Source organism: Copidosoma floridanum, unplaced genomic scaffold (assembly GCF_036245765.1).
Source record: "Copidosoma floridanum isolate Cflo_tuat_1 unplaced genomic scaffold, Cflo_Japanese_pri ptg000021l, whole genome shotgun sequence".
NCBI lineage: Eukaryota > Metazoa > Arthropoda > Insecta > Hymenoptera > Encyrtidae > Copidosoma > Copidosoma floridanum.
This window is the reverse complement of record NW_028321898.1, coordinates 378,708-450,796: the sequence shown is the minus strand read 5'-3', so window position 1 is coordinate 450,796 and position 72,089 is coordinate 378,708. Positions and strand designations below refer to the sequence as shown.

The 72,089-nt window shown below is 34.8% G+C and overlaps 1 protein-coding gene and 1 pseudogene across 1 annotated transcript; one reads left to right on the top strand and one right to left on the bottom strand.

The window, feature by feature from the left end:
- Window positions 1–37,595: 37,595 nt before the first annotated feature.
- Window positions 37,596–41,100, bottom strand: LOC149374092 (DIS3-like exonuclease 2; annotated as a pseudogene).
- Window positions 41,101–59,186: 18,086 nt separating this feature from the next.
- LOC149374091 (uncharacterized) lies at window positions 59,187–60,117 on the top strand. The gene is made up of 2 exons (XM_089594361.1): window positions 59,187–59,870; window positions 59,914–60,117. The coding sequence occupies exons 1-2, from the start codon at window positions 59,187–59,189 to the stop codon at window positions 60,115–60,117; spliced, it is 888 nt and encodes a 295-aa protein (XP_089450487.1).
- Window positions 60,118–72,089: the final 11,972 nt, after the last annotated feature.

Below are 72,089 nucleotides of genomic sequence, written 5' to 3'. Positions count from 1 at the left end.
TGCCAATAACGTGGCAATACCAATTTATTTCCATAGACTGCGCTTCTAAATCACATTTATTAAATTCGAAAAAAGAATGAAGCCTAAACGCACAAATATTAATAGTAGAAAAAAAAAAAAAAAAAAACGAAAAAAGAATAACAAAAAAGTCAGCTGTGTACTGTAGAATAAATAAACCAATGTCTGTTTTTCATTTACTTTAATAAAAAATAAATGTAAATAATACAATAGTATTCCAATTGCTTTAACCAAATACAAAAGTAATTACTTTATTATTATTGCTGGATCGGAGTACAAAATTAAGTGATACTTTATTATTTTTACATGGTAAGTAAGAGTGCACATGGTGTTATTGAATAACTTTTTTGGTTAGACATTGAAGATGTGTAATATTTTTTTGACGCTTCTTAACTGATCGTTAGGTTAACACCTAAGTTATAACAACAAGTTGAAATCCTTTACGACTATTTGTTGATGGTACATGTAAAAAAGAGTATAACGACATAATAAGTGGATGAAGGGTATTTAAAAATCTTAATTATTTTTATTTCGTTTAACATGAACAAACACTGCAACTACCGCTATTGCTTTTGCAGTGCCTTTGGGTCCACGGGCAGAAAATTTTTTTTGCGTCTTGTGGACCCAAAGTGATTTACAGACACGTAATGTATCTTTTAATTATAGTAATCTGAATAAAATGTCAATTACTACCTATATATTTAAAGTAATTGAAATAATGTAAAAATATCAAGAGCTGCTTATTCGTGACGAAAAGTACAAATTGTGAACAGTACATTGACTCGTCGTGTTTTTCAGCTTAAACTACAGATACATGTATCTTTCATGACTGAGTTAAATTACATGAGCTCACAGTAATTGATGATCGTAAACAAATACGTTTCTGTCGTATGAGATTTAATGGTTTCTTCAGTTTTGGCACTAGGTTAACTTTTATTACCAGACATTGTATCGTCTAACGAACGATGTAGCGCCTTAATAGAAGCATTCAGCCATACTAATTTTCGGTAGGCATCCGATGCGCGACGGCAAAAATACTTTATTGTAACAAAATCATAGCCAATAACCAATAAAAAAAATCGAGAGCTGCTTATTTGTGACGAAAAGTACAAATCGTGAACAGTACATTGACTCGTCGTGTTTTTCAGCTTAAACTACAGATACATGTATCTTTTATGACTGCGTTAAAGTACATGAGCTCGCAGTAATTAATGATTGTGAACAAATACGTTTCTGTCATATCATGAGATTTAATGCTTCCTTCAGTTTTATGGAAATTCAATTTTGCATATGTTGCAAAAAAGTTATACAAACGCTGCACACTTTTCGCGTAAAATGCAGTGTCGTGATGAATAACTAACTACTACTCTGTCAATCTCATGTGATGAACCCACCTTTTTTTTTTATCCATTGTGTGCTGCACTAAATATTTACCAAACGTTTGGCTTACATAACAGCGAGAGCATTTGCCCAGACAATATTCGAAAGAGTTTAAAAATTATCTATACTTTCAGTTCTGGTGTTGAAAGTAATACGCTGAACGCAATATAAATAAAATAACTTGTTTATCGTAGGTCAGGATGATCGATGTGTATCGCATTCTAAAAAAAAGAGCTCTCGCGCTCCTAATATTTCGGAATGCTCTGCAACGAAGCGTTAGGTTGAAGAAGAGGGGCTTGTATCAATTTAAATCAAAAATTCAATTATATACATATACATTCATAATATACACATAAATGTGTGTGTATACACTGCAAAGAAACAGTCTATTAAGTTTGCCAATACTTTTTTTTATGAAATTAAAGATACCGGAAAAAGTATATTTTTGTGTACATTGGCACCAGCAGTCATTGTTTTTCGAATTTTCCCTCTTTTCGTCGTGCAAACTGTTATCATCGTTTGAAAACATAAATTTATTAAGTATTATAAAAAAAGTTAGAAAAAATAAAGGCACTGTCGCGTTATGTCAGACAGACGAGTAATAAAAGGATTTTTTGTTTTTTCTTATTAAAGACAAGGATTACGATGCCAATTTTCGGATTTACTATTTAAAACCAGGGATAGTGCAACGTTTCTGGCGTTATATATACACAATACTGGGAAAGAATTAACATCATGGTGCACAATACAGTATAGAAGTATATATATATATATAAACATCAATATGAAATTATATTAACCAGAACAACCTCATTATCTTTAAGCGCACTCGTAGTAGATACGCGTGATACTCTTAGAACCAAGCTGGCGACATTGATGAAATAATTCGTCCTTAAAACATTTTTTTATCTCATACTCCTCATTGTCGTTTGCTTCGGGGGTGCATTGCATTTGGTCTGTGGAATGTGTCTTATAAACAACAAAGTCCTGGTTTCCGACAAACTTACTCTTTGCTGGGCATCCTTTCGTTGCATTTTTACATCTATAGTATCTACAAGAAATATACACTAGTCGTAAATCTCAAAAAAAGGCCATGTGGGCTGATTTAAAATCCGTGAGCAAATATTCTGTGTTTCATGAATCGCAATACTTACTTTGTTGCCTCGTACTCATTTACATACTAAAATACATATCCGTCATGATACACAGATCCGTTTGATCCGCTCATTTTCGCCGAAAAATCACAAACGATTAAATAAAATATCGTTCAAGTCGCAACAATTCCGGGAAAAAGAACACATAGAATGTCTAAAAAATAACCCTGCAGCCAAACCAAAGTGTGCCTGCTTACCCCCCGGTCCGGTGAGAAAGAATTTCGTGTGCGCTAGCACGTGATAGTGTTGTTGTGGAATTCGGAACGCTCAAAAATGTGTTCTGTAAATCGATTGTGTTTGCGATAAATTACCGAGTGTATCAACTGAAACACAAAAAAACGTACCGTATTTGATAAAAGGGTAATGACATATTAATTAATACTGAAATAATTATAAAATATAGAGAAAAATATATTTTTTGTCACTTATAACGGCGCATAACCATAAGCTGCTCATTTGAACCCCGTGTTCAAGTTGTTATGTTACTTACCTACAAGTAAGAATACATCGACCGATCGATATAATTAGGTAATATCTTTTTATCTTATGTCCATATATATCGATCGATCGATATGTATCGCATTAAAAAAAAGAGTTAACGCAATCCTGGTATTTTGGAATGCTCCGCAACTCATACGTGACGTGTACTAATTACGCAATGCCATTTTTTTAACGTGCTGTACTTAAATAGCAGGTAATTTATAAACATACTTATTATAAAATAACTCTTGCACGTGAATGGAACATGAGGTATAATAACTCAAATTTTAGTTCACAGTGTCATGGTTAAAAAGTTAAAGAATATCAAAGTAGTTTTGGTAATAGGCGCAATCACTGCCGAGAATATTTTGCGTTCCAAAGGAACTACTACATAGCCCTAGATAATAAATTAAGATATTTATTGTTTTTCTTACCAGGGACGCGAAAAGTAATTTGAGGGTAAATAATATGCACACGAAAAATTTTTTCCAGAATAGGGTGAATGAATTTGGAACATAATAAAAATTCGTATGTACTTCACGATATCTTAATATACGACATCTCGTATACTACGAAGCTATTTCCATTACAGAGCTAAAATATGCTTGCAATCCTCTAATTCTCGTAGGCATTAAGAAAAATCCTCATCTTCTCAAAAAGTAACGACCTATTAGCATGAAAAAAAACTCTTATTCACATTGTATTTTATAAAAGTAATAAATTATAAACAAAACAGCTTACAAAAGAAGAATATCGTACTTACCGTGAATAATAAAACTTATAATTTGCTATATTCTACTACAACGTAAATAATAAATAAGTAAAATTCAAAAATAAATTTAGATGGTCAAATTTAATCAAGTAATATTGAAAGAAAAAAAAAAAATTATCAGAAAGAGGGAAAGCTTAATAAGTTTTTATTTAATAAAGTGGTTGGGAAGCACCTCGGGTTGCCTAGTAATTGGCGCTTCTGTTACTCAATAGTGCGTTATCAATAAATAAAGCGACCAGTAAGCGCTGCAAAACATTGGGTGATTAGCGCTCGTGTTATTTATAATTTTTTTAATACGTACTCTGACAAACTGTTGGGTTTCTTATCGCTGATCTGTGCTCGCCTGAACAAATATTTTTTATTAAAAATTACACCAACAAACTGTTGGGTTTCTTATCGCCGATCTTTGCTTGCCTGAGCTAAGTTTTTATTAAAAAATACACCAACAAACTCTTGGGTTTCTTATTGACGATTCTTGCTCGCCTGAGAGCATATTTTAACATAAAAACACCAACAAACTGTTGGGTTTCTTATCGCTGATCTGTGCTCGCCTAAGAGCATATTTTATTAAAAAATACACCAACAACTTGTTGGGTTTCTTATCGTCGATTTTTTCTCGCCGATCTTTGCTTATCATCGATGCATGCTTGTTGAATGGAACATTTTATTTATACTCATTTTGCATTATTTATTGGCTCGTTAGTTTCAATTTCTTATCGATTTATTTGTTAAGATTCATAAGTTAGAATCCAGTACTTTCTCGTCTCGACTCCTACTTTACGGTACTCTTAGTTTTCCGGACTCCTTACTCTGGTACTGTTAGTTTTGTGGCGTTTTTACCATAGCACTCTTAGTGCTCTTTTACTATTGAAGATTTTTGCAATTTATGTACTTTTATGTATCCAAAAAATTCAGAACGTCAAATAAAGCTGTTTTCATATTCCAAGAAGTTAATTTACTGTTATGAAACCTGATTGTTTATGTACCGAAATAAAAAGGGCAACTGCTATTAAGATAGAAAGCCTTTACGGTGCAGTGTTATAAGTACGTAAATAAAAGCGTTTCTATGTATTTTAGTTAACAGTAAGTTTAAACGAAGCTAAATAAGTGCCGTGATTTTGTGACTTTTATCTAAAAAGATCTATTTTATTTTTTTACTGTACTGCCAGAGCACAAGAATCAACAAGCGCCATATAAGCTGACATTATGCTTCACTACATGAAGCTTATGTCTTTCTATAATTATTTTCTACTTATACCCTGTATTCTAGGCTAACATGTTCAGTTGTTATTATTAAGAAAAAAAAAAAAAAAAAAAAAAAAAGAAGAATCACTACAAACTAAGCATCATTCTGAGTGATTATTGAGTGCTGGATTTATGTGTGAAGCAGGATTTATGAGTGACTTCATCGTCTCCAGTATCCATAAAAGACAGTATCCCAAGACATCTGCAACACCCTCAGTAAACTAAAAAAAGGGTTACCCACTGCTGTACAGACCTGGGGTAAGCTTTTACCAGATCATGTACCTATGTTGTAGCATATGCAAATGCACTGAAGAAACGTTACACACTATGGCCTCTAGTTATCTTGAGTTATTACATCTACACTGTGAAAACATCAAATTGCAGGATGGTCTGCAGGTTAAGTTTGCCCTAGAGACTCTACAAATAAATGAGTATTTGAAAAAAGTTATCAGAAGTAAAGTGATGGAAATTAAAATATTGATATTCAGTACAAGGAGTAAGTTATATTTAAACAATTACAATTCCAAACTATTTGTGACATCAACAGTAAAAAGTTCCAACCCACACATTCATTTATTGATTTTACGTATCATATATTAGAGATATTACTTTTGAACGTTGTGATCGTTCATCAATATTAAAAAAAAGGGACTGTTAAGTTCAGTCCACTGAACAGAGCACACTGGCCAAAGTAACTGGACTGGATCATCAACAGGAAAATAATCCTTCCCCCTGGCTCCAACAGATTAAGATTAAGGAGTATGTTGTCTTGTGTTCTGACAAATTACAAGGATCACAACTATCACAATTCTGGCATCACCACGAGGAGTTATATTTTACATATTTTGCCAGCAGGTCAACTATGCTGCACACGGAGCAGGTTAGCCAGAGCGACTGCACCGGCATCAGGAAAACGAGAACTCACTCCCTAGCCCACGCTCGTTGACTCTTTTTAACAAAGCCCCTGCTCAGATATATAGCTACAGTCAACTGTTCCACTTCTCTCCTCGTAGGCACACATTCGGTATACCCCTTCTACGTGCCGCTAAAATGTGCGCCTATATGCTCGATCCACGCGAATCCACTTTTCTTCTTGTAGGCGCACACTCTTCGATACGAGTCTTGCACTCTCGAAAAATGTGCGCCTTGGTTAGATGGCTGGCCGCGGCGGGTCGCCCCAGTCAGTGAAAAAAGTTGTCTCACGCCGTAGCATTGGCGTTAGCAATCTCTCTACTCATTTATGATATATATTACAACCTCGTCGGTCGTCTGCCGCATGCATGCAGTCAGTCATGTTCGCTGAAGGTTATATTTATGTGACCGTCAAATTACGAATATATATATATATATATATATATATATATATATATATATATATATATATATATATATATATATATTGAAACTGAAAAAATTGAAAAATTTGGAGAGGTTACCTAGAATATTAATTCGTTTCTGTAGAAATAAGAAAAGTGAATAAACAGTCAAATTTGCTGGGAAACCTACCCAAACTTTTCAATTTTTTCCCTGATGACTCCCAATGAATCAGTGCAAGGAAGGAAATGAGCACTAAAAATTAATTATTAGATGTTAATGAAGAAAGTTTAAGGAAAATTATTGAACTTGTTTTCAAGCATAGGTATCCAAAAAACTAAACGACAAAGTTTTATGACAAAAGTCGCATTATATTGGGCACTAGATATATTTATTATTGACTGGTTTGTTGACACTTCTCGTAAAATTCAATAAAAATTTTATGATAAAAAGTTTAAAATATGTACTTACTATAATATAGAGACGATGAGCCACCTTAACAGTAATATCATAGTTTTTTTTAATTTTGCTTCTTATGCTCTCTGAAGGTTGGTTAGGTCGGTTTGGTGTTTGTCAAAGTAAACGCATGAGTTCTGAAAGGTTGATGTGCCCCCATCTTTGGCACACTCACACACCCCTCAAGGTGTTTTCTGTACTGTGTTAGCTGTGTACGAGTTCAGTATTTCTATAGATTAAACATTATATTCTGGAAGGGTGGAGTAAACTTTACTTTTACCCTGCACTTTCTTTTATGATAGTAAATACTTATTAGTTGAAACTTTTTGATTCCAGTGGGTGAAAGTTCCAATCTTTCCATGGCTCCATCTAATACAGTAAATAAAGGCACGAAATGGGTTTTAAGTGAGAGAAAGAATGAATAAACACGTGATCAACTTAAAGAAGAACGGAAGGAACCACCAGCAAAGAGGAAAAAAACGTATTTTTTACAAATTCAAATACTATTGTGACCTCAGTAGACTAAGATAAAAGCACCAGTACGTGAACACTTGTTCTAAAAAGTCTTTGTTTTCTCATTTTTATTGAATTTCTGATTTGCATAACAACAAAACAATCATTGCGCTAGTAAGTTAATATTTTTTCCTTAAAAAAAAAAAAAAGTTTTTCTAGGTCATGTGTACAATTAATAAATTAATTTTAAATTTTTTTTACCAATGACCCAGTAGATGAACAGCGTGTTGAGGTATTGGTACCGATACGTATTTTTGACCGAGTACTTGAACATCCCATGTTAATTAAATGGGAGAGAGGTTTTGTTAGCTGCCTTGTATTGATGTCCATTTTTATCATGTATTGCAAATAACCAAATCGAAAAATTTTCATTGGTGACATACTTATTATGAAAACCATAACGACTGGCTTAACATACTATTATTATTGATTAACAGTGATTTCAATTGTTTTTATGTGTTCGAGTACTGGGCATAGGTAAAACCTAATGGTATCAGTACCTGAGCAGTCTCACAAGCCACCTCATACAAGTTGCACGAATAAATAATTTATTTCTCGTTGAGTATAAAGACTTACTAAAATAAAAATTTTGTTTTATCTAAAAAACGATCTAAGAATATCAGAAACATTTTTTTTCATCCACTTAAATTGAAAATAGTTTATTCAAGCTGTTCAATCTACTGGTGTAATTTTAGGAAGTGTTCACGTACTGGTGCTTTTCCCTTACACTTATGTACGAGACTTCAATATCTATTTTTTATTTCAGATCAAATTTTGAATCAAAAAGGTCTGCTCCAAAAAGACCTTATCCTCATGCTTCAGTTCCTTTAAAACCATCCGTCGAGCATGTGCCCTCTAAGAAAGGACGTAAAACCAAACCGGCATGTATATTTTATTTTTACCGTTTGTCCCCTTTTCTCTTAAAATTATCTTAAGATTAAAAAATACTTGTTCTATCACTAAATTAGTAAAGTTTTATGGAATGATCTTTTAATTCTCATGACTTGAACATCTATATAGGGTTTTTGTGAGTTTTGCGTGTACAATTATTGACAAACAAGCTGCTAAATTTATGCAAAAGACTGATAAACAAAAAGTGTAAAGATAAATTCTACAACTTTTGAATGAACTCTTTGTTATGTAATGTCAATTTCTCACTCCAATGGGAAAAAACTATTTTTTACGATTTTTATCTCCCAGACCATTCAGATGAGAATATGTAATACAAAAGTGTGTGGTTCATGAGATCTATGAAAATTTTATTGATAAATATAAATTGAAATTTTTGACCAGTCGTTCCGTTTTTTTATTCAAACAAATACTGACGAAGATAAGAACCTATCAATGTTTTGGAGTGGGGGTATATGATGTCACCGTTGCTGTGACTTTAAAGCAATCGTGACGTAATTAGGCTCAACTCTCAAACTTTGATAGGCTGTATCTTTGTTAGTCTTCGTAATAAAAAATCATGTATTCAATCGACGGATCTATCGACAAAACGTCGCTCCAACTACTATAACATCTTCATGCGTAGTTCATTATAAGTACCTGCTCCCAATAGATCCAGTCTGAATTGACTAAAAAAATTGTTTTTAAAATATTTTGAAGAACAGTTTAAAATTACTACTTTTATATTACGAAAATTTGTATGAAATGAAATAAAAATTATTTATTTCTTTACAGACTGACACAACGGAGGTTCAAGAGGAATTGCATAATGGGGCTCTTTCAGCGCAGTCAGACTTTCTGAATCCTAACAGAAAGAAAAGTTTACAACTTGCCAAAAAAGTGGTAAGTATCTTTCGTTGCGACAATGCTCACTTTTTGGCAGCATATGTGGGCTTCAATTGCCCTCTGCTTTAAGACTATTAATAAAAAAATATTCCTTAAAAACAACCTTAACTCTTAATTTTTCTTTTTTTTTTTGCAGAGGCGTGGTGCAAAGGTGAATAAATCTGCACCTTCAAAACCATTTACCGTATCAGAGGGTCAGAGTTCGCTTGTAAGTTATTTCATTAATCTTAGTATTATACATATTCATTATACTTACCAAAATGCACAAACTTGTAGAAAAATGTTTTCACGAATGCTTTGAAGTACTTTAAAAAATTACAGCATGCCATGATGGGATAGAAAGTTTTTGCCCATTCATATGTTTTTATTGGCGCAGCCGGTAGAGGGTGAAGTTTTTTATTTTAGTTTTAATTCTGCAGATGCACGCACAGTTTTGGAAGTATTGCAAAGAAATCGAGTGCCAGATAAAAAAATTTATTTTATTATTAAATGTAGCAAAAACTGTCGAGAAATGAACCTATATTCAATGCTTTAATAGAAAAAAATTGGGGTTTTTACTATGAAAATAAAGATTCCACTACTTGAATTTATACTTTACTAGCACTAAATTTTAAAAAAGTTGAACAAGAAACAAAAAAAGTCTGGATCAATTTTTAATTTTAATTGTTTACGGAAATTTACTATGAAAAAACGTGAGTCATTAGTCACAACCACCCCTACTTAGTCTACCGACTGCGCTACATCTGGCTGTGTGAGATTTATGACCCTTTGGAATAATATTATGCACTTGCTTAAAAAAGACTTTTCATTTAATTTACTAAGGCTTTTTTTATAATATTATAATATAAAGGTGTGTACACATTTAACATTTGAATTAACATTTCATTACAGGAAACCAATTTGAAGCTTAATGGGTTGAAACCCCAAGAACTTTGCATCATTAATCAAGATAAGGTATGAGGAAAATTTTAACTAGATTCTATTTATTATTGGTTTTAACTCTGCAGAACCACGGTTTTGGTAGTAATGGGTTCGGAACAACATCTTGAACAAGGGTGCGCAGTAATTCGGTAGCTCAAAATTTGAGACATTAAATGTGCTTGATGCAGTATATTTAAATCTGCTGAATCCTGTAGTAATTTTGTTTTTACTCCTTATCGGACTAAATTTCAAGAGATTTTAGCTTGAAAGTGTACTTTTTAACACCAGCTCATATAAAGGAGCATTCGAAAATCAGCTGCACAAGTATATTTCGACTCAAAAGAGAGAGCATGCTGACATTTTATAACGTACTTGTTAAAAACGCTGGTGATGGGTTATTTTTTAGAGATACTTTCCAAGAAAGATAGTGAAAATCATTTTTATTGGTATCAGATAAACTTCTGTCTGTCTGCTATGTTGTTTCATTCAAGGCCGCGAATTAAAAAAATTAGATGTATCACATATAATTATCCCAAAGTTGACCTCTGAAAATTGTCGTCAAATGTCTTGATGCTTTTTAGGCACGACCAATGGATGGGAGTTCCTCATATTTTTGTCAAAGCAAAAAGTGTAACGATATATTAATCGTCTATTTTTGAAGTAAAACAATTTTTGAACCGAATGTAAGGGTGGTCTGTCCAAGTATGTCTCATGGTGTATGTATGGATGCATGTATACATGTACGTAATCAAGTGTCTCGACTAACTCACGTAATTTTCATCCGATTAAGCTGAAATTTTGTAGATAGCTTTGGGTTCAATATCTATATAATGATGGTTTGCATTTGGACAGAATTGATCAAATAGGAAAATTTTGCCATAGTTTTTAATGCAGCACTTCAAGAGGAAAAAATCAGTTTTGGCACCATAACTTTTTTCACATACAGTTTACAAACTCGCGTTCAAAGGAAAAGTTGTAGATCTCGATGAAATACAACTTTTTTGTAACATACATTTTACTCTAGCATGCGATGCAGATGCTGCATAATGCAGAATAGTTACAAAAACAGCGAAAAAATCGTTTTTCGTCTACTACGTAGGAAAATTAAAATCCTACAATAAAATGTTAAATACAAAGGTTATAGAACTCATTGAAATACATTTTTGTAATATGAGTTTTTCTCTACAGTGCCGTCTAAGGGCTCTAAATGACAACTATTGTTTTCAGAAGGCCAAAAAATCGTTATACAGCATCCACCTATTTTATATAACATTTGCGGATAAAATGTTGAATAAAAAAGTTGTAGATCTTATCAAAATAAACAGTTTTTGTATTTACCATTTTCATTTACAGCGTTGTCTGAAGGCGCTGAATGGTGAAAACCATTTAAATAAAAAAACGTTCTAAAGCATTTAATGTTTCTACATGAAACTCGTGGATACAATTTCAAATGCAAAAGTTGTAGATTTCAAAAAAATTATATTTGTAGTGGTGTCAGTTTTCTTCTTACACTCACAAACATAATACTAATATGAATGTTGAACTAATAGGATCACATCAATTTAAATTACACTTTTTGCTTTGGCACCTCACTGATTGGTCGTGACTAACATGCAAGTCCTAATGTTTTGCATAAATTTAGCCACTTGTTTTTTAAAAATGAATATTTTCTTATTTTTCATTATTTTTTGAACAAAACAAACGTAAACACAACTATTTGGAAAGGCAGCAGACACTAGCGAAATACCGTACTTAAGTGTGTGTATGTGAGGTGTGTACATAGAGATATTAGAATCCTTATGGATGTGTATTAGCTTATGGCTTTATGTCTGGACGTAGTAAACCAAATTCGAAATGGATCTACTATATGACTAGGGTAGTAGACAAGGGAGCTACTTTTTTAGGAATTTTAGTGCAAATTCAATACTTGACAGATTAACCAAAATATTGCTTTTTCTTAATATTTTTGTATATAACTCGAGTCATAAACCTCTAAGATGAACATTGAACCCAATTTTTTTTTGCTACTTGTTTGATTTTCTGCGTATCTAAAATGCCCAAAGGATCTGCGAAGCAGGTATGCGCATTCATTGCTAAAACTATTATTTTGGTTACTTTTGCAGTTAATGAATTTTCACCGAAATTCCTCGAGCCAGATTTACTCCTCACTCTTAATTATTTATAGAGTCACAACCAACCAATTTGGTCGACCGACCGCGCTACGTCTAGACATATGAGACTGATGACCCCTTACAATGAAAAATTTACACACTCACATCAAAAAGAATTATTTCTGTTGTTGCTTATTTATGAGATTGAGATTTTAACAGATTTGAAATTCAAATTAACCTTCGATGACAGGCTCTAAAATAGGTGAAGAATGAGGAAAATAAGAATGCGGAAAATCAAGAAATAGAAAACACAGTGATGAAAACATTGAAGGAATTGCATAGCAATTGTGAATTTAACTGGAATGACAATTGTATTGTAATGACAGGAAGCGACACTGAAGTAGAAAGAGAACGTAAAGAATTCAAAGCTTCGAACGTATCATCGCTAAAATTGACAAGTCGTAGAACCTTTAATTTCGATGAAGTCGTTTATGTATGTATTTATATTTTTATCTTGCACTGTTTATTTTTTTTTGTTTTTTTATTCTATAATTAATCTTATTTTTATTTTCAGCCAGTGATGAATTTTTTTTTAAAACAGAATCTTATACGATATTTTCATGTCTGCTACGTAAATCACTTTCCTTTTTAGTCAAAGGTTTGGATAGCTACAACATAGTTATAAATGTAGCTTCACCCGATTTCCTAAGCATACGCACAACACATTTATTAAACAATATAAACTTTTACCATATTGAAAATATTAATGATTTGGAAAAATTTATAACTTCAACCAATGAAAAGGTTTTTTGGATTAATGCAAAATATATAAGTCTTATAACTGAGTTCGAAACTGTCTTATCAACAGGCACCTGGTTAAGAACTGTGGTAGTATTTTCAAAGTCATTTTACTAGTTTAAAAAGGATATTAAACTTGAATTAGATCTCATGTATCTTCAATTATCAAATATTTTTCAACTTAAAAGATATAATATAAGTGAAATGTATTCAGATTATGAAAATTTAGATATTGAGAAGAACTTACTGCATTCTAGTAATGTATATCATTATGATGGTATTTATGATATTGATGTTACTTTCCTTGGTCAGTATAATCAGAATTTCTTGTATAAAATTATTATGAATGAGAAGGTAACAAATGCTTTCACAGCAAACTATTATTAAAAAAATAGTAATGAAAAGGATTAAGGTTTGAAATCCTACAATAAGTATTTGTTACAAATGTATTCTCAAGACTTGATCAATTAAAAAGACAGTAAAATTACTTTCAAGACACAAAGCATAAAGCAGAATGTAATGAATTTTTTTACTAGAAAAAATTTATTAGAAGCCTAAAGAATGGAATTAAGTGTTTCCTTAGAGGAATTACTTAGGAATGAAAATAGTAGAAGAGCGATCACCGCTGTTCTACAAAATTTATTGAACTACAGTTCAAGATACCTATCGGAAGAGCTAAAGATAGCCAACGAAAGAAAAATGAGTATTAAAAAAAAAAATTGCTTGATTATGGAGTTAACAATCGAAATTTTAGTAAAAAATAATTGTAAAGGTTACGTAGATGTGTTAATAAGTGTAGGCAAGAAGTTTAAAATTCTAATGGAAGTTAAAAGCATACCAAATATAGTAAATGGTGCTCTGTCAGCTATAAATCAAGCAAACGTATACGACAAAATGATGCAGTCTAAAGAAAAAGTGATCATTGGTTTGTCATGTTTTTACGGAAGTGAATCCCTTATTTGCCAACAGAAGAACTTCTGCGATGTTTTTTGCAAAGTAAACAATGTTGATTTTATGATGTATGGTAATTTAGACAATTAAACAAATTTTTGATAATTGACTGAGTAGTAATATTTATACATACTTTTTTCTGTAATGTGCAAGATACTCATAAAAAAAAGGTATTTTTAATGCTTGTATTGTGTGAATCTAATTATGAGGCAAAAAATCCGATTTTTTTGAGAAGCTCAATAGTAATGTTATTGAGCCATTGGGCAATCGGCTGGAAAATTTAAAGTAATTTTAATTTTGTTGACCAAAATTTAGTTGATGTACATTTTCGTAGCATTCGTACCTTAAAACTGGAGAAGAAAACTTTATTTAACGAGTTTTTGTAAATAAACATTTTTGTATTTGATTTCAACAGTTTGAAATTATTTCAGTAACTACAGCTATAAAAAACTGTTGTCAAAATAAGCTTAGAAAAATTAATTCAGTAACATTTTTAATTGAGTTTATTTTAAGTTTATACATAGAACAATCTTTTTTTTATTGTATAAAAATAATACGTGACTTTGAGCACTGTCTAACTTTTTTAGTATGTATCAATTCATTGGTGAAGCTGTATTAGTAAATCATCATCAAATTTTACATAACTTTCTGCAGATTGCAGTAAAAAGAAAGCCTTGTTTGTTGGTAGTGTTCTCTTAAGACGCTTATAGTTTTTCATACCGACAATACAATTTGCTTTGTAAGACTAACTAGTATTTATATTTATACAATTATTGTATTTGTATGTATTGTTCAGGTTTTAGTGTAATGAGATTTGATCGAACGTTATACCGTACACCCCAATCAGAAATTGTATATAATGTAAAGGTTACAACGAAATTTAAACCTGAAGCGAAATTGCAAGTGGTCTGATTAGGTATCAATCATCAAATGGCCCGGCAGTCCTAAGCTTTCCAGTCAAAGAACTAGGTACGACTATCAGAAGAAATTAAGAATCATAGGTATCATGAGACTATTACTTAAGAATCTTATATTAAACTCATATCTAAATGAGAACCTACTCACATTCCTGTTTTTCTCAAGTAGCATCAGGCCGCACACATACGACTATAATTTAATCGAATAATTACAGCAAACGTCAAATTGTAATCAAATTATGAATCAATATCTCGAACGATTCGAAATAATTTAATCATGTTAATCTCTTTGGGCTATTCTTAATAATAATAAATTATACACGTAAAAAAGATGATCATTGATTGATAATGTTTAATGTAAAAAAATTTTATACATATATATATATATATATATATATATATATATATATATATATATATATATATATATATATATAAATGCTACACACATATACGCACCCATTATTTAAGTTACATTTTTTGTCATAATTAAATAATGGCTTATTTCTACACCCCTTTATCTATGAAAAATTAAATAAAGAAATTACCTGGAGCTCTGGGCTACGCTGATAAGTTATTTTTTGAAAAATTAAATGAACAATCTGTATAAACGCTATGGCTACTACTACGATGCGTAAAGATAAGGTACAGGACCTTTAATTAATTTTTTTGGTTTTGCTCTAAAAAAAGTGCGTAGAGTCCTGTCAAATATTGTTGGAAATTGTGTTATTTTTTTTTAATACTTATACTATTTTTATATTATTTTAATACTTCTATTATTTTTATATGATTTTAACATTATTTTTCTACTTCGGGCGTTTTTGAGTGGTTGCTATGCCTTCAGTAAGAAAAAAATAGGATTTGCAACGGAAGCACCAGCCACCTGGGGCTACCCTATGGACCTTCGTGCCCTGCTTCGCCGCAGGTCCCTTGGACTGTAAAGTAGCCACAGTGGCGTGGCACTTATCCAACGAAATCTACTATTAAAACTTATACAACAAGAAATTACAGACAGAGTTTCAAAACTAATACAAGGCAAAATTATGTGTATCATACCGTTTTGCCCGTTTTGCCTCGACTAAAGAAGTTGTGGTACTCAATTTCAAGTGGTTTGCATAATGTTCAATCAATTTTTAAGTTTGCAAGGCATATAAATGACTGTTTTTTTATAGTAAGTGCTCTTTTAGTTTATTGTAATTTTTAGTTATCTTTGTTAGTTGTGAAATTGAAGTACTATGATATATTTGTGTATAGGGCAAATCTAACCGTTAATTTCCTAAATGAATAAATAAATACTAATAATCAGTTCAGACAAGACTCTGCCTCAGAATGAAGATTTAAACGAGTACAAAGCATTTGAGTTCAATTTAAATTACAAAGATTATTTTTGAAAGTTAAAATTACAATTACCAACTCAGGATAAAAATGAGCATCAATGTTTTTTTTGGATGTATTTAATAGTAAACTAAACAAAATAACAAAATACTTATCTACGGAGGATGAGCATTGCTCAGCATGGCGCAGAGAGCACCACAGTCAGTCTATCACGGATGAGTACAATGGGCTATCGCTATACTTGTAGAAAGACACCGTGTAAGCTCAAGTTTAAGTCTTTGCCTAGCTTGTACTATCCTCATTATTTTTATGTTAGATTTTGTGACGCTGAATCTGATTAAATCATGTTTTGTCTACAAAAGTCAGACGAGACTCTGGAACAAAATAAAGATTTAAACGAGTACGAAGCATGCAAGTTCGATTAAAATTACAAAGTCTATTTTTTAAAAGTAAAATTTCCATGACTACCTCAGAATAATAGTTAGCACCAATGCTCTTTTCAGACGTATTTTATAATAACTAAACAAAATAACAAAATACTTATTCATGGAGGATGAGCATTGCTCAAAATGGCGCAAAGAGCTTTACAGACAGTGTATCACGGATGGGTACAATGGGCTATCGCTATACTTGCCGAAAGATACCGTGTAAGCTCAAGTTCACGTCTTTGCCAAGCTTGTACTATCCTCATCATGTTAATGTTCGATTTTGTGACGCTGAATCTGATTAATTCCTACTTTGTCTATAGCTTTCGGACGAGACTCTGGGTTATAATGAAGATTTAAACGAGTACGAAGCATGCAAGTTTAATCAAAATTACAAAGATTATTTTTGAAAGTTAAAATTACCATTACCGCCTCAGAATAAAAGTGAGCATTAATGCTCTTTTTGGATGTATTTAATAATAACTAAACAAAATGACAATCTACTTAACTACGAAGTTCGAGCATTGCTTGGCATGACGCAGGGGGCACTACAGACAGTCCATCGCAGATGAGTACAATGGGCTGTCGCTATACTTGTAGAAAGACACCGTGTAAGCTCAAGTTTAAGTCTTTGCCTAGCTTGTAATATCCTTATTATCTTTATGTAAGATTTTGTGACGTTGAATCTGATTAAATCATGTTGTGTCTACAGCAGTCAGACGATACTCTGGATCGGAATGAAGATGTAAATTAGTACGAATCATGCAAGTTTAATTAAAATTACAAAGATTATTTTCGAAAGGTAAAATTACCATGACCACCTGAAAATGATAGTGAGCACCAATGCTCTCTTCGAATGTATTTAATAATAACTAAACAAAATGACAAAATACTTATTTACGAAGAATAAGCATTGCTTGGCATGGCGCAGGGTGCACTACAGACAGTCTATCGCAGATGAGTACAATGGGCTGTCGCTACACTTTAAAAACAAGTATGTAATAAAGTTACTGCATATCCTTTGAATTGTTTTATGTCATTATTGTCTACAGTTTTAGTACAGAGTGCCTCATTTTATTTCAAATCCACTTGGCATTAATATATAACTAATAAAAAAATTTTGTTAATAAACTTAGAAATAATATGCCACAATAACATGTAAAAACTTGACTTTTAAAAATAGATTTCATCACTTTGCAAGGCGATGAATTTATTTGCAAAATTAACTTATCGGAATTATTTATTGAATAAAAACAAATAACAAGTTAGAATTCTAATATTAAACATTCATTTACAGATTAAATAAAAATTGTTACTACATTTCTATTGTGAAAATTATTATGAATATTATGCTACCTTAAAGAAAAAAAACTAGACATTTTTAATCGATTTCATAACTTTGCAGAGCCAAAAAATCATTGCAAAAATATATTTAATAAAGAATTTCGGGACAAAAAATAGTACGTAAAAATTCAAATAGTACTTGTGCAAAAAAAAATAATTATATTGATTAAAATTTCATTAACTGTGTGTGCAAGAATTATTTACAGAACGTCTGTCAAAATTCATTTATAATTAAAATATAAAAAATTAAAAAATTGGAGTGAACACAGTGTTTTAGTTTTAATATATGTAAATCCAAAACATTAAACTTGCCTAACCTTTTACTTTTGTTATAAGGTAGTTTTTTTGGGGGATATATATCACTATAGGGTAGAAACTATATGAAGTCTTAAGACTATTAAAGAATTTTCGCGCTGATAATTATGCGGTCAAAATTTATAAGTAACATGCCCCCCAGAGATTTCCTGGGTTGTATAGAGTCGACTGAGATGCCACACTAGGTTCTTTTTGAGCGTCCCGGATGCCCTGCCTGATCTCTACATAGAGATCGTTAGGGTGCCGACTGTAAAAAAAGACGAGTTTGCTGCGGATATTTAGCTGCAGGATTGATAAGTTAGGCTTAAATGCCTTGACTTTTCAAACAGGAACATGAGTTCTGTTGGCGAACTCGTATGTTTCAGAAAAAAGACCTTGATTTGAACATCTCTACGTATAGATTAAAAAGGGTGTCCTGTAAACCCAGAATGGACCTGGTGCGGCATCGGAGTCGACTCTATACGATGGATAAAGTCCCGAGAAGTCCTAGATCAAAATTTTGTTGCGATGATCTTTGGCATGAAAGTTATATTTTTAGCTACGATTTCTGGTTAATTTACTGAGTAGATTTATAAATGAGCATAATAAAAATCACTGGCATGCTGTAAAAATATTATTTGCTTATTTAGTCGGAAGTATTGATTTTTGTATTAAGTATTGTCGCGGCGGAAGTGCATTAAAATTGACAGGTTTTTCAGATTCTGATTATGCCAGTGATATTGAGACGAGAAGGTCAACTTCAGGCTACGTATTTTGTTTGGCAAACGGGCCTGTAACTTGGTCTTCTCAGCGCTAAAAGCTAGTCACTTTTAGCACGACAAAAGCAGAGTATGTCGCCGCAGCAACAGCTGCTAAAGAGCTGATATGGTTAAGAAAATTTATGAGCAGCTTCGGTAGTCAATGTGAGAAAGGTACAAATTTGTTTGTCAACAATTAAAGCGCGATTAAATTAAGCATAAAACTCGAATACCATAAAAGAACCAAACATATTGACATTCGATACCATTTCTTACGCGAAAAATATGTAAGCTGGCGAAATCTGCATTAAATATGTACCATCAGAAGTACAGAAGGCCAACATGTTTACAAAGGCCCTCCGGCGGGATCGTTTTAAATGTCTGTGTAGCAGCATAGGTTTAGTTCATATGTGATGTATCTTGAAACGAACGGTGAAAGTGTTAATGTAGTTCGCTTATCTATACATACACATACTCAAAGTCTGTATGCACGTGTATGTGTATTCATATGTAAATGAATATTGTATGGCCCTCTGTGCGCTCCCAGTTAGTCTGCTCTTTAGCGCTGCCTTGTTCACACGCTGTATATACTTGCATCGCCCATTTATGACTGTATTCTTAATATTCAATAAATTTTTTATTTGTTAATTATAAATATTATCAATATTTCATTCTCACCTAACACACCTATATTCCTTTAATGCAAGTCAAGTTAAAAAACTTTAAAAAGGTAGAAGAATTTTTCGCTGAGTTTGCGTAAACAGTAAATGAATTCAATGCTGCTGAAGAAGAAATAATCAGAGCTAAAAAAACGAGATATATGTTGAGAGCATTGCCATCAAGCTATAGCTACATCGGAGACTATACAGATCTGATACCCAAAGAACAAAAGACAGTGGAATTCGTGGAATCGAAAGTCAAAGAAAAAAATTTAACGAAGAAAAGTGAAGAAAATAGTAGTAAAAGTTACTCCAGTACATTCCAAACAAGAATTCACAGACAGTGATATAAATGTGGAAATTTCGGACATATGGCAAGATAATGTACATAAGGCCAATCCACCCGTCATCAGCTTACAAAACAACAAGAAGTTCAAGCCGGAGAGACATAGCGAGGCAGAGGTACATACAGAGGAAACGACAGAGGCAGAGGCCAACATCAACAAAGGGGAAACAGCAGAGGAAGAAGCCAAGGAAGAGGTTACAGAAACACAACGAATGAAGAATGCCAACAACCGTCAGGTACGTGGAACGTGCAAACCGAGCACGAAAAGCGAAAAGTAAATAACTGCAAAGTAGATAACGAAATAAATTTGTTATTAGACAGTCGTAGTACTGATCACATTGTAAATACGGATAAATTCTTAAGTGAATGTATATATTTGAAGAAGCCTTTAGAAGTAAGTATGCAAAACGGAGAGAAATTGAAGGCTACGAAAATAAGGAAAATGAAAGTTTATTTTGATAACCATTCGCTTAAGTCATATATTAATTTAAATAATGTTTGTTTTGTACCAAGAATTAAAAAGAATATTTTAAGCATGTCAAAAATTGCGGAAGTTAGCAAAATTGTAGTGACCGATAATGTAGCAAAAATATATATGAAATCAAATAATGAACTTACGGTGATTGCATAACTTAAAAATGGTTTATACTATATTAAAAGCTGCTGTATACCATGTATACCATGGTACATTCCAGTACTGGATCATTCAAAGCCGGTATTTGCAAATCGCAAAACATGTCTTCATTGATTGGAACTAACATGACCAATATCCGTATTCTCTACGAAAGACTGCTCATGTGAGATAGCCTGAAACAACTACAATTTTTTGTTTTGCAAGTACCTTCGCACAGACATGCAATAATTTTTAACATTTCCTCCGGTAGTAGGGCTTCGTCGGTATAGTTAAGTACGTTGTTCGATAACTTTCATCCCCAAAGGGTTGGTTCTATACCCTTTCCCAACCACTTTTGTAGTTGCAGGTAAGCTCTTATCAGAAAAGCATCTTTATGGTCTTGAATAATACAAGATGGATATCATACAAGCGTCGTTACATACACTACGTGAAAAAACCGCCATAACCATCAAAATTCAGTAGTTTTTCACTACTCATATTTAAAATTAAAAAAAATTCAACCTTAAATATTGTGATACAGAATAATAATAACGGTTTAAATTTTAACGAAAATAAAATTATATTGTACTTACGAATAGCTTAACAGCTCACAGTACTGAATTAAGTGTTAACAATATGTGTTAAGAAAACACTGAACGTTCAAGCACGTGTTTCCTGCGAGCACACTGAGATGTTTTGTTAAGCACGTTCATTTCTGTACTAATGTACTTTGTACTCCAGAAAATCTCAGTCCGGAGCAGCTGCATGAGGGGAGAACATCTTTCTCTCACCACTCCGACTTTATTTCGGAGCCATATCGGAGTGCCCGAATAAGAGCAACCAGCCAGACACACCTCATACCAGCGGGCAGTCAATGCGCGACGCGCAAAAAGACTCAACTGTAACGTTATCATATCCATCGTTCCGCTAAAGTTAACGATTGCGAATAATTTTCTTAATGCAAAGTGGATAATTTTTAGTAAATTCTACAAGTTTAAGAGTTCTACGCGTTTTACCGTCGCATAGGAATTTAAAGAAGAAAAAAACCTAACTTGGCTCTACATAGTCCTATCATGAAAATTTTTTTTTTTTAGATTCGTTAAAAAATAAGAACAACACATTGCAGCTAGTCAAATACCTGCAATTATCAAAATACGTAGAAAAATTGCAAAAAACCGATAGAAAAAAAAGCACTTTTTTCGGAGACCGACTTCGGCATTAAAAATTAAAAAATTACACTTACTACAAAAATTGCCTGATAAAATAAGTCTTGACAAAAAGATTAAGCCTTGGAAAGTCACTCCAGCATAATTTCCTGACGTCTATTAAAGTTTTTACAAAAGGTGTTTTTTTTCGTAAAAATGCGATATTTCGAAAAAATTTTAATATTTTTCGCTAAAAAAAAAGCTGAAGGTTTATGATCTAAAAACTTATAATTTGACTTAATACCATTTTTTAAATCTCAAAAGAAGAAAGTTATTAACAAATTTAAAAAAGACGATTTTCGATGGTTTTTTCAAGTTTTCTCAGCAACTACGCATTCAAATTATATCCAACGCGCGTCAATCGATAGGTTTTTTTAAGATCTACAACTTTGTCTCTTAACTTTTCGGCATTGGAGGTCAACTTTTCTTTGAAACGCAAAAAAAGTGATTTTTGGACTTTCACGAATTTTTTAGGTTAACTCAGCCACTGAATAACCGAAAAAAAGCTATGTTTCTTGAATCATTTACTTTTATATCAACGTATTTTTTGTTTTCTGCTAACACTAACGTCAAATTTAACATTGAGCCTTTGTAGATTAATTGGCCTATATATGCAGTGGCTTGGTAATCTACAAATGCAAGGTAAGGTTATCATTTAACGCAAATATACATACGTATATCCCCTGGTATTTTTCATTTTAAATTAGTAATTTTACTTCAACATATAAGTAATATGTGTTACAGCACTGAATGGTAAATACAATTACTACATTTGAAGCAGGTCACTTTTTTACCCTAAGTAAATGCAGTGCAGTTACGATTTCGTTAGTAAGTATACTACTGTATCGGTGATATGACTAGTTACTTAGGTATATTACATTATTTAAGTATGTAAGACTACAGTCTGTTATAGGAATAGTCAATTTTACTTTTTTTTACAGTGTACGATTGAACATCACTAAATCTCGTTTAATCATCAATTGATACTCATCTCTGGTGCCTATGCCATTTGCCTCCATACGCGCTCTTTCTTTTGACTGCCATTTTATCACCCTCGATTGTCACCCGTCTGTTTGTTTAACCTTTCCGTAAACTCCTTTTGCGATGCAACAAGTGCTTCGGCGCTCGTTGTCTCGTCAAATGGTACGTCCTCTGTGCTGCGGTCTTCTTCTAGTCGAGGTAAACCTAACCCCTTCGTTTTTATTTCTCATGACGTCCTTTGGCGGTAAATATAAAACACATTTCTAAGTAAAGAGAAATACTTATGTTCTGAATCCTCTGCTTAGGCCATTCCTCGGGAGAGTGCGATTTCCTGGGTGTCCCGTTGTAAGGGCATTTGATGGGTCTAAGGCTGCTTTTCGTCACTGGTGCCCAGAAACTCGTACTCTTGACAGAGTATACAGAACATGTTCTCTTCTGAGTATAGAAGGCCAGGGCCCACACTAATCTTGTCTTCTTTTCTTTGAGGAACTCCAGTGCTCGGAATGCTCAAAATTACGTGATATTTTCTTTTTTGTAGGAATACAAATTATTATTGACCTTAAGATGTAATCCAAAAAAATGTTTACCTTAAAAAAGAGACAAGAAGATTTTTGTGGGTTCTGGCCTTCTATACTTGATAGAGAACATGTTCTATATTCTTTGCTCTCTCCTTGGAATGCTTATCTTGTGTCTTTTTAAACCACTATCCATTATTTGTAAGATTCAAGCTCTTAAACCCTGCAGATGGCTTTTCGTGGTCGGAAATCGAGTCCAAGAGTTAAGGCATGTTTTCTATTGATAGCAAAGCTGATAGTTTTTGCAATCCCTGCGTCTGTTTGTACCAAATTCACGTGAATACGTTATTGTAAGCTTATATTCTCTTGTACGTGAATGTAAGGTTTAGGAAATGCACTTAAATAATAATGTTTTTGTCCCTACATTCCTCGAGGTGTTTTCTGTACTATATAATTTTCATGTGGATTTGGTGCAAATAGACGTGGGAAAAAAAAGTTTTTACAGCTAATATGAGTAGTACTAATACTTTTAATTGTCTTCCTTTTTTCTTTCTTAATTTTTTTGCAACCTTTCATATGGCGTATTAAGTATGGTGTATTTTAGGCTTGATGAAAAAACTGCTGAGAAGTGCTTGGAGGCTCTCATTGAGTTCCAAGCATAAGTGAAAAGCAATCCAAACTTTGATATGCGAAAGAAAGAAACTTACCATTACGTACAAGAAATATTTAGCCATTGTAATCAATATTTGTCACAAACTGTTGAGTCTGTAAATACTTTTATTGATCGTCGTGGAGGAGTACAGAAATTTATTTCTACTTCTGTGTTCCTCTTAAGTCCAGGCATTGCATTATTAACATGGTTATTGAGGTAAGGTTTTATCATATTTATTCACAATTATAAATTATAAGATTAATGCAAGCCTATGTCTATTCAGCTTGTATGCCCGTGTCTATTCTGCTTGTATGCGTCTATCTGCACCAAATTCACGTAAATATGTGGATATAAGCTTTGTAATATTTATGTGAACATAGATGTATGGTTTATGATATCCATGTCAATAGTAATTAATAAGAATACTGTCTATGCACTCCATGAGGTGTTTCCTATACTGTATAATCTAAATAAATATGTATCCATGTGGATTCATTACCAATAGACCTTAGTAGACCTTAGACATTTAAATTTATTTGCTAAAAAGAGCTAACATCAGAGTACACATATTAAAGTTTTACGTTATCTTAAAAGATCAATTAAATTATACCTGTTCAAAATAATCCTAATTTGTTTAAAGAAAAAAATTGTATGCGTTTATTTTTGCAGAGTTATCCAAATGTCATTCGAAGACCTTGAAAATGTCTGGGCTAAGACTATAAATGGACGAACAAAAGTTGGCACCCTACCATCCAATTCTACAATTGAAAATCTTCTTGCTACCTTATACAAGATGGAGTACAGTAAAATTAAAAAACATTATGTGTCCTCGTTCAAGAGAAGATTATTGAAGAAATCCTTTAACAAATCATTAATAAACAGAGTTCCGACAAGCTTGTCGGAAAATGAGAAATTGAAACTGATTCAGTATTTGAAGAACCTTTTTTTTTAAAAAGCACATACTATATGAATAATATTGTACACCAACTTCAAAACTGTTTGACATAATCCAAGTTTTTTGATTTTTTTTACAGTACTCAAGATGTCATTGCAAACTCACAATAACAATTCAGTATCAAAGCCCACTTCCATCGTAAAAAAAAGATCACAAAACAAAAGCAACAGCAATATCATTCATCTTCTAAGTGATGCAATCGAAGAAGCGAGAAATTGTCCTGAGGGCAAAGATTTTGTAAATCTAGAAAAAATATGCGACAATGCTCAGCAGAAGATTCATACACTTGTATCCCCGAGTGGGCAAAACACCAGATCGAAAAGACAACTTCTAAATAAGAACATCCAGCATACATCAAATATTGATCTGAGCTGTCATGAGCAGGATGATTCATTGATAAACAAAATAAAAAGGCCTACTAGAAAGTCACAAAAAGGTAATATTGGATTATTTATACTCTATTTATACCGAAATTAAAAAGTTTTAATTCTATAATTACTTGACTTCAATACTTCTTAACATCTTTCAATTTCAGAGGATAAAAGCACTCAAAGTAAATCGACCATTGAAAGAAGCAATCAAAAAATGAGTGAAACAATTTTAACCAAAAATCTTTCAAGCTCCAAGTCTCACATAAAAATTAAGCGCAACAAATTGATCAGTAAGAAGTTTCACCTAAAAGTATTTAAAAAATTGCGAATTAATAAATCAGCTATTTTGTCTGAACAACGCACTGATAAACATGGTTATAAGAAAAGAAAAATCGCTCATTCCTTTAACTCTGCAGCAGCCAGTAGAGATGGTAATTTTTTTCTTTTATACTAACTATTTTACAATATTAATATTAAATTTCACCTTATTCACATACTTTTTTTATGAAGGACTCTTGTCCGTGGATTTCTTGAAAATAAAATAAAAATCGCTTCTTGAGATTCTATGCATAGTATTTTATATTTGCACTTACTTGCGAATTATTAATATTATTCTTAGCAGTCAAAAATTAAATGCTACTGTTCTGCAGTGTTAGTAGAATACCTCATATCGTTGATGTATTTTTTTAAATAAATATTTCTTCAATAAATGTTATAGACATATTTTTTCAACTTAATTTTCAGTAAGATCAAATTAGCTACGCATACAGTTTTGAGCATGGTTTAAACATAATTATCTTTCTGACTTAATTAAGGAGACTTAATACCTCTTCATGTTAATTTTGAAAGTGAAAAGAGTCAGTTAAAATTTTAAAAGAGTACCTTCAAAGTACTTGTCTATTGATTGCTATAAAAAAATAGAGGGGTAAACGTGGAAAATATCAAGCAGTCGTTGTTTGAAAAACTCGCATGTAATATGGGCGTAATACAAAATAGGTATAACCTAGACACAAATTGAGCTATCTCGTCGAAAAAACTAAAAGGACCTTGATAAAAAACTAACAGTTTATAGATTCTCTTCCTTCGATTCTTATCGTTTCAAAAAATACCGAGGTACACGTAAGAAATTAAGAGAACCGTGAAGTTTAAGTTGCAATGTTTTTTGTCAGAGCAGAAAACTGCCATCGCTCGAGCATATGCGCACTGTATGCACACTGCACAGTAACGTTATCAACTTAAAAAGAGCCCACAAAGAATTTTAGTTTTTCTTACGTACGTTTTACACTCGTCAATTTTTTTGGTTTGTTTTTACGTGAATTCAATACAAATTAAGCAGAAATACTTTATAACAAAATTGATTGTGAAAATTAGTAAAAGTGTGGCGGTCCGCTCGTCTCGTGCCAGTCCGCGCTACACGCCTCTAGCTTCGGCGGCTCCCGCTAGGTGGCTACGCGACCAAAATCCTGTGGGGATTCTCATATCACTCAGGTGGCGGGAAATCAGCGCGGTTTCTATATAAGCGCGCTTATTTCCTCCAATCCCATAGGCCCCCACGGATGTTTAAGGCAGAGAGCACGTCGTCAGCCTTACCGATGAGTCCAGGCGTGCTCTCGGGACGAAACATAATTATTTCCCTTCGCAGTCAACATAGCGCTAAAAAAGTAGGGTACCCTTAATAGGACCCGTATAATGATACGGTCATACACTATGGAACCTTCTTAAATCATTGCACCTTAGAGTAAAATTTGTAGGTACAGTATATTTATCTCATCGCATACTTTTAAGCATTTGCAAAATATACACTTTCGATGTTTCTTTTTTTAAACAGTACTCTAGAATCATGTTTATTAATTTGTTCTGATAAGTACGTGCATTTATCATTAGGTGCTTCGAACTCATTACGCTTTCTTCGGAGCTCCCAGTGGCCCAGTGGTAGAGCGCTTGCCTTCCACCGTGAAGGCTCAGGTTCGGTTCCCCACTGCATCCACTAACGAGACCACTATGGATTTTTTTACATGTCTCATTATTACTGTGGTAGCTCCTGGCTCTTCGGTGTAAGACCGTGCCGTCGAAGTCAGTAATAAAACGGTTCCAAAATTAATATCAAATAAAAACAAATATAAAATGTGGCATACCAGTGTCTATTAGGTACCCATAAGCCAAATAAGTAGAAGAAGAAGAAGAAAAAGATTACGCTCTCTTAACTTTAATTTTTAAATATTACCCTTAGCCCATTAGCTATGTGTTTTATTAATATTGTTTGTGAGGTCACCAATACTGTTTCTTTATCGCTTTTATCCTTTTTACACTTATTTCTTTTACTATAACTGTGAAGTGTATAGTATTTATTTAAATTTGCAAATTCACAATTGATTGTATAGTCAAAGTAACTCAATATTTTTCAGTGTCCCAACGTTTCATGGTACCTTTAGCATGTAATAAAAAAAGGTATCTAATGCGATTTCAGACCTTTCTTTAGTCTCTACAGATGTGGATGCGAAACAAGATTCTGAAACTGGGATTGAGCCCATGGAAGAGATTCTTAAGCCCAGCCATTTTTCCTGTGCAGTCTCCCATGACACCTCTTCTGTGTCTGTTAAAGATGGTAAAAATTTTGGTTTTTAATTATTATTTTTACCTAATTTTTTTAATATCTCTGTGAATTGTAAAAAAGTTGTCAAACGAATTTAAGACCTTTCTTAAGTCTCTACAGATATGGATGCGAAACAAGATTCAGAGACTGGGATTGAGCCCATGAAAGAGGTTCTTGAACCCAGCCATTCTTCCTGTGCAGTCTCCCGTAAACCCTCTTCTGCGTCGGTTAAAGATGGTTAATTTTTTTATTTTTAAATATTATTTTCACCTAATTTTTTTAATATCTTTGTGAATTGTAAAAGAGTTATCAAGAAAATTTTAGACTTTTTTTTAAGTCCCTACAGATATGGATGCAAAACAAGATTCAGAGACTGGGACTGAGCCCACTGACACCTCTTCTGCTACTGATAGAGATGGTAAATTTTTGCTTTTTTAAATATGACTTTTTACTTGTATTTATTTATTTATTTATTTATCAAATCAATGGGTATAAGCCTACTTACGTTGAATATAATAAATAATTTAATGACCGATGTATAACAAAAATTGGTGTAGGCAATAATATAATTAAGCGGAGCGATAATTAGTTGATTAAGTACGATTAATGGGTAATAATCAACAGTTAGATATAATATTAAATTAATCAGTACAATATTAAAGAATTGATAAAAAATTGTATACTTTCGACGGGAGGAAACAAAGCAGGCCCAGATCTCACGATTATCACTTTCGGCTCCACCTTGGGTGACAATACACGTGAGACCTGAGGCCTTCTTTATTTTTTCTACCTAGATTAGTTATGTACTATAGCGTCCTCGGTGTGTTAGCCTACCCTCGCCTTCAGCTCGGGAGGCAATTTCTACACAGAGGATGTCAAAGTACTTTCCTAATGAGCAGTAAATATAATTTTTACCGGAGAGGTTATGTGGCGCTTTCAACCCTGCGTCGGTATAACGTTTTACAGCATAAGAGAGTTGTTTTTTTTTAAAGATATTTATTAAGTAACTCTTAATCGTATGCTTTTTATGTTGAAACTAAATGTAAACTTTCTCTTTATCATTATTTCGTATGCTGCTTTCTAAAATAAGTTTTATTTTTTTTATTTGAATTGTGTAGCCCAAGAATTTTCACTGAATTCTGTTGAAATTCAATTTAAAGTAAAATATTATAATTGTCATTATTTTAGAACTGGGATTGAAATATTTTATAAAATCTAGGTATGACGCTGAAATGAGAATTGTTCCTAATGCTTGAAAAATTTCTTACTTCTGAAAAGAATGATCCAACTAAATTTTTTAAAATTAACAGAGTTAGTTATTGTCTCGTTTACATCTTAATGTATTTTGGTACAAAGTCTAACAGACATCTTAACGTTAATCATTTTAGCTAGTTTACTCCCTTCAGTATTATTTTTGAGGATAGTTACAGTAATTTTGTTTTTATGCCGGTGGCCGGGAATTTAACATTCCCATCCGTTGTGCAAACTTAAAATATTCACTTCCCAGCCACTGGGTCATGAAAAATCGTATACGCACCACGGCCAAAAATAAAGGAGCCTTAGATCGTCCGTTTGTCGTCTTCGGCTTTGCCTCGGACAGCCAAATCCTGGCGATCTGCGACTTCCTTTACATATGCGTAATGTATATACTACAACGATTTTTAAATAGTTATTTCTGTATTTTAATAAACACTATTATAACATATTTATATTATACGTGAGGCACTCACAAAAACTAGAATATTTTATACTTAAAATTATAATATTTCCTAAGGAGGCTTTGTCTGTAAAAGATACCATGTGATGATCTATTCTTTTTCAATAGTGCAAAAAATAAGCAGAGCAAAATTTTTTCAGGTACTCTGAAAAATGGCCAATCTTTTTAAAAGATAAATCATTGTTCACCAGTATTACCCCCACTCGTAACCCCATGCCGGTAATCTTACTGGGACACTCAAGAAAAAATGATACTTTACTCAGCAGCCATTATTAAAGAAAACTGTACATCTAAGAATAAAGGTTATGGCATTTGTCAATAGACGACCACCACTGCATGGAGAGGAAATTAGGAGAGGTGCTGTTCTGCAACGTATGGCTGCTATACCAAGCAAACAGACAGCCGAGCTCTGCTAGTTTGGGCGAGACGCTTTACCGTATGGGAGAGCTGTGCTCCCACTTTTAGGTCGGTAGCAGTCGCAGTACAGAACGACAATGCATGCTAATAAGTGGAGCAGCAGCTCTCCCACAGTTGGGAACAGCCGCGGTGCGAGTTAAGACAGCTGCTCTCCGATTAGTAGGAAAGCACAAGATTTACATTGAGCATAAGATTTACATTCTCTATGCTGTGATTGATCAATTTGCAAACGTCTCTTTATTTGTTTATTTTAAATTTTATTTTAACTTATAGCTAATACTTACATATTATATTACTTGTTGTCATAAATAGGCTGCATTATTTTATTATTATTTGGTTTAATAGTTTGTGTTTTTATCATTCTAATAATTGCTTTGTTAATATTAGATTTACATATATTACGTACAGTATAATTAATCTTATAATTATATTTTATTTTTCATATCATCTTTTATGTAATTACTAATGTATATAGAAAAAAATATTTTTAATAAATAGTTTGTGTGAGAAATAAACACTGTTTTCTAGTGAATTTATTGATAAAAAACTTTCACATTTCCAACAATACACTAGCGTATGTTGACATATTTAGACACTGCGAACTAGAAATTGGAACACAAAAATCTACATATAAACAATATGAAATATTTTCACAAGCGTAAAAGAGTATTTTAAATCTTTGAAAGTTATGAATCCTGTATTGATAGTTTTTTCTTTCACTGGTACGAATCTTTGCAAGTACTTATCAATACTTCTAGTACATCAAATCTACTAAAAATGTTATTTTCCAGCTTGCCGGTTTTTTATTTGGAGTGCTTTTTTTCAGCACGGCCATAACGTGTCTTTCGATTACAATCATAAGCTTGTCTGTTATTAGTCAAGATCACAGTGTGAGTACACAAACAAAACAATTCCATATACCGTTTTGGAAATGCTCAGAATAGACTGTATCGTACACTTACTCTGTAAGTAATGCTTAGAAAGGTAGATGCGCAATGAGTTGGAGTAGGTTAAAGTGCTTGTAGACTGTGTTGGTAATGCTTAGAAAGGTGAGTTTGTATATTATATATATATATATATATAAGTGCTAGCCACCGAAACAACACAGCTCCAGGCGTCGCGGGTTCAATTACCCGGTTAGCGGCACTCAGAACTTTTCTGATGGTCTCTATACCGGGGGATCCAATCTGTGACTTCGACTTAGGATATAAGCTTTACTATTAAGGTCTAAGTCTTAAATTTGAAAAAAGTAACCCCACTGTCAGAGGCGGCAGATCAGGTTTAGCCCGAGTGGGTAGTTGGCCAGCACACCAAACCTATTTGATCCAGTAGCTTAAATCCCCTAACCTAAATTTTTTTAACACCTCAAATACTTTATATAACATAAATAATTTAACTTAAGATTTATTAGAAAAAAAATATTTTGATTTTTATTGAACACAAATTTTGTTAAACATTTTTTGTAATACTATGAATCTGACGACAGCAGGACATTGCAATATTAAAGTATTACTCCAACGGCAATGCTGTCCAAAAATCTGTATTGTGTCCTGAATCTTTCACATGGTAATACAATGCAGATCTGTCATCTTTTTTCTTAACATCTCTCATGTGTTTACCAACTCGTGTTTGCAGAGTTCTACTTGATTGACCTATATAATACCGATGACAATCTAGACAATTAATTTTATACACTACATTTGGTTTGTAACGCGGTTTTATTTTGTCTTTACCTAATTGATTATTTATGTTAATCTTATTAATGTTTTTAAAAATGACGTTAGTATTGTACTTTTTGTGTTGGACAGCATTGCCGTTAGAATCATACTTTAATTTTGTTAAACATTATTTTTACAAGTTAAAAAACAATTAAATGTAATTTTAAAAACATAACACAAAATCAGGCGTTCTAATCTAAAAATAACGCTTTTATTCACTTAATGCAAAAACTGCAGTACGCTTTGTATTTTGAAAAATAAATTTATTTAATAAAACCTCCAAATCAAGTTTATCTGTTAAGTCGTTGTATATATGCAAAAGTGAGATGCTATACTGTTGAGACGATCCTGTAACATCGTAGATCGTAAGTATGATTTAAGTCTACGTAAAACCGAAAAACTTCGTTCACTAGAACACGATGATCCTAGAATGGTCATGAGTAGACGAATAAATCATACGAACTCAGGGACGAGCCCTTTTACCCATTCATGGCTTTTAAAAAAATCTACAATGTCTCCTAAATTTTTTACCTGTTTAATTTGCTTTTCAACCAGCTTAATAAACATATCTCTGTCGCTAAGCAATCTCTCTTCCTCAAAATTGTTCCTGTATAACTCCATAATTTTATCAATGTCTGTATGTTTTCCAAGAGCCAAACTTTCTAGTAACTTGGAAAATTGGGCGGAATCAGTGCAAAATCTATTTTTTAGTGATGCGATTACTCGATCGTAAACTTCAAAATACGTTTTTCGGTAAAAATCCTCCGGTGACTGGTAGTTATGATTTTCACTCGTGCCATAGTCTAAGTGCTTTGGAATTTTTCGTTGATGAAAAATTTTAGGCTCGTCCAATTCGTGATTTTTTACAGCTTCCAGGCTTTTTATCCAAATCTCTTTAAATTTCGATTCCCGAGAAGCGGTTAAGATATCTGTCACTGCCTCAATTTTTTGATATGATTCAATAACACATAGATGTGAATTTTGTGGGTCTTTATTTAGAACTTATATGCGATCGAAAATTCCAATCATCATATGAAGATAAAATGTACAATTAAAAGATTGCATATAACTATGATATCCTGACGCTTTTGCAGATACAGCACTATCAACATCCTTATCCACAGAACGATTATAAAAAAATTCAATTAATCGACTATAATTGGCCAAAACAGTTTTAAGGGATTTTATTCGCAAAACCCACCTGAAAATTATAAATTAATAATATAACAAAAATAAACTTATATATTGTGTTAAATTCTAGTACGAAATTAAATTATTGTATAAGTTTTAATACCTAGTCAGGCAATACGCTACAAGAGAAGGTAAATTTAATTCACTTTTACTTTCCATAGTATATTGTATCTCCTTGAATTGTGTAAGTCGTTTTGGCGAGTCTCTTACAAAATTAATTAGATCTTTGATAGTCTCAATAATTTTTCGTGCTGGAATAACGTTTTCAATTCCATCCTGTACAGCAAGATTAAGGTTATGAGCATTACAATGAACATTTAACGCTCGTGGTTCGTCTTGGGGTATGCGGGATAATAAGCCCGTTATTTTGCCCGATCCATTTGAGGCTCCGTCATAGCATTGACCGCTGAGTTCTAAAAGTGGCAAGTCATGATTTTGTAGTATTTGCTTAACGATATTAAATAGAGTTTTTGCTTTAACATCTGGCGTTGAAAAAAAAACCAATAAAATGCTCATTACATATTAAATCATCAGAAACAATTCTGAGACAAACAGAGACTTGTTTAGTTTGACATAAATCCGAAGTTTCGTCTAAGGATATCGCAAAAAATTCAGCTCTCCTTATGTCATCCATAATTTTCGATAATGCTGTGTTAGCCATTAGTTCGAGAATTTCATTTTGAGTTTGGTGATGAAGCCACTTGTGCCCGTCTCTTTGCATCCACGATTTTAACTCAGCAACATCTTCTGCTCGAGCATTCAAAAAAGTTAAAAAATTAGAATTTTCATCACAATGAGCTCCTCGTATTGGGAGACCCTGTCTTGCCAATGCTTTTATAGTGCTGAAAATTTTTAACATAGCTGTCCGATTCTCCATCATCTGATTCAAGTTTGCGTTGGATATCGATTGAACCACGTTTACAGTTTTTACGTTGGATAATGCCTCAGCACAACTAATATGTAGAGAACTCGTTTGATGATATTTCAAGCGTTCTGATGCATGTTTCCAGTTTGTAAATCCTTCATTAACCTATGCTTTTTTCGACTTGATAGCTCGAGAATCAAAATGGTGAACTAATTGTCTTTCGCACGCTTCAGTGCAAATCAAACAAATCCCATTGTTCTTTAGAAGCTGTAGCCAAGGATAATTTTCCTTTCAGTTTTTAAAAGTTACTAGAAGCACTGGAACTACTGAGATAGAAGAATCTTCAACCACTTGCTCTAAAAACGTATACAAACGATTAAACGAATGTTTACAAAATCAAAGTGTGTATACGTACTATGTCGCGTACGCGAAACGGTACGCAAGATGGTAGTATATGTATGGTACACTATAAATGTATAACATAACCTTTTATTATCATTAATCCTTATAGTAATTAGTTAAGTAGTATATACATCGCGCAGCAGCAGGGAGGAAAAGGTGTATAAACGAATCGATAAACAAATTGTATTAGTACTTTTAGAAATGTTATTATACACTTACGATTTTTAAAATCAGACAACGGAGTTGGCCCAGTACGTGTCTTTTTGCCTTGACCTTGAGCAGGCTCTGCTAAACAGGCCTGAATTGCCTGGTCATGGTTTTGCTGTCGACTAGCATCGTTATCATTCACTCTTTTCCGCTTTACCACAAATCGATCCATAATCCAGAACTTATGTACTTCTTTTTCATCTCATGTTGTTGGCACTAGTAGAGTATACCATACGGACAACAACTGGTAACTTATGTACTGTATCAGCACCTGTACTGTATTAGCTGTGTAGTGTATATTTTGCCCGTTATCGACAACATCACTCTCACTGAGTACATGCATATAATACTATGGGTCTCCACTAGGTCGGACTGTATAATATATGTATACTGCTGAACTACCGACACGGTGGCGTAGTGGTCGAGTTCCGATACAGGTATTAAAATATAAGTTTCATACTGACATTACTGTAAATTTAATGACTACGATAGCTGGTATATTTATTTCCTATGTTATATAATATATGTCGTCAAATTTTGAGTGGGTAATTACACACCCGGAATTTTTTTGAGTGGGTACTGATACCCACCATACCCATATTATCTGCCGCCCCTTCCCACTGTATCAATCACTAATGTAACAAAATTAATGTGCCCACAATAATGTAACAGAGCTAAATGTACTTTGATTACAATAAAGCCTAAAAAAATAAATACACTACGAGAGTAGGTATTTATTTTTATAAAAAAAAAAAAAAAATAAATAAATAAATGTTTAACTTTCGTGCATCGATAACTTTGGCGGACCTGTCATACTGTGATACATGCTTTTGGAATTTAGAGATGCAAATTCACGATAGCAGGGCCATGACTTGTCTTTCAATCCCAATCCTAAGCTGTCTGTTATTAGTCGAGATCACAGTGTAAGTACACGTACAAAACAAATCCATATACCGTTTTGAAAATGTTTAGTATCGGTTGTAACGTACAATTACTCTTTAATCAATGCTTAGAAAGGTATATATGTAATCAAAATAATTTACAGTTTTTTAACTGTAAATAAGTCGAAACATACAAATATATTAATCGTACAAATAAGTAATTATAACTGTGGTATTAAATTCTGTAGTTATGTAAAGATAAGTAAATGAATATATTAAAAAGAAGTGCAGTATTTTGATGACAAAAATCATTATAATGATAATATATACTATACAGATGAATTCGACTTTTGTCACAGTTTAATTGATACAGGATTCTTTTATTTACATTTACATTTACCTAATCGAAAGTCGATATAAAACTTACGCACATAATATTTTACCATTCAAATATTTAGATAAATGTTGAGCTAAAGTAATAGTGTAATTAAAAAGACGACGAATGATCGACAAGTCAAGGCATTTGGGCCCAACTTATCGATCCTGCAGCCAAATGTCCGCGGCAAACTCGTCCTTTTTTACAATCGGCACCCTAACGATCTCTACGTAGAGATCAGGCAGGGCAGGGCATCCTGGACGCTTAAAAAGAACCTGATGCGGCGTCTGAATTGACTCTATACAACACAAGAGATCTCTGGGGGCCATGGTACTAAATTTTGACCGCATAATTATCAGCACGAAAAATTTTCTTTGGCTTGATAAAATCGCGAGTTTTATTTACGTAGAGATTTCAAGATTGCTGATTTTTTTTAGGAAAAAGACAGACTTCCGACGAATATTGGCTCTGGGATCGATAAGTTGGGCCAAATGCCTTGACTTTTCGATCAGAAATTTGAGTTCTGTCAGCGAACTCGTATGTTTAAAAAAAAAAAAATTTTGATTTGAGCCTCTCTACGTAGAGATCGAAAAAGGTGTCCCGTAGACCCAGAATGGACCTGGTGCGGCATCGGAGTCGACTTTATACGATAGAAGAAGTCCCCAGAAGGCCCTGAATCAAAGTTTTTTAGAGAAATCGCAGATTTTCGTTCTGAAGATCGTGGCAATAAAATCCACTAAACATTCTCCACTGAGTAAATTTGACGTATATATGTCAGAAGTATACCACAAACTTATTTATGATTACTACAAACTTCACTATGAAATTCAAATTAAAGATGTTTATTAGCCACTACTGGTTCATAGATTTCAGTATAGGATAACAACTGGTGAAACCATGGAAAGAATAACTACTGATACCTGAGCCTTGCTACACCTTAGAATTAACTAAAAGCATTAAAAGTGATTTCAAAATCACAAAAGGTGAAACGTTTGGCACAAACCTGCAGACATACGCATATTTCATTTAAATCGATAAAAAGAGCAGTCAAATATACGGAGACGTACATCACTTATGAACGGGTCATACCTACGCGACTACATGGAGATACTGTAGAGATACCTCGCCCCCATTCAGCATGGTAGTTCAGGACTTGTGTGTACGACAGAAACTAATGAGTTACGTGTATATAGAGCGCTTACTTGCTACGTTCATTGATGAGTGAATTATTATTAATGCAAGCACTTAAACATAAGCCCAGAGCGCTTACTTGCCTTATTTCTTAATTAACAAATTATTTTTTATATTCTAGAAACTAAAACAGTTGCGATATAACGCCAGTCAGGTTAGTCTTTTGTGAAGCAGTACTGTCTGACGTGATTATCTTGGTATGAGACTAAAAAAGATACCGATTTTCCAATCCAAGGGCTGGCAAATCGGCAGCAATAAAATTGATTCATTGGCTTACGCACAAGATTAGTATACAGCCAACTATAAATGTGGTGGGAAAAGTTTATGATGAATCAAATTTAATAGTAATTGCGACCATGGATGAACAGGCACCATATACAAATGGCCAGGAAAGCTCGCCGGTTCTTCTGAGTGAAAAGAAAAAATGAAAACCCCGATGGGCAAAGAATAAAACTGCGCTGGTCAAGGCCTTTCGGTCTTTATTGTATGACTAATTTTATTTTATTTCCAATTTGAAAAAACATTTTATCATTCTTAGTAAATATTTTTTTTACCCTATTTGCTTAGATCACAGAGCCCTGCGATGCCCTATCTGCTCTGGATATAGGCGTCTTGCTAACCAATTGCAAGTAAATCTCGCACCGATAAATCGACTTAAAATTACATAAAGCAAACATTTTTCGCATAAAAAAAAATTATTTTACGTAAACATCTATTGTACATAAGATTTAAAAAATTCACATTCCCTATACATTTAAGATTATTTTTGCAATTCTGAAAATGGAACAGGGGGTAGTATTATGCCTTTCAATTTAACTAATTGCTCGTGCTTTGTTATTGTCACACTCAAAATACTAAACATATCAATGCCCTGAAAAAACATGTAACATTGTCAATTAGAGGCAGTTTTGTATGTACATATGTACATCACTCGATTAAGAAAAAACTGCAACCCACCAGCACAATTCCGCTCTCTATCCATGTGATTTTTACAGACGGCACTTTATCTTTAAACTTGAACTTATTAGTCGTTTTTCCTAATGTATTATCATAATAAAGTTGAACATCGAGGCCAGTGTCGCAGAGCTTTGTGTCCATAGATTGCTCTTTTATGTCCATAACAATAACTAAAACGTCCATCGAACCTCTCAGATCTAACATACACGTAAAGTATCATAAATTACTTGGTTTCTGAGCCTGCTTTGCTGCGTGATGTTTAACATTGCAATTCTTGGCACTCTTGCAACATTTGAACCATTTTTTTTAATACAAAAGTTAGACTTGTAATTCATTGACAGTTACAGCAGTAATGAAAAATGCTGACTAAAACTCTGCGTTGAAAGCATAGTGCTTCAAATCGTGCGATGATTTTACTCCTGCTAAACATTTGTCCACAGCTCTCTATAAACAATATATAAGTGCACTACAATTTTTTGTTTTTAAAATGTTTAATAAATTAATAAAATCCAGATAGCTTCCCCCCATAGACTTTGCACAAAGGTTATTTATCACCATCCACTGATACTGAGAATCGTTAGTACCATTGTGACCATTATTTACAGAGGTCTGATGCCAATTTATCAAGCTACTATTCGAAGTTCCAGCTGACTCGATATCTTAAATAACGCCAAATTTTAATACAAGTTCAGTGATTTTTGAGACGGCTCTGCATGAGAACGCAGTTGTAATGATACTTCAGGCATGGTTGCGTACAAGTGTTTGGCCACTGACGCGTTTGCTATCAACGTTAACTATTCAATGAGGCTGAAAAATATTTTTAAAAATGAGTAAACATATTTTTCACACATTTTCAGATACGGAATAGTAGTTTTCCTACGAGTTTGAAAAATCTTTGTTTGCGAACCGAGAGGTTTACGGCCCGAGCCGAAGGCGAGGTCCGTTACGAGGTTCGTAAAGGAGACTTTTTGAACGAGTATCGGAAAACTGCTTTTTTGCCCGAGGAAGTACCAGCCTCCCAAAACCACCCAAGGGCAGAAAAGATGTTATTGGCCGTACTCATTGATCTCTCTTTTCTCTTCAAGACCATAAGATACTGGCGTGCCTTTCTCATCTAGAAACATGTACAATTTCGGGTGATCAATTTTTAGTGCTCCCTCGTCGAATCTCTTTTTCTTTAGATGCCTGCATATTCGATACAGATTCCTTACAACCGTAGCCAAATTAGCTGGTGTGTAATCTCCGTGAATCTTTAATGAACCATCCTTTTCCCAGTCATAATCCTCGTCATCGATCATGATCTGGGCCTGTTCATATGACATCTGGCAGCAGGAGTTTATCACAGATTTACAGAAACGTTTATTGAGTATTTCACCCAGGGGAATGACTTCTAAAATGACCGAGAAGGCCAATTTGTCTTGGCCAGGCAGCAGCGAGCATACCAATCGTAGCTATCTTAGTAGCATGTGGTTAACGTTATTGACCATGTATACAGTAATCGTGCGTTCTGCAACTGCATTATCAAGTGGAGAAAACGCTTGCAAGTAGTTGTTACGTCTGATATATGCACGCTAATATGGTTAAATAGCACACAATTGATAAACCTAATAATTATTTAAAGAAAATCGTAATATAAGCGATAGTCACCTCAAAGTTTCCATTTTCCAATGGCTTACAAGACATGGCATCATCCAAGTCTACAGCAGTGGCGGGATCAATTGTAAATATGCAACTCTTTTTGAAGGCATCTCTATCTACAAGATCTGTTTTTGTTAGAACGTAATTTTCGGGTGGAAGATCCATTAATAGCTTGTCTGGGTACGGCGACAAAATTAAATTGTTCTCAAGTAAAATAGTGTTCGTCTCACTCTCCAAGTCTCCTTTTTTTCCAACTTTTTTAATGATCTCTCTGTAATTTAAATGAAGGTAAAATTTTTCAAATTATCAACATCTTGCAAATACTCATCGATTTACCCCTCAGCAAAATGTACTGTATTCCAGCCAACTATATTATATAAAAACATAGTTTCTTAATAGATCTCTGGATTGGCAGAAAAATTCTTAGGAATTGTTCGTGGATCAATTTTCATGATAGGTATTCTGTAGTCTCTTGGATGAAAGAACATAAAAACGTCTTGTTTTTTGAGAAAACCAACTGCCTTTCTCGGATGGACCTTATCTAAAATAGACACAACCGACCCAGTCTTTTGATTTTTGAACCACCTTTTTTCACAGTTTACCACAACAGCAATCAAATCCCCGTCCAGAGCATGATTGCGATTTTTCAAGCCAACAATTCGTATGTCTTCACTCAGTTAAAAATTAATAGCTATAATTATACCTATAATTTATAGCTATAATTATAGCTATAACTATCTATAAAACAGCTATAATAATGTATAAAATTTCGCTATAAGTATAGCTATAAATTACAGCTGTAAGCTTTTCACAAATTTTCAATAAATATTAGTTTAAAATCAGATTTTTTCAACATATATCGATTAGTATAGACGGTATCATCCATGTGATAACAGTAAACTGAGGGCCTAAAGTATTTTTAAACAGTTTTTAAAAAACTTGAAATTGTATATAATTTCTTGTTTTTTTTTCTACTTATTTAAAAATACTTTAGGCCCCCAGTTTTACTGTTATCATACAAATGATACCATCTGTACTGATCGATATATGTTGAAAAAATCTGATTTGAAACTAATTTTGATTCATTATTTGTGAAAAATTTACAGCTGTAGTTTGTAGCTATATTTATAGCTGAATTTTATACATTATCATAGCTGTTTTATAGGTAGTTATTGCTATAATTATAGCTATAAATTATAGGCATATTAATAGCTATCAATTTTTGACTGAGCGTCCCCAGTTGTTGGCGAAACGTAGGCAGTTTGGTAAGATGTAGGATTTATGCATATGCCGCCTTCAACAATATTAGGAGTTTCTGGATTTTGAACAGCCAGAAGTTTTCTCACCGCTTCTTTAGGCAGATGTTTCTTAAATATTTGCTTCTTTCTTTTCTTCTTTTCTCCAAGTTTCTTGCGTATTAGGGGAGGATTGTTAAGATTCTTAGCATCCTCTTGCTGTTCTTGTTGTGCATTGCCATTTCATACATCCTTCAGAGATTTTGGTGGTCTCTTATTCGTTTGTAAACTATTGAGGTAAAAATGATTTTTTATTCTATCATCCATTTGATTAGTTGCATCGGTGGAAGCTGCACTGGAAGTGCTTGCATTTGCTTGAGCTTCTTTATTTCCTCGAATCAAGCTGCCTTTGTCAAGCTTTTTTTTTGTTCTCATCCTTGGCTTCTTATTTTTTTACAACCCTCAGAATTTGCTAATGAACTACTGTTCACAATCAATGGCTAAAAATTTAATTAGTTGGATAAAAAAGTGTTGAAAAAAAAGAGATTATTTTACAATCATTATGTGTATTGATTTATTATCTATAATCAATTTTAAAAATAAACAAATGCCAGACAATAATTGCGATACTTAATTACACCACGCACTGAAACAAAAGTGTGAAGAAAGAAAAAAAAAACAAGAAGATACTTATATTCTCAAAAGAATCTTGACCTTAAATTTCTTTGTTCTGCCGTGCTAGAATTGGCCCGGAATCAGCAGGTGCAGCTGCGTCGGCCATTGCTCAAAGACAGACCTGTGCTCTCAGCTCAGCCTCTGTTGTGGTTTCTGTACTTACTTAATACCTGAAAAAAATATTTTCAAAGATGCGCAGTCGGGACGATCATGGACGTATCGTCAATTCGTGAGCCTGTTTAAAGACACTCCAAGCGACTTAGAGTGGCTCGAAGAGCGGATTCAAACTATTTACCGAAAATGACCCTTCAAAAATTTCCCGGCGGGCCTGGCACGTCAGGAGCCCTCAGAGTCGCTCATAGCTCATTTTGCTCTTCCCTTGATCCACAAGACGGATGATCAGAGCAAGATGATCGCAACCCACTAGGAGAATTCTGGCAAAACAAAGTTCACCGAGGTGTACTTTCTGTCGTCAATATGCTGTTGGATGTCCAGTCTAGTCGCTATAGCACAATGAGCACAAGCGCAACAACTTGTTCATCACAAGACTCCTACCACCGAAGTGGTAGGTGCAACGTGAAACAAAAACCACTTGTCCTAGTAGATGTCCATATACCTAAAACGGTGAGCACTTGACCAACGCCCCAATAACCCTTTTTGCGAGAGGTCAGAAGAGAGAAAAAAAAGAAACCGCACAATGGCGGGATTAACTGATTTGTCCCTCGTAAGCCTGTCGTGATCGTCCGAATGCGCTTGAGCTACACTGTCTCGCCGACCCTCTCCCTTTTTCGTCCCACGCGAATTCTCTGTCTCTCTCCAACGTTGACCGAGGTGTGGGGACCTGTGGTGAGAGGCAAGAGGAGAGACGATGGAAGGCCAACACGGCCAGGCTGAAGCCAGCGAGAGCAGGATAAGGGGGAGAGAGGCGCATATGTATGTATACGCACGTGGCTCATCTTCACTCTTTTCTCCCCATGCAGCTTTGAATCAGGCATTGCCAAGCAAATTTCTTTTTTCATTTTTTGTCGGCGGCTTAAATTTAATGCAAAAGTATTACTAGTGTGAAATGAATCGATATCATGAACTAAGTAACAATTAACATAAACTTTTAAGTAAATCAATAGCCTTGGCCCCGACACGTGTAGGAGAAACACCGAATGCACAGGTAGCTCAAGCCTCGGGCTGCGGTGTATTAGACAAAGAGCTGAGGCCAAAGGAGTCATTTTTTTGTAACCGTCCGAAAATTTCACCGGTATTGAGAAAACTCATGATTTGTGGAGATCCGAAGTATTTTTGCGATACGGATTAACGGTGACGAGTTATGTCGGTACTAAAAAATTGCTTTGCGCAGAAATTTGGAACCGTCCGCAACCTGGCCCAACGGATAGAACACGAAAAGTTGTCACAAGAAAGTAATAGTTGCGGACAAATTGGAATTACCGTATTGACCGAAAATCGACTGTGAAGGTAATTAACGACCCTCAGAAAAATGGAACTATCCGCAACTTTGGCAAACGTTTTTCTATAATAACATATGCTTGAAATCTAAGTTGCGGCTATTTTGAGATTACCGAAGAGAGGAAATTGACCACCTACTTTTATGGCACGCGACGCTTATCATCCCCAATTTCTGATGCATAAAGGTCAATTTCCCCCCCCCCCCTTTTCGGTAATCTCAAAATAGCCGCAACTTTGGTTTCGAGCATATATTATTGTAGAAAAACATTTGCCAAAGTTGCGGATAGTTCCATTTTTCTGAGGGTCGTCGATTACCTACACAGTCGATTTTTGGTCAGTAATGTAATTCCAATTTGTCCGCAACTATTACTTTCCTGTGACAACTTTTCGTGTTCTATCCGTTGGGCCAGGTTGCGGACGGTTCCAAATTTCTGCGCGAGGCAATTTTTTGGTACCGACATATGTAGCAGCTACAACAGATGGAGCTGCTGATGGAGCTCCATGACGAGACAGCAGTAGCGCCGAATGTGTGGAGCGGCTGCTGTATTGGGATCGGAAGTCAAGTAAAGCGCCAATTGCCAATGTAAATTAACAGAAGGTGGTAAATTTCGAAAGTTGCGAGAGTAGGCTCTGCGACATCAGTGCCGCCACCCTCCTACCCTTATAAATTGTGGTAAACGTTTGAAACTTCGAGACTAGGCTCTTTACTTCCAATCCCAATACATGAATTCAGACTCCAGAGCAGTGCCATACATGTGGCTCTACTTGGAGCTTGGAGAGTCCGAACTCCGGACTTCGGTATAGCCATTACAACGCGACGGCACTCATGCAGCTCCGACAGTTGCAGTAGCATGGATACACCACCTGCGGCGCTGCTGCCGGCGGCAACGTTACTTAAGGACCCTAAGTAACGTTGGGTCTTCTAGTTTTATCATCGTGAATCGTAATAAATACAATTCTTATATCAATGTAACAAAGGAAGTATAAGTACTTTTCTATTTTTTTCAGGGATGAGGAGAAGGACAAGTACTCCTCTTATATTCATAGTTTCTTGAAGGATAAAAATGTTTTTAAGAGTAAACCAAAAGGATTGTCATTCATGCAAGCACAGGAAATTATTTATTTACTATTTTTTTTTTTTTTTTTATACCAGGTTACCTCGACAGCCTACTTGGCCTAGTCGTGGGGGCCGCCCACTCACCACCTATGTGTGGGGGTGTATTGCCACACCCATCTCTGAACCTTTTTTCCTCGTATCATACCTGAATCCATGGGCACAGTGTAAGTATCTCCGGTGGAACACCTTGCCAGTTAAGCTGACACTCTCTGCACCTATGGTGCGTCGGGTCCACTCACCACTGTGTAGCCTTTCCCCGGAGAAGACTCCATTATTCCAGGACGTTCACTCCTCGCCAGTTAAGCTAGCACTCTCTGCCAAAGCATCGGATCCAGGCTAATTCACATCCTCGGAGAAGCTCCGTAATTCAGGGGCCGCTACTCGCCGGTAAGGCCGGCGATCCCTGCTCAACGCCTGGCATCGTGTCCGCTAATCTATACCTATAAGCTCTAACACTGTTTCATATTCACCCAGGCCCGAAAATCTGTGGGGCAAGGAAAAAACCCTGAAATTACTCTGAAGGAAAATTCCACGGAAAAACCGGCCCCAAAAAAGCTGGGGTTACATAGGAACTTTTCCCGATGAAAACAGTTTTTGAAAAAATCTGCATTCACCAGGAATCGAACCCACGACCCCTAGAAGTGCGTTGTATTAGTAACAAGCACGCTTACCACTGAGCCAACGCCGCTCGTTATTTATTTACTATTTGATACGGTGCAACATGCTAGGGACCCTAGTACAGTCATGAGTTTTTCTTATCCAAAAGCTATGAATAAATCAATTTTCAATTACGTTATTTATTTTATTTATTTTTTTTTTTTTTAATAATTTCACTTGCTAGTTATACATAATTTTGATGTATTTATTATAGTTCCCTACACAACTTGGGGGAACTGCTACCACCATATGTCCATGCTGATCAGCCACCTTTGGTAGCTGATGAGCAGGAAGAACATAATACACCATTAGAGCGAGAGCCATGGCCTGATGCTGCGACAATCCAATCGATCCTGTGCCAATACATGTAAGTCATAAAAAATAGTATATTTTTTTTAACTGGTGCAGTATCTCTACAAAGGCGATCACTGGGCCCAAGGCTGTTCAGCAACGTTGCTTCGAAACACCCTTGGGCCTGGTGATCGCCTTTGTAGAGATGTTGCACCAGTGTCGAAAAGAAGTACTATTGTTAAGAGATATACGTATCTCTTTTAATAATCAATAAATCATTTTCTTTAGCATACGTAATTGGAGCATACGCATCCAGGAACGTAAAATTGGTAAGGCAGCTGGGCAGCCTTTATCCAAGGAAGCAGATCGAAGTTATAACGATGGAGACGATGAGATCGACGGCGATGACGACGACCACGACCACGACTACGACGACGCCCAGAAAAAGAAAATAGTCCATACTGCAGAGAAGTTGTGCTGTGTGTACCTAAAACAAAATTGAGACATTGAATCGTAAGTTAAATATTTTCATATATTTATAGTTCCAATTTTTATATATTCCAAATACTCTCTTTTAATTAATTCTGTTTTTTACAGGCTTGCTAATCGCATAGCTGTCCAACAAGTGCTCAATGTCTTATGCGAACTGGTTCAAATAGAGAGAAGGCGTAAGTATTGCAGCAATACAGTTGCAACAGCATTTTTTTCTTTCTTTTTTTACTTTTACATTTTATTTACTTATGTTTGCAGGTGCAAGATTACCGGCAGATACTACATCATCATCTTCTGCGACATCAGCAACGCCCCTAACAATGTCGGTAGCAACAGTAACTCCAGCCCAAAAAAAAAAAGAAATCAGTGAACCCCTGTCTCCTACGAGGTATATAATTTTTTTAATATACGAATTAATTTTTTTATTTTTACTTTAAAAATTTTTTTATATATTTCTTTTTTTTTCCACTTTCAGCAACAGCAGATGCAAAAGCAGCAGCAGCAGCAACAGGACGAGTCACACGGGCAAAAGCAGCAGCACAAAACTTTACAAAAAAAACTAACCCCCGGCCCAAAAGAAGTAATAAATTTTTTCATTTACTAATTTATTTATTGTTTTTTTTTTCTTTTTGCACCAGACATATATGCCAGTCAGCTCCTAAAAAAAAAAAAATTTTAATCACGCTCCAACTCGAACAACTCTGGTCTTTTTTTTGACATTTTTGTTTATTTATTTATTTTGATATATTTGTTTTTTCCTCTGTTTCACCACCACCAGCAGCAGCAACAACAGGTACCCCTACACCAGAGGCAACAGTAGTGCCTACTGCTACTGGTGTTCCAAGAAAAGCAGCAGCATCAGGAGCAAAGGCGGCGGCGGATGAATTTGAAGAAAAGCTTCACGGTAAGTTTTATGCTCTATGATCTCTACGTCAAGATAAAAAAGATGCCTATCTCGACGTGGAGATCTTGCAGCCAATTTAACCAATTCAAAAAGTCATTTTTTGTCACTTGGTGCGTAAATTATTATTAGTTTTCGCAACAAGTGCGTCAGGTACGATTTCAGCACTCTAAACTCAAAATAGCACCTTCGCCGCTTGATTTTGGGTTCTCACGCTGGAAAATTACGTTCGATACAGGTTTGTAAAGACTTATTTACGAACCTCGTTACGACCCTCGCCTTCGGCTCGGGCCGTGAACCCCTTGGTTCGCAGATAAAGCCTTTCCAAACCGTATCGAAAAGTATGTTTGATACTTATGCTATATGTAAAGTTCGTTTACAAATGGCACTTGTATCATAAATAATTTTTTTTTTTAATATTATTTAATATTTTGTTTTCCTCCTCTTATGGTACTACAATTGAAGAGTCGACTGCAACACTTGACGGCGCCGAGCAGCGAGAAGCCCTCCCGAAGATTATTTCTCCATCGCCACAAGCAATGGAAGTAGCAACGGTTGAGGTTGTGGCTGACCTAGAGGCCGAGGACTTTGGTAAGGTCTAGTTAAAAGTTGGCTGCAAGATCTCTACGTCAAGATAGAAATCTTTACATAGACTTTCCCGGGAAAGATATCTTGCAGCCTACTAAATCTAATGCAGTAGGTGGTTTTTTTTACTTTTTTCATAGACTCGAATGATAAAGACGAGAAGGTGGAGGAAGAGAAGGACGAAGACGGGGAATTAGAAGGATATATAATAAAAGTCATAATATAATAAAAAATAAGGCTCATGTATTGCACCAATTGTTGGAAGGTACTGTGCAGAGATTTGATTATTCCTTCTTAACTCCTTTCATACCACCAAAACAAGAGTACGTTATATTTGTCCGTTTAACGGAAGTACAAATCAAGATGAATCAGTATTATTTAGATAGTTTCGCCAGGTATCAATCTTTATAATCTAATTTATTTTTGTGTGATAAAAAAAATATTTTGCCTACATGTAAATATTTGTTGACAATTTAGGAGACGTAGTGGATCACTGTTTGCTGATTTTCAAAAACTACGACGTATTGAGACTCATCCGTTCATGTTTAGATTGAATTCTGAGAAAATTAACAAAAGTATCAATAGAAGTACTTAAAAGCTAGTGCTTCCAAAAGCGAATCAGAAATCATCATGATTAGTAGCGACAGCTCCAGTGATAGTGACGTTCAATGCATAGATTCTAATACTGAGGAAAAGACCATCAAAACGACACGAGCTGCTAAAATGAATTTAAGAAGTATGGGAATCTTTTATTTATTTTTTTTAATTTAAATGCACTATATAAATAAATGTATAAGAAATAATATTGGTGATAAGTTTCAATGTCTCATTTTATCTGCAGAAGTTTCTATTGTCCAAGCTACAACTGAAAAAATAAAATGGTGGTCCAAATTTGTCAGAGGAAGCTTTTGAAGATTTGCGTAGTTTCACCAAACTTACGCTTCCTTATGACATTCTCAAAAAAAGTAAAAAGATCGGTGATAAAGTGTACGTCGAGATTTATTCTTATTTTAAGTTTTGAATTCATAAAAAAGAAAAATCAATTGTAGTTGTACAGCGAAGAACAGGCTTTTTTTCAGGCTTATATTTTCCAAATCGGTGGATTCTCTGAAACTTATAGAGCATTTTTTAAAGGTAATTCATCAAGAAACTAAAAACGGTGATGAAAAAGCCGAGTTCTTGGGCGGCTCCTGGAGTTTGGGCTTGGATTGTTTCAGGCTTGATAGTTCAAATTCGGCTGAAAATCGCAGTACGTGGTGTAACACATTCAAGGATCCAATAAATACACGTGCCCGGCTATTTTTGATATCCACTTAAGCTGGTGGATTAGATATTAATTTGACTGCAGCTAACCGAGTTATCGTTTTTAATGTCAGTTGGAATCCATCTGACGATCTACAAAGTATACTTAGGGTATACAGGTATGATGGAATTAATAGCTACATCGTCGTGACTCAATTTGCAAAAGATATTTTATTTTGAAATTTTTTCCCAATACAGATTAGGCCAGACAAAGCCGTGCTACATTTATCGTTTCCTTGCCACCAGAACAATGGAAGAAAAAATTTATAATCGTCAAGTTGCAAAATTGTACTTGCCGAGTACTCGACGAACAACCAATCGAAGCCATAACACTTGCGTGAAAATTCATTGTATTCATTAATAATACTCGATTCTGTTGGGTTTTTAATCGCCGATTCTTAATTGCGTGAAATTCTATTTTATGACTTAGTAATACTTAAATCTGTTGGGTTTCTAATCGCCAGTTCCTACCTACCTAAAAATATATTCAGTTTATTAATAATACTCAAATTTGTCGAGTTTGTAATCGCCGTTACTCTCTTGCTTAAAAGCCTATTTTATTTGATAATTCTGCTAGAACCTGTTAGGTTCCTAATCGGTTATATTCACATGCGAGAATAAGAGAGAGGGACAAGAATTTACCGCCAACGGTCACGTATCCTCTTACTTTTGTGCATGGCATTGCTTAAATTCTTGTAAATTTTGCTCATTATAAATAGACTAAGTGTAACAAGTTTGTAGCTGTGGCTTTTTGTGTTGTGGGCTGAGCGCCAGCACTGGTGCTTGAAACCAGGAAGCATGGCTGGCCCTCAGCAAGGATTAGCTGACAACCTAACCTCAAGTCCCGTCTCTCAAGAGTCTCAAAACCCAAGCAAGAAAAGTTATGCTAGTGCCATTTCTACTCCAACCAAGGACCAGGCGGTTATCTTGGACGCTGTAGAAGGTGTCTCAATAGACGACTACGTTGACGGATTAGAAAGTATTCTTAACCCTTCTGAAATCAGATTTATATCCAAGTCATCAGGAAGAGTTTGCATCTTTTCAAGTGGAGAGGCTGCTGTTCTGTCTGTTGTTAACAAAAGTGTGCAAATTGGTGGTACTTTACTGAAGGTGCGCCCTTATATTAATAAGAACAAGATAGTTGTTCTTTCTAATGTGTATCCAGTAATACCTCATGAAATAGTACATCAAGCTCTCAAAAATCGTGGCATTGCCCCAGTGTCAGGACTGAGTTACATAAGAGCAGGCCTCTCCAAGCCAGGGCGGGGTCACATCTTATCCTTTAGAAACCAGTTGTACATCTAGGAGGAAGATGAGTCTGTTCTGCCTGATTCACTTCAAGTGTCATTTGAAGGCCCCAGTTACTGGATTTATCTGAGTACAGACTCTACAATGTGCTTCGTATGCAAGCAGAAGGGCCATGTTGCTAAGTTATGCCCTGAAGCGACTGCAGCGGTAAGTACTGGTGAACAAGGTAACAGTGCTGCTACCCCTACAGCTGCTCCAAGAACCCAACATAATAATGGACCCCTTGAAAGTTTTCCGGATCTACCTCCGAGTAAATCTCTAGACCTAGACACGTCTAAAGTCATTGACAGGAAGAGGGGACCTTCATCCTCACTTAACAGCACAGCTTCAAGAGATGAGTTGATCAAGGGTGGTGGCTCTCCCCTGAAACAGAAGGATCTTAATCCTCTAAAAGGCAATGCTGAAAAAAAGGAGAAAGGTAATAAATTAAATGTAAACAAGAAACCCAGGACAGGTGACCAAAGCGGAACAGGATTTAACTGGTTTTGGATTTAGTCAGGAAAACTTGGATAAGGAATGAAGCCTTGCTTGGTTGCAAATGAGCCTGGCAGCCAGAGAGGACTCGTTGCAGCTCCCTCATAGGGAAACTGTCATAGATCTTATAATCTCTTCTAAGATGGGGATCCCTGACATTTTGGACAGAGCATGTGACATTTCAAGGGATACGGACTACCTGCTCTCCATCCTGGACCACTTGTATCAACATGTTTCCAAAAGCACAAGGACCACCATCACCAAGCTGAAGAAGAAACCGAGGAAAAGAAGCCCATCGGTGTCCAGCGCTGAAACTATAGATAAGAAGGATCAGGATGATCCTTTTTTTCAGCATGTAGTGCTTGTTGGTTATGAGTGCTTCTGATATGCAAAATAGTGACTCTTTCAGTATTTTGTTTTGGAATACGCGCAGTTTCAATAAAAGAAAAGTGGATGTTGATAGAGTTCTGTGTCGACTGGATGTGTTTGTATGCGTAGAGTCTCGTCTCACTCCTAAGTGTAAAATTCATGTGCCGGGCTTTAGTGTGGTAAGGTGGGATCGACTCCACTCTTCGGGCGGGGAATACTGTTTCTGATTCGTAAAAGCCTGTCCTTTACTGAAATTAAGGACCTCAAGTCCCCTGCTCAGTCGGTGGAGGTCAGTGGTATCAGGATTAATAATCTTGATACTCCACTGGACCTGCTGGTTTGCTACAGGATCCCAGGTGTCACCCTATCTCAGTCTCAGTGGAATGATATTGTACAATTTACTGCAGGCAGGTCAAACTGTCTGCTAGTGGGAGATTTTAACGCCCATAACCCGGTTTGGAACTGCCCCAAATTAGATGCTAATGGAACTAGATTTGAGTGTGCCATGGATAACTCTGAACTTATGGTACTTAATACCGATACTAGCACCCATATTGATCCTCATACTGGAAATAAATCCAATCTAGACTTGGCTCTTTGTACGTTAGACCATTCAGATAAGCTGAGAATTGAGGTAGTGGATGACACCTGGGGCTCTGACCACTTCCCGGTCATTATCGAATTTAGTGTGGCAAAACATTTATATGTTAAAAAAAGTTTTAAAATAACGTCCAAGAAAACTGACTGGAGTGCTGTTACTTAGTCATTGAATAAGGATTATGATGCGTTTCTTGATAGTGCCTATGACTCCATGTCAGTAATCGATTAGTACAAATTCTTTTTTAGTAAAGTTTATTTAGCTGTGAAAGAGGCTACGCCTCGTCGTAGTAATCGGTCTCTTAAGGGCAGCCAATCTGTTAGCAATCTCAACCCCTGGTGGGATAGTGAATGTGCGAGAGTGAAAAGGATTAGAAAGTCTGCCTTTAAGAGATGGGAATATACCCGAAAACCGGAAGATTGTATTGCGTACAAGCGAATTTGTGCTCTAGCGATTCGAACCTTTAGAACCAAAAAGAAAGAATGCTTTAGAAGGTTCGCCGAAAGTCTCAACTTTCATTCTAGTCCCACTTTTATATGGAACACTTGTAAAGTTTTTAAAAACAGGTGGGTCAATGTCACTCCTTCCCAAACCTCCGTTATAACTCAAACAGCGCAGGCTGTGGAACTAACTGCCAGGCTTGCCCCCCCTTGGGCTGCCGCTGATCCATGATATCTACCACCAACGGTTGAAAATGAGTTCTTCCAGACTCCGTATAGCTTCTCAGAGTTTAATATCGCCCTTGAGGGCAAAAAAACCAAATCCGCTCTAGGCTGAGACGGGTTTGATTTTTAAATTTTAAGTTAATTACCCGCTAAATACAAGTTGCTTCTTTTGGATATCTTTAACGAATTGCATTGCCAGGAGATATACCCGGAGGACTGGAAGAGCTCATTTGTTGTGTTTATTCCCAAAGCAAATGGCTCAGGGGTCAGACCCATAACTTTAACCTCCTGTGTGTGTAAATTATTCGAAACTTTACTCAAGAATAGATTGCAATGGTGAGTAGAATACCTTCAGTTTCTGCCTGCTAGTCAGCATGGCTGCGGGCGGGGCAAGTCTTGCGGTGACAGTCTGCTCAATCTAAGGTTTAGTATAGAACGGGCTTTCATGGAGGGGCGGCAAGTGCTGGCTGCTTTTTTGGACGTCCACTCCGCCTTTGATAATGTAAATATCACTACCCTTCTGGATAAACTGGCCGCTGTTGGTTGCTCGAGGGGCGTACCCAGTTTTATCAATCATATCACTCACACTAGGTATATGTATTCACCCCTCAATGAGACTGAACCCAAGCACATGCACCAGGGTGTGCCGCAAGGGGGAGTTTTGAGCCCTCTCCTGTACATTATTTATGTAGCTGATAATTTACAGAATGTCTCCACACAAGTCTCTGTGTTACAATTTGCTGACGACGTTGTTGCCTTTGTTGACTCGCCTTCTGCTGACACTGGTGGCCCTCTCCTGGAGGAAGCTGTTGGTGGAATAAGCAAGGGGCTGGATGAGCTGGGCCTTGGCCTTGCTCCCGGTAAAACTGAGCTGGTACACTTTAACAAAACAAATGTTAAGCTAGGTAGTGTTTCCATAAGGGTCAGTGATGTTGACATATACTCTTCTGAACATATTAAATTCCTAGGTGTTTACTTTGATCATAAACTAAGATTTGGAAAGCAAATTGATTATGTTAAAAAACGTCGCTTTAAGGCGCTACATATTCTTAAGTTTCTCTGCGGCACCTGGTGGGGTAGCCACCCCACCGTGCTAATTACCTTGTACAAAAGCTACGTTAGATCCTTAATTGAGTATGGTGCAATAGCATATTATGTTGATAAGTACGAACCGGTCTTAAAACTTGAAAGAATTTAGTATGCTGCCATCCGAGTAGCTCTGGGATATAAAAATTCCACTCCTAACAATCTGATCCTTGCTGAAGCTATAATGTTACCACCTGTAAGGTGGTAACAAGGTAATACTTGCTATCAAAGATCAGGTACAATTTTCGTTACAAACGCATATTTCCAAAGTTCTGGCTGGATCCAATTTTCTACTAGGTGCTAAGATAAAAGAATACTATGACACACTTTGCAGCTTCCCGGGAGGTGGTTCATACTTCCTGGGAGAAAGCATCTCCAGTGTCTTGGCTGTATCTGACTCCATCATTCCCTCCACGTTTCATAGTACACGTCTCTCTTTGCACGGCCCTAAAGTGCGAGTGGATCTTGGCTCTGGATTAAGGTTTCAGGGTCTGCCTAATGCTGGGGATGCTTTTTCCCATTGGCTCAATGGGACTCAGAGTGATCCTATCTATACGGATGGCAGCAGAATGCTGGAAAATGAATTTGTGGGAGCTGCAGATGTATGCCCCACTGTTGGAGTTGAAATAGTCAAAAGCGTAGCCAAAGAGGCCTCCATATTTACCGCAGAATGTATAGCCCTTTGTGAGGCTGTTAATATTGCTCTCTCTGAACCGTACAATGACTTTCTCATCCTCTCAGACTCCCGCAGCGCTCTGCAATCCTTAAATTGCCGTAGTCACGACTTAAATACTAATCCCTATATTGGCAAACTTAAGAACTCAATCAATAGTTTTCTGATTCAAGATAATTCAGGCTCGTTAACATTCATGTGGATTCCCGCGCACTGTGGCATTCAGGGGAATGAGAAAGCTGATTCGATGGCTAAAAATGCCACTCTTTTCAATCACTGTGATTATAAGGCTGTGCCCTATACAGACCTAAGAGGTAACTTTAAGCTAGAAGCTAGATCACGTACTGTTAGAAGTGTCATTGAGAAAAGTAGACTGACAGGCAAACACTCTTTCGATAATTTCTTTACTGATAAGTCTTGTCCTTGGTTTGTAAGCAAGAAACTACTAAGGAAATTCATTGTATCAATCAATCACTGCCGCGCTAACCACTACGGACTGGCCGCTTCTTTAGCGAGAGTCAAGATTGTTAAAGACTCAAAATGTAAATGTGGAAATGTAGATGAGGATTTAAACCATGTCATATGGCAACGCCATCTGTACGATATACAAACAGTCTCTCTAGTTCGGTCACTTTCGACCTTGCATTTCTATCCGCCTTTCCATAGTGATGAATTTTTCTGTGAGCCAAATGTGAAAGCATGTATTATAATTTGTAAGTTCTTTTAAGACTGTAACCTAAATGTATGATTAATTATAATCAACCGCTATTTGTAGCTATAAAAGCCTAAGGGCTTAATAAAGCTTATTTAATGAAAAAAAAAAAAAAAAAACGGTTCTTAATCGCCGATTCTCACTTGCTCAAAAGCCTATTTTATTTGCTAATTCCACTTAAATCTGTTGGGTTTCTAATCGCCAGTTCCTACCTACCTGAAAATATATATAGTTTATTAATAATAATCGAATTTGTCGGGTTTGTAAACGCCGATTTTCACTAGCTTAAAAGCCTATTTTATTTGTTGATAACACTCAAACTTGTTGGGTTTCTAATCGCCGATTCTTACTTGCTCGGAAATTTATTTTATTTATTTTATTTATTAATAATACTTGATTCTGTTAAGTTATTAATCGCCAATTTTAACTTGCCTAAAATTCTATTTTATGTATTAATCATACTTAAATCCGTTGAATTTCCAATCGCCGATTCTCACTTGCTTAAAAGCCTATTTTATTTGATAATTCCACTTGAACTTGTTAGGTTCTTAATCGCCGATTCTCACTTGCTCAAAAGCCTATTTTATTTGTTGATAACACTGAAGCCTGTTCGGTTTCTAATCGCCGATTCTCACTTGTTTGAAAATTTGTTTTATTTATTAATAATACTTGATTCTGTTGAGTTATTAATCGCCGATTTTTACTTGCCTGAAATTTCATTTTATGTATTAATCATACTTAAATACATTGGATTTCTAATCACCAACTCTCACTGGTTTAAAAGCCTATTTCATTTGCTAATACCACTAAAATCTGTTGGGTTTCTAATCGCCGATCCTTACTTGCCTTAAATATTATTAACGCTCACACCTGTTGGGTATCCTATCGCCAATTTTAATTTGCCTAAAAGTCTATTTTATTTACTTATAATACTCGGATTTGTTTGATTTCTAATCACCAATTCTCAATAGCTTAAAAGCCTATTTCATTTATAAATAATTCTGAGATTCGTCGATGCGAGTGCGATGAATAATTTATAATGAGAGTGGAGCTCTTCAACCCTTGCGCTTTCCCACCTAAGTGTTTATTTAGTTTATTTACGGTAAAAATTGCCACAACATCGATGTATATATATATATACAGCATGATATGTAACGATGACATTTCCCGAGAACCACGTGTAGAGCGATTTTTTCTTAAGCAAACCCCGTTGGAATCAATTTTTTAGGGTAAATACCTTTTAAATGAGAGCCGATTGAAAATACGTTCTAAACTACCCCTAAATGGGGTTGGAAGGCTATAGCACGCCCGCATAAACTCGCGACGTTGCCACATTGTTATTGGAGCTTAGGTGGTAAGCAGTGAGAACTATATCCATGTGCGCACGCAAGAGCGTCAGCTACTGCTGGTAACTTGAAGGTTGGATGTAAAAATTTTTGCCTTAAGGTAAATATGGTCTGCTCCTTATGTTGTCAGTTGTTTATCCACGCGCTTACTGTCTTTCTCACTCTCATGTTGGCCAAAAACATCTTTAAATTTTTTATACTTAAGTAATGTAACCTAAAATAAAAGTAAAATACCATATTAGTAGGGATTTTTCCACTCTACACGGTAGTATTTTTGCAAAAATAGTCGACCTCTCGGTCAAAAATATCGTTGTTAGCTATGTCTTGCTTACGTTCCCGGGTATGTCGTCTGTACACGATTTAGAACGAGTCCATTCATAAATTGCAATAATCAAAGTATATGACAGTTGATATTGCTAATAAAAATTATTTATTTAGTGTCCAAATTTACATACTTTAAAATAATACGTTTAAAAATGCTCTAAATACTATCTAGTTATTTCAACAAAAATTATAGAACATCTATTCAAAAAAATCATAAACTTTACAGTGTATTGAATAATAATTTAAAAATGTCACGTTAATAATATGTTTCTTTGATGTACATCTTTATTCAGTTAAAACTCAAGCATTAATATAAACTGACACATTGAGGATGAAAAATAGTTTACAACATACAGAAAATAAATTTAATCGAACTACGTCCCCACCAAGTGCCTGGGAAGTACCCGACAGTATTGTACTTGGCGGGTACTTCCCGGGCACTTCCTCGGGCACTTGGCGGGTACTTCCCGGGCACTCCCTCGCGTACTTCCTGGGCACTTCCCGAGTACTTACCGGGTACTTCCCGGGCACTTTCCAGGCACTTTCTCGGGCACTTCTTCGGGGACTTCCCGGGCACTTACCAGGTACTTCCCGGGAACTTGGTGGGGACGTAGTTCGATTAAATTTATTTTCTGTATGTTGTAAACTATTTTTTATCCTCAATGTGTCAGTTTATATTAATGCTTAAGTTTTAACTACATAAAGATGTACATCAAAGAAACCTATTATTAACGTGACATTTTTAAATTATTATTCAATGCACTGTAAAGTTTATGATTTTTTTGAATAGATGTTCTATAATTTTTGTTGAAATAACTAAATAGTATTTAGAGAATTTTTAAACGTATTATTATAAAGTATGAAAATTTGAATGATAAATAAATGATTTTTATGAGCAATATTAACTGTCATATACTTTGATTAATGCAATTTATAAATGGACTCGTTCTAAATCGTGTACAGACGACATACCCGGGAACGTAAGCAAGACATACCTAACAACGATATTTTTGACCGAGAGGTCGACTATTTTTGCAAAAATACTATCGTGTAGAGTGGAAAAATCCCTACTGATATGGTATTTTACTTTTATTTGAGGTAACATTACTTAAGTATAGAAATTTAAAGATGTTTTTGGCTAACATGAGAGTGAAAAAGACAGTAAGCGCGTGTATAAACAACTCACAACATAAGGAGCAGACCATATTTACCTTAAGGTAGACGTTTTTACATCCAACCTTCAAGTTACCAGCAGTAGCTGACGCTCTTGGATATAGTTCTCACTGCTTACCAACTAAGCTCCAATAACAATGTGGCAACGTCGTGAGTTCATGCGGGCACGCTATAGTCTTCCAACCCTATTTAGAAGTAGTTTGGAACGTATTTTCAATCGGCTCCCATTGAAAAGTTATTCGCCCTAAAAAATTAATTCCAACGGGGTTCGCGTCAGAAAAAATCGCTTTACACGCGATTCTCGGGAAATGCCACCGTTACATATATGTTAACTTTCAATCTAGTGGATTTCATTTATCTTAGAAGTTTTAAATATTTTGAACAAACTATTATAAGGTTACAGGCTTCTAAATGTTATACGTGCAAAGATTTTATGTTAGGTGACATCTTGCATCTCGAGGTATTATGCAGCTTATCTCTTGTTCCGTTAAGAATGATACTTCGAATCAATCGATTCTAAACCTTTCTTATAACTATAATGTCACGAATCGAATAATAGGATCAAACTAATGGGCAAAATAGTGTTTAAATAGTTTTCATAGCAGAGAATATTTAGTCAAGAATTAAAAATAACTCTTCTCTTAAAAATAAGTCTAGTTAGGCTATTTTGTCATAAATATTTTCATCTGAATGTATAATTTCTTGATAACATTGCAGTAGAAATTTAAACAAGTGCAATAAAGAGCCGACTTTTAACTGCACTTTTGCTCAAAAAAAAAAAAATTCTCATCTCTTTTGCAGAATTGTGAAAAAAAGTTGTCACAATTTTATGAATAATTATCCCATAAGACACTTTGTATCACCAGGTATCAAGCAGTCCTTGTCACTCTGATGAAATTGATTCTTTGAACAGATTTAATTCAGGCTTTCAGTATTTTACATAAGACTTCATCGAAAAAAAGTCCAAAGATTTGTCTAGCCTGCCTCAATGTTTAAGATTTCTTTAAGTTAAACTTTAAGTAGAATATTGAGATTTGGCTGCTATACACCATAAAATCTAGTGCAGTAAACTATTAAGCTTATTATTGATTGCACTCTAGCTTAAGACAAAAACAATTCTCAATACATCCCAATAAGAAATACTTTGATGCAAAATTAAGAAAAACAAAGTCAAAATTTTATGGATAGTGTTGTTTTCTCTACATTCAACTTATGATTTATGAGGATGACATCAGAAGTTGCCATTACTCTTTGACAGTTGACATTTTACATCTCTTGATATATAGCACTCTTTCTCTCTCGCTTCGATAAAATTGATTTCCAAATTAACCGAATTCAGAGTTTTTGTATAGTTTGAAAATTACGAACCACATTTGAAGCCTCTGTAAATTAAATAAACATGAGCATTTACTTTTTATATGAATAAAAACAATTAGTCAATAATTAAAAACTGTATACAATTACAAATAGTCCACAAAATTGTATAAACTGCCTGCATGTTCATGCACATTTTAAACTAAATGTAGAATTTTTACATTTAAGTGCTACCAATTAATTTATATTATACTTTATGCCTCGTTCTCGAGATTACAGGTTGTATACCCTCCCCTCTTATGTTAAATGTCACAAGTTTAGAGTATTTTTTTTGTTGAAAATTCTGCTGCGCGTGCGCCGGCGCGGTGCCTCGTTCGTGCGCTAGTGGCCCTTGTCCTAGCCGCGAGTGGCGCTTGCCTGCCGTTCCTGTCATTCCTTCTCTTTGTGTGTTAGAGAAAGGTCACAGTTTGCTCAAAGTGTATAGACGAAAAGTGTCACACCATGTCCAAGAGAAAACCGTATACAAAGAGTGACAGCCCTCCAGGAAAAAGGCCCAAAGCCTTTTCAGACCAGGAGAACAATGATGACGGCACAAACAGCCAGGAATTATCAGAAAGCGAGCCGCCATTTTCAGACCCGGAATTCTCAGACCCCAAGACCGACGAGAGAAACCCAACTGGCGAGAGAGACGCAGGTTAGGGTAAGGCTTACACGAGTAAAAATCTTTTTCTGTTTGTTCACAGAACACCACACTAAACCTACAAAACCACGACGTGGTTTTCGGTTGCATGAGACCAAACTGAGAACCTGATCATACTGCCAGTCAGTACCAGGATATTCTCTGTGGTGCGAAGTGAAATTATCGACACACGACCACACAAAAGCAAATGGCGCAAACATAACAAAAAAAAAAAAAAAAAAAAAAAAAAAAAAAAAAAAAAAAAAAAAAAAAAAAAAACATAAGAACGAGCTGATCCGCCTGGCTCTTCTTTCAGACAAAGATGGCGGTGGTGAGAATACACAACTCCAGGAAGAGGCACCACTGGCTCCCATTTTTGCAGAAATCATTCATCATTAACTACCCCAAAAGCCAGCTAACGCCTACAACAAGATACAAGTTTTTGGGAGTAATCATTGACTCCACTCAGTTCAACCTAACCTTTACTCCGAAAAAGATTCTAAACACATCTGCCATGATAAATATCCTAAGTCACAAAAGGAGAACAAAAATAAGGAATTTTTCCAGTCTAATCGGAAAATTAACCTTCGCCTCACAAGCAGTTGAGTACGGCCTCCTACATACAAGATCCCTGGAGAGAGCAAAAATCATCGCACTCGAAAGGGCTAGTGGAAACTTGACGGAGGAAATGGAAATCCCAGACTCAACCCTTCCAGACCTAGACTGGTGGCTAAGAAGCCTAAAGAACCCCAAGGCAATCAAGACGTCGTCCTTCGCCACAACAATATACTCGGACGCCTCCGACAGTGGCTGGGGGGCCACAAACGGAACGGAAGAAGCCTACGGACTCTGGAATCTAGAACAAGCGAAGTGGCACATCAACTACAAAGAACTGATGGCACTTTACATGGGACTTAAAGCCTTTACGGGGCACATAAATAACGCACACATACTACTGCGAGTAGATAACACAACAGATTTAGCATACGTGAACAGAATGGGTGGCGTACGACATAAAAAGTACCACAAACATCTGGAATTGGGCACAGAATAGGAAAATATTCCTCACAGCATCCTACATCCCAACGAGAGAAAACACGGAGGCAGACCACCTCTCTCGCGTGAGGAACAGTAACACGGAGTGGAAGCTCAACGATATCTGGTTCGACCCGATTAAGTCGGAGCTCAACAACCCCGAGGTTGACCTATTCGTCAACAGGCACAACAAGAAATGCAAGACTTTCCTGTCCTGAGGACCAGATCTGGCAGCAGCCCAGAAGGACGCCTTCACGATAAGCTGGACCAACGTAAATTTCTACGCCTTCCCACCCTTCAGCGTAATACCGAGAACTCTAACAAAAATCAAACGCGAAAAAGCGGCCTACCGCATCCTCGTAGTGCCAGACTGGCCCGCTCAAACGTGGTACCCACTCTTCTGCGAACTCCTTACAGAAGACCCACTTATACTAGGCCCAAGTGCTGACCTGTTCTTATCTCCTTCCAGAGACACGGCACACTCACAAGCCAGAAAATTCAGACTTCTGGCAGCGATCGTATCCGGCAGGCACTGCAGCGTGATCGGGTACCCTTGGGGGTACTAGACATAACGCTGGCCTCACTAGCCCCAGCGACAATCAAACAATACGCCTCTGAACTGAAGAAATGGCAGGAATTCTACGACAAGAACTAAACGGATTTCTTCGCACCATCCAGACACTCAATGATAAGCTTCCTAACAGACCTGTTCGAAGCAGGTGCCTGATATGGCACGATAAACTTGGCATGCGCCGCAGTATCACTGATCTCTGGGGACAACAAGATAGGAGAGGACCAACTAGTATCTCGGTTCCTAAAAGGCTGTTTCCACCTGAAACCCTCCAGGCCAAGGTACACGGCCACGTGGGACGTAAACACAGTCCTAGACTATCTCAAGAATCTAGGCCCATCGGAGACACTGGGACTAAAAACCATCAGGCTCAAGACAGCAGCTCTTCTCTCCCTATGCACAGCCCACCGAGCTCAAACCCTAACAGCGATTAACACCCAAAACATAAGAGTAACCACCACGGGCTTAGAAATAAGAATAGATACCATGATCAAGGCATCAGGCCCTGGGAAAGAACAACCACTGCTGACAGTACCAAGGTTCGAAAAGCACCCAGAGATCTGTGTAGCCTCACATGTACTACACTACATCAGAGAAACGAAAAGAATCAGACAGAATGAGACTGCACTATTCATAAGCTTCAAGAAACCGCACAAACGCGTAAGCACACAAACCTTCAGCTCCTGGATCAAGCAAGTAATACAAGCCAGCGGCATAGACACACCAACGTCTTTACAGCTCATTCTGTGCGACACGCCACGACCTCAGCGGCCGCCGCCAAGAGAGTAAGCCTGGATGTCATAAAGAGAACGGCAGGGTGGAGTAAGGGCTCCAAAACGCTTGCACGGTTCTACAACAGGCCCATAATGACCAACCTCGAGTCTTTTCCTCCAGCGTTATGACTACATGAACCGACTTGCATCAAGCACCCCTAGCTCAGGAGCCGACCACCGAATCGAAGTAAACAATCTTATCATAAACATAACTAGATTCTAAACTGGATGTGATTTACAGTACAAAATAAAGAAAGAAAACAACAATGTAGTTTCACATTCAACGAGACAGCCTGCGTTTTTACCAGCTCTAAACAGCTACAACATGTAATCTTGAGAACGAGGCATAAAGTATAATTAACGGATCTAACGAACTAACCTGTAAGTGAAGTTCGATCCAAATTATACGAAGCCTCGTTCGAAGAGATTACAATCCATCCAAAACCCACCCCCTTCACAGCAAAACACAGGCTTCAAAACACTCCAAAGGAATGACAGGAACGGCAGGCAAGCGCCACTTGTGGCTAGGACAGGGGCCACTAGCGTACGAACGAGGCGCCGACGCACGCGCAGCAGAATTTTCAAAAAAAAAATACTCTAAACTTGTGACATCTAACATGGGAGGGGAGGGTATACAACATGTAATCTCTTCGAACGAGGCTTCGTATAATTTGGATAGAACTTTACGAACAGGTAAGTTCGTTTGATCCGTTAAAAAGCTTGTGTAATAAACTTAACAGCTTATTATTCATTGCACGTTAGTTTAAGGAAAAAACAATTTTTAGTGCATTCCATGAAATGATAATTTATGTAAGTATTGTAAAGAAAAACAAGTCACAATTGCATGGATGTTTCTTCTTTATTCAACTTATCCTTGATTAGAGTGATTCCTAAAGTTTTCATGACTCTTCGACAGGTGACATCTAACATTTCTTAGTATGTAGCTGTCTTCCTCTCTCACTTCGATGAAATTTATCTTTCAAATGAACTGAATTAATACTTTTTTTATGAATTACAATTAAATCAGGAACCACATTTAAGGCCTCTGTAAATAAAATGACATGAGCTTTTTTACTTAATATGAATAAAAACAATCAGTCAATAATTGAAAACTGTATGCAATTACAAATAGTCCACAAAATTGTATAAACTGCCTGCATGTTCATGCACATTTTAAACTTAATATAGAATTTTTTAATTTGATTGTCACCAATTGATTTATAAGCTAAACTTAATAGCTTATTATTCATTGCACATTAACTAAAGAAAAAAACAATTTTTAGTGCATCCCACGATATAATAATTCAATAAAGTACTGTAAAGAAAAACAAGTCATAATCACATGGATGATTATTCTTTATTTAAATTATCGTTGACTAGAGTGACTACAGAAGTTACCATGACCCTTCGGCTATTGACATCTTGCATCTCCAGTAGTCTGCCTCACTTGCTTTGATGAAATTGACCCTTTGCATCTACAAGTTGTTGGCAGTCTGTCTTTCTTGCTTCGATGAATTTGCCCCATCTGAATACACTGAATCCAGAAAATTTAAAGTCACGAATCACTTTTAAAGCCTGGGTATAGGTAAAAAAATTAACGTTTTTAGTTACCTTGACAAAAATTAATCATTCAACAATGAACAATAACACGACATTCAAAAAAGGCTCAACGATTAGTTAACAAACACTTAACTTTGAAGCTAGTGCAATAAACCAAATAGCTTAGTATTGATTGCACTTTTCCTCAAGAAAAAAGAACTTAGAGTTCATGTCAATAGAAAGTTCTTAGACACAGTAAAGCAAAAAAGTTACGATTTCATGGATTTTTCTCCTCCAATCAATTCTTGTTTAATCAAGATGAGTTTAGAAGCTGCAATTATTGTTGAATAGATGAGAAGTGTATATTTAGACCCCTTCGTTTGGCGTACGTGTAGAAAATTCTTCTAGATTACACGAAAACAAGCGATGTCCGTAATTTTCCGTACAGATTATTTATCTGGCAAGTTAAGGTCTGTTTCCGTATCTGTCCGTAACAAACGGAACAGTAGAGCAATTCTCGTAGGCGTCCGTACTAGCCCGCCATTGTCCGTCACAGTTCGTGAGGAAATGACAAGACCCGATCCCCACGATTAGCCCGTGGCTGTCCGTCACAGTTCGTGAGGAAATGATAAGACCCGATCCCCACGATTAGCCCATGGCTGTCCGTCACAGTTCGTGAGGGGATGAAAAGACCCGATCCCCACGATTAGCCCGTGGCCGTCCGTCAGCCCGTGAGTGTCCGTCAGCCCGTGGCTGTCCGTCACAGTTCATGAGGGGATGAATAATCCTGGAGGAAGTACTGCACTCAGTTGTTAATAATATTGTCATAAGAGAAAATCAGAAATAGTGGAAGTGTTATGACAGGTTAATAATATATTTATACTTTACTACAATTTTTTGAGATATAAATGTGATGCGCAAAGATTGATTGCAGTTAATAATAATATAAGAAAATATGTTATCACTCTATCTATCAGTCTTGCATTTGAGAGTACTCACATACTACCAAGGATAGTCACTGGCAACTTTATGTAAGTATTATTTAACCTTTCTGCAATTTCACTTGCACAGGAAGTACCAATACAAAGTGGATGCTTTGTTCTCTTAAGGTATCATTCTAGAGTATGATGTGAAGCAATAGTATTAAAACTCATCGTTTATTCAGTACTTACTTTATTTGTTTGAAATACTAAGTAGAAACTGTTGAATAAAATCGAGTAATACATAATTAGACTTTGTTTATTTTGATAGTGAGTGTTTTATTTTCATAAAAGAACTTAAGAAGCTTATTTTTTTGTAGATTACATTACTATAGACTCGCATGTTTTTAGCGACTGTAAGTAATGTAAAATCTTAAAAAAAAAAAATGAAATTATGTCAAATAATCGAATCCCACGACTATAACAGACACAGTTGAAAAGACTCTGACACTGTCAAGGGAGTTACGAACCAAAAAATGTGAGGAGTACACTATCTTCAGTAAGAATAGAATGTAAAGAAATCTGCAAATAGGCGAGTAGCCTCCTTCCCACTAGGGAATATTGATTCCAAAGACTGTGGCCATATAATTTTTGTAATATTAGGTTCTTTAGTTTAGAAAAAATTTTAAATTTACTGAAAGTTTTCAAAATTTGTTTTGAAAGAATAGTTGTTTTTTAAGTAGTGATAATGTTATTTATACGTCAGTTACTGCTGTAAATATTTCCTCAATTTTACAATAAATAGAAATATAGAAATGTTTGTTGTATGATAAAAAAGAAATTGTAATAAATTCTGGTAACAACATGAAAGAAAAATCAAAGTTATAATTTAATATAACAACTTTTTAGACGCAATAAAATACTTTCACTGTGCACACTGCTCAAATGGACAAAAAAAAAACATCTTCTGGTACGTCTGACAAGCCTACACACGATAAGTCGAAGTAACAGAGGCAAGCTTCACATAAAATGAATACAGCTCCATTGTTATTTTTTTTACAAATGGAATAAACCCAGGTTGTATTTTTTTTCTCAATTTGGTTTTGCAATTTAGCAAAAGCATCAACTGTCGTATATTTTCTGAGTAGTTTCAGATCATCTGTACTTACATTACACTAGGACTCGATAATTTCAGAATGTATGTCTTGTGCTTATATTTGATACTCCTTACTCATGGTATTTTTGATGGCTACGTCAGGCAGGTTCAACCATTTAAACATGTTGTCTAGTTTTTGCTCATTCGTTTTTTTGAAAAATGATGTTTTCTGCACAACATGAACGGATACGAGGGAATAAATTGATTTATTAGAACTTTCTAAGTCTTCTGGCTCACATTTATATTCTTCAATGGTAAAAACTTTTGTGTTCTTTTTTTTTGAATTAACAGGGTGCTTTACCCTGTAATACGAAAATATAGGGTAAACATTACCGTACAACATATTAAATTTGTTAATATAGCTAGTCTTAAACAACACAAAGGCATGCATTAATACACTAAAATTAACTGACCTGGATGTTTTTTCCAAATCGTTTTTTTTACTTGCAACAACTGAATCGTTCATTTTAGTTTTGAAGGTGGCTTTTTTTACTCGTTTCCCTCGTCCTTCTTTTTTGCTAAAAACATAAGAAAATGGGTTTTATACCATAAGTGAGATAAAATACACGATTTTAATAAAAAAGCACTTACACAGGAGACAACGTTAAACTTTTTTCAGTAGTTACACTAAGGTTTTGTACAGCTGATGGTTGGAAAGCTGGGGTTTTACTCGCTGGTGGCAATGATTGTTCACCATTATTTAATCTAGATGGAGAATATTTTTGTCAATCAATCTACATAAAAATGAAAGCACAACTCTGTCTTTGATAAAGAAAAATAAAAACTATTAAAAAATAACTATAAAAATATCAATCCTATTTTTTTGAACATATAAGGGCCGTCTTACTGTTTAAAACCAGTATTTAACTCATTAAAAATTTTTTTCACAGAACTAAATGTGATAGACTTCATTTTTAAAACACTGAGGGAGTAACTAAATTGGTTTAAGATTTCATACTCTTTACGTTAGCTTGCGCTAGGATATTACACATACCCACTCACACAGAGTTTTACACTATTAGCTATTTTTCGTACCAGAGCAGAGAGAAGTCAAACTTCCACGATCAGCCATATGTTCATGTTAGTGCGAATGATGAGAGATAGTAAATTATATTTTTTCCGGGTCCTTCCTTTCTTCCGCTAACATAGGCATGAGGCTAGTCGTGAGTGTTTATAAATATATAAACAGCCTAATACAGCTCTTCTCTGATGACTTAACGAGAAAACAACATAATTGCTCCTTCCGAAAATTTAAATTGCTTTATCATAAAAATTGAACTATTTTAATATTATTGAGAAAAAATATCTGAATAATAACTACTATAATAAGACGTGAAAACCAACTTACATCATTATATTATTCGTTGAAGCGTTGAAATTATTCACAATATTGTCTACACAACTGTAATTAAAAAATGAAATCGTAAATTAGAACATTAGTGAAGGAAAATTTAAATTTACTGTAATTTATAAATATAGAGACTCATAATTTGTGATATTCGCTCACCTTATGTCAGCTGATGAAAAGGCTTCATATAATTTCTTTTGGGATTTTTTTTTCAGTATTGTTTTTTTCACTATTCACATCAGTCTTGACACCAATATGCAAATTAATTTTTTCAACTTCTAATCTGTAAGTAGATGATAAATGTATAAAAGTACATATAATAAGAAAATATGCTACCTGTTTAAATCAGACATGTTTTCACAGATTGTGGAATGCATTAAAAAAATCAGTTTATAAATCAACTTACGTCTGTAATCCATCATCTTTAAGGCGCAAACAGTGTTTTTTTTTATTTGAGGATCATTACCAGAACTAGTGGTCTCATACTTGGGAAAACACTTTTTATTGAGTATTCTGTAAAATAAAAAATAAAAAAATTTTTGTAGTCAAATTTTTTTCCATTTGTTTTTATTTTTTAACTGGTCCAGGATCTTATACCTAGGGTAACCCAAAGTAGACTCATAGGGTTATACCATAAGATATGAAAACATGTATTATATATGAAAAAAATTGGTAACAAGAATTAATCATAAGGCTTTGGAACAATTTCCAGACGAAATATACTCTGGAAAATTTTTTGAACGAGCGTATCAATAAAATATTACTAAGTATGAACTTTTATTACCCGGTAGATGTATTATATGACTCATCATCGTAACCATAAGGAGTGCCGTTATTATCTTCCAGGTCACAAGCATTTGAAAGTGTTGGCCTGTGAATGAAGTTCATTTAAATTATACGTTTTTTTACTACAACATTACAATTAAAAAAGCCAGTCGTAACGAAACAATCTTAACTTACTCATCAACAACAACTTCAATGCAAGGAATCAGTTTCTGTCGTGGTGGAAGATTTATTGTTTGATTTTATTAGTGATTTAATTGTTTGCACGCTTACTTTAAACTCAGATTCGTCTTCTTTTAGCAATATCTGTGCCAACCCTAGAATTGCGGTCCGATAAAAACCCATAAAAAAAGTTCGAGTCATACTGTACGAAATGATGCTCCCATAAAGATTTTATTGGTTTTTATGTGCCAATGATATAGCAACATAATTTTATTAGAACCTATGGGAAAAAGCCGACAAGTTTTTTCCTTTAAATAGAGTTAATAATTTTACTCTGTAAGTCCTATAGATAGTCTATTGGGTTTTATAGTAATATCCACTATTATAATTGTATGAGTTTATCCTAAAAGAAATTTTATTTGCGTTCATAGTTATTTTGTAGGAGCTTTTAGAATACAATTTCATTGTTAAAAACCTATAAAACATTTATTGGAAAGTACTTGCTTGTACTGCTTTTAATTTTATTAGGTAACTCGTATCACATATTTATTGTATTTTATAAGTAAAAGCGCGAAGGTTGATCTTATTCTCCAAGTTACAATTTAATGTGATTCAATTGGAATATACGGGTGCAAAAACCGATATTTAACCGATTACCTAAAAAAGTCTATACGAATTTATCCATCTCCCCTGATTAAAGATTGTTGGGAACTTATCTGCTTCAGCCAACTTATAATTCACCTTTATTATTTAATAAGAGCAATGAATTCTATGGGAATTTATCTGCTTTAGTCAAAATATTATTTTAATTTATTCTTTAATAAGACCAGTGGCTTCTATAGGAATTTATGTGCTTTAGCCAACTTATTATTTTTCTTTATTCTTCAATACGAACAATTAATTCTATAGGAACTTATCTGCTTAAGCCAATAGTACATTTTGTCCTGAATGTGCATCTCTCTAGGGAGGCCCCTGGGCCTGTTGGGACCTCCCTGGTCGGATGCACATCCAGGGCAAATGCTATTTTTCCTATTAAGGGCGCAGCACCACTTCAAAAACGCCTCAAGTAGGAAAAATAATATTTCACTTTATTTATAAATACTGACAATAAATTGTATAGGAACTGAACATCTTATGCCGTTTGATTGTTTCACTGTTGCCTTTTATAAAAAAAAAATTGTTCGGAAACTCTTCAGGTACATCCAACTATTTCACTTTATTCTGTTAAACACATAGGAACTGTACGGCTGCAGCCAATTTATTTTTTCTTTGCGGTGTTTTATATGAATTATTTAAATTTTTTCTTTCAACGAAAAGGAATTTCACCGCTCCAGTATATTGAATAATTCTTTGCAGTCTTTTACACGGTTAATAAACTCTACAAGAATTTATCGTTTGCAGCCAGTACAATTTCTTACAATAGGTTTTTATGTAAAAAATAAATTCGATCTGGAATAAATAATGTTGACAAACAAATTTTGTTTTACTTTGCTGTAGTAAGTCAATAAACTATTCAAGCAGAAATGACTTATTTTGTAGAAATGTTCCTGCTCGATTTTATAGGAGTATCCCCCTTTGCTCACATATGAATATTTCTTTTTCTTACACGTACCCGGTTGAAAATGTCTGTTACAATCAGATAAAAAAATATTAAACTACATTTAACTATGAATTTGCACCAGATATATCTCATAAAATCTCTTACGATGTACCAGAAATTAATTATTCCTGAAAAGCACCTAAGGCAGGTAAACTAAAAAGAATTTATGAAATTTTATCAGATCCTTTCCTTTTAAATTAAAATAATTTCTGGTAAAATTATAATTTTATAAGAACGATTCAGAGTGATTTTGTTCAATGAGAATGTATTGGTCTACTTCAATTTAACAATTGTATGAGTTTTACTCAATTGTTACTTACGAGATTGTATATGTGTTTTGTATTTTCTTCTCAAATATAAAATTAAATAAGATGTGAGTACTTATTTGAAAAATCTGATTGAGATCGTGATAACAGTTTATACTCGCATTTTCTCACATTGTTTATTAAATGTTTTAGATGTAATTACATGCGTAAACTAGAAAGAATTTATAAGTCTTTATCAGATCTGTTTCATTTACATTAAAAAAATTACTGGCATAAACATTATTTTATAAGAACCTTCCAGAACGATTTTAACGAACTAGAATTTATTGATCAATTTAAATTAAATCGGTTTTATGATATTTACTCATTTGTAACTTACAAGACAATATAAGTTTTAGGCAATTCAAGTTTTTTTACGTGCATAGCACTATCGTATTTAACAGAAATAACTTTAACGTTTATTTGCTCACTAGAATTATATAAATTACTCGTTGAAGTTTGGTACCATAATATGTACAGTTCAAAAGTTAGGTTATGTTCGACTTTGTCCCTATTGATGGATTAATCTTGAAAATTGGTCATTTATTGTATGTATAATAAAATTTTTCTTATGAATTCATAAAAATAAATAAACTATACAACTACCACAATTTTTTTATCAAGTTAGTTGCATAACAAATACATTAATTTTCATATTCCATGAATAGATGAGACACATTCCACAAATAGGAACATTTACCTTATGAAGAGGGATACTGTTCAGCTCGTAATGTGTGTATTAATGTGTATACAATAAGTATACAGAACCACTCCTATGTTGGAGTCAGAAGAATACATGAATCTGCATTTATCTAAGACATCGGATGGATTATTAAATATTTAGCTGAAGCTACGATATTTATGTCCAATCTTCTGTCTCTGTGTATGCGTATTTATTTACAAATACAAAAAAAGGGATAAAGTTCTTTCATTAAAACAACAGAACTTTAAGTGGCACTGTATACTGTAGACTATAAAAGTGTATATTCGATTTTTTTGGAATAATTAACTTTCGTAAGAACTCAAAAATAATAGACTTTTTTACGTGATTATATATATTTTAAAGAGTACCAATTTTTATGACATTCAAAAAGAGGTGATACATCTCATAAAGTCTATTTAAAACCTTTACATTAACCAGAATTTTGCACCAGGAATTACTGAAGAAGACAGCTTTCTTAAAAAAATTAAGATGAATATGATCTCTAGTAACATCTAATAAAATCTTTTACGCGTATTTACTTATTTATGTGTATAAAAAATTTTTTAAAATAAAGCAGTTTGGATATCATAAAAATTTTACTGGCAATTCCTTGTTTATTCTGACAAACATCGGTAATCATATACCAGTTATCATACCATTTGAAAATAATACAATTTGTGTTGGTTGAACCTGATATAAACTAATAAAAAAAATATCTGATGGTATCTTAAGTATTTTTCTATAGTTTAGTCTTATCAATTCTCATTAAAATTGTGCACTCACGTAATAAAACATTTTATGTAAGAAAATCCTCTTACATACAAATAAAAATATTTGGTGCAGAAAAATAAAAATAGAATCTGGTAAAAATTTTATGAGATAAATTTTTTTTCTGGTACAACCAATCTAACTTTTATCAGATTTTACAAGTTTTTATAAGTCACTATCAACCGGGGTACTGTCCTCTCTTACATACCAATCATTTACTGTATGCACCAATAACTTTTTTTACGGCAACAAACCACACGTTCGATAATTAATAGAAACGGTATTCATATAAAGGTCTGTTGGTTTAAACTAAATTAACCGCGAAAACTGCAAACAGCCATTGGAAAGGCACCTTTACGTTTGTCCTTCGCGAGTATTGAAAACTAAGTTTCAGTTCTACTCTTCACTCTCTCTTTTTCTGATGTAACCTATAACTATAATAATACTGCTACACTCAGATGACCACGCGCAAGCTCGACATTTTCTTTTTTCTTTTGCATATACTAATTTTTAAGTTTGCCTACTTCATCCGGCCAAATCGATTGCATCACCCGAGTAATACAGTTTCTTATGACGCAGTACACGAGCTGTTTTGTTTTTAATTTTGTCATCACGTTTATTAATCGTGCGTTTTTAGTGTAAAAGTTGGAAAAAAAAGTTATTTTGTGTGTGTACATCGAGGTGTAGATAGACTGTAGTTATTGCTACTGTGACTACAGGAGTGCACATATATCGATTATCATGCTTTATTTATCTTTTTTTGTTGTGCGATTTGTCTGCATGCAGTATAATTGATTCCCAATTAAAAGTTAAGGATAATTGTTATAATTGTTGCAAGTTAAGCACTTGTTAGTCTCATTGAAATATTTGCAATATAATAGCTAAACTAAGAATTAAGCAAACCTAAGTAGAGCAACGAACAATCATTTGAAACAGTGTAAAGTGTATAAGAAAAAAATAAATTCTACTTTAGTACTACCTACATAGTTTATGTACTTTTTTTCTGATATCATTGCCGGCCTCTGTTAAAAACTTATGTATGAAACTGATTAAATAATCGTTCTTTATGCAATATTAAAACGTTTACTGCGTTTGTAGGTACATAACCGATTACCGCAGTTTTTGTGACGTTAAGAACGGTACGAAGTGACACCCCTCAATTCATTCGTACAAATAGGGATAAGGAACCGAATTGAAAGCAAATACTAATGCTGTAAGTTTCGAGTAGAGATTTATAAAACAAACAAGTAAATGAAAAATATCCATTATTGTCACATAAAAAAACTGTTTCAAAACAGTTACAGTCTAGTGTAATAAGAGTGTTTTTTTCCGTAAAATTGCAATTAATTACACAAGCTATAACTTAAATTATTTCTCGTTTTCTGAAAACCACTCATACCAAATTTACCATGAGTTACTCGTGTGATGTGAAGTACGATCAAAATGCATTATTGCACGAATGCTGATGAATATCGTGAAAAAATGATTGTTATGAATTAATTGCAAGTACGTACAAATAAATATTAGTTAATGTAATGTTAATGATGGTTAATTACAATAAC

What these genes read in the sequence shown, in the direction of transcription:
- LOC149374091 (XM_089594361.1), top strand. Translation starts at nt 59,187, where the DNA reads ATGGCGGTGGTGAGAATACACAACTCCAGGAAGAGGCACCACTGGCTC. An exon ending in ACGTGAACAGAATGGGTGGC is followed by an intron (nt 59,871 to 59,913) that starts GTACGACATAAA and finishes AATTGGGCACAG; the next exon opens with AATAGGAAAATATTCCTCAC.